This window comes from Grus americana, chromosome 10 (genome assembly GCF_028858705.1).
Source record: "Grus americana isolate bGruAme1 chromosome 10, bGruAme1.mat, whole genome shotgun sequence".
In the NCBI taxonomy this organism is placed as follows: domain Eukaryota; kingdom Metazoa; phylum Chordata; class Aves; order Gruiformes; family Gruidae; genus Grus; species Grus americana.
The window spans coordinates 18,804,048-18,875,208 of NC_072861.1; the positions used below are offsets into that span (position 1 = coordinate 18,804,048).

The 71,161-nt window shown below is 44.4% G+C and overlaps 1 protein-coding gene and 1 long non-coding RNA gene across 28 annotated transcripts; one reads left to right on the plus strand and one right to left on the minus strand.

Moving 5' to 3' along the window:
- Window positions 1-1,800: 1,800 nt before the first annotated feature.
- On the minus strand, window positions 1,801-38,634 carry LOC129211046 (uncharacterized). Of its 22 annotated transcripts, XR_008578746.1 has the most exons (12): window positions 37,082-38,634; window positions 29,257-29,304; window positions 22,714-27,522; window positions 20,526-20,711; window positions 17,447-17,746; window positions 15,443-17,176; window positions 15,086-15,169; window positions 13,879-13,954; window positions 13,104-13,258; window positions 4,225-7,905; window positions 2,927-3,118; window positions 1,801-2,388 (listed from the first exon to the last, which is right to left on the minus strand). It is a non-coding gene; the product is annotated as an uncharacterized LOC129211046 (long non-coding RNA). The 22 variants fall into 22 exon arrangements; XR_008578747.1 differs by lacking the exon at window positions 15,086-15,169; XR_008578736.1 differs by having other exon boundaries at window positions 13,879-15,574; window positions 16,964-17,176; window positions 37,082-38,633.
- On the plus strand, window positions 35,866-49,556 carry NR2F2 (nuclear receptor subfamily 2 group F member 2). Of its 6 annotated transcripts, none has more exons than XM_054837610.1 (3): window positions 35,866-36,428; window positions 44,356-44,883; window positions 47,968-49,556. In XM_054837610.1, exons 1-3 carry the CDS (start codon window positions 36,386-36,388, stop codon window positions 48,240-48,242), a joined length of 846 nt encoding a protein of 281 aa, XP_054693585.1. In that variant the 5' UTR covers window positions 35,866-36,385; the 3' UTR covers window positions 48,243-49,556. The 6 variants fall into 6 exon arrangements, with proteins under 6 accessions (XP_054693585.1, XP_054693584.1, XP_054693581.1 ...); XM_054837609.1 differs by having other exon boundaries at window positions 35,945-36,428; window positions 44,335-44,883; XM_054837606.1 differs by lacking the exon at window positions 35,866-36,428 and adding an exon at window positions 40,832-42,557 and having other exon boundaries at window positions 44,335-44,883.
- Window positions 49,557-71,161: the final 21,605 nt, after the last annotated feature.

Genomic DNA, 71,161 nt, shown 5'->3' on the forward strand with positions numbered 1-71,161 from the left:
TGATGATAGCTCTGGGCATACCTGCTTTGTGACAAAAGGTGCTTCTACGTTAGCATTTCACTTTGGCCCTGCACTTTTGAAGTAAATCCTCCAAATGACCCTGCTTACCCTGCCCCACAATGTGAAGCAGTCTTGGAGCACGCAAACCAAATTCTTTTGCATGAAATCAAACGAGATGATGTGGTCTGGGAGCTCCAGCACCTAACGGGAATTCAGACCACAGGAGCATGCTAGAGCTAGTCTGAGTAAACCTCTGACATGCAGTGACCTGTGGCCACTCTCTGCTCTTCAAGTGCACAGTATAGACATACCTTTATGTGCCTATTTGCTTAGTGAAGCGAGGTTCCTATCCAAGGAGTTATGAGAAGCTCAGATCGTATGGCAGGGAGGACATGTGAAATGGCCTGAAAAACCTGTGTAAGAAAATGCACTGGTTTATGTATAACCCCATCAGTTTATCTGCAATAGAAATACTTTCATTTAGTTTAAAAATCTGTGAGAGAGGTTTTGTAGGGGAATATAACAGAGTTTGGAAACATTTTGCTAAGAAGCACTACCAGTGCAAACCTTTAAAGGATAACACTCTACATGGCTACAATACCATATTCTGTTTAAACTTGTTCATCATTGTCTTCTTGCATGACAGCCCTGGCATTTAAAATATGTTAGGGGTGACACAATACTTTCACCTGGTGCAGACATATATCACTGAAAGGATGTTCTCATAAACAAAGTGCTGCAGGCTATGATCTTATCATTCTCCTCTTCCTTCTTCTCAGTTCAGTTCAATGACAAACACGTATTTCTCTTCTTTGCTCCAGTTTCTGGTCTAGAGAAGCCTGGTGTTGGAGCAACAGGTGATGTTGCAAATCAGGAATGACAAGCAGTGGTGGTGGCTTGGTGGGGGAAAGCAACAGAGAGGGCAGCAAGCATGCCACGTATTTTATCATGCTTTGGCTGGTGCACCAGTTCTACGTGGTGCTGCAATTTTATAGCATGAGCAAAAGCTTGCTCACGTGCATGCCTGCACATGCACTTTTTTTTTTTTTTTGAGAAAGACATAAAGCAAATTAGAGTGTTCACATGTAATTAGCTGACTATTAGTGTGGTTCAGTCGAGGCGATAGGCAGACAGTAAACTTTGAGATAGTTTGCAGATAAAAGGACTGAGGGTGTTCTGGAGAAAGCTGGAGGTAATAGTTCAGAAGAGAAATTCCTGACAAATTGAGCAGGCATCTAAGGATGTTCTTGCCCTACACCATTAGCACAGCGCAGTGTAGCTCTCCCGCCTACAAAGCTTAACCCTTCCTGGCATCCAGAGCTTTTTCTCCCCAGATAGCCAGCCTGCTTTTAAATTATTGAAAAATTAATCATAATTTCCTGTTTAAACACATTAGTTTGGACTAAAACTGTGAAATTCCCTGCTTATGCTTCCTGCCTTCCTCCTTGTGACAGTGTATGAAACGGCAACTATAACCCCTGTAGAGGCTGGAATATCTCCAGTTATTTATCTAAGAGGGTAAATGACCAAGCCTAGTAAAAAACATTATCAGTTCCCATCACACTTGGAAAGAAACCCAAAGTGTGTCTGAGTTTCTTTGCAACTTCTATGAAAATGTGGATATTTTACTAGATCTTTGTGCTAAATTAAAATGTCATTATATTTTTCTCATTTTATAGCTAGCAGGCAAGTGCTTTTCTTCTGTCCTTTGGGAGTTTTCAAGATTTCTTTTTTTTTTCCCCAACTAATTCTTTGGCTAACCAATAAGCTGCTAAAAATACATTAGACTGAGTCATTTGCTTCAGTAATTTCAAAATATTTCATCTTTTGCTTTCACTTATAAATTAAAAATTAAAACCAAAACATACTTCAAAGCCAATAAATGATCATTTAGAAAAATATCTATCGGGACACTTGCAATAATTTTGAAACATCTTTAACATATTTTTTTCAGTTGAGAAACTTCATGAAAACCACATTGTTTCCTCTGAACCTTTTCACCTGTTTGGCGCATTTCAATACAAAGGTTTCATCAAAACCCCAGATATAATCCACTTTTATCATCAATTCAGTATCTCAGGGTGTTCTTGCTTGGGATGGCTTCTGAGGAGGAATAACTGAGAACTTCATGTTCTGAGTTGATCCAGCACTGAAAACTTCAAACACAGCTGAATTTATCCATAATTCTGAGTATCTGTTCATGTAAAAGCTTGTATTTCTCAAGGCCTGTATACATACATCCTGTTGTCCTTTCCATTGCGCGCAAATAGGACGGATCTAAAGGGTTTCTGTTGAAGTAAGAATTTGTCATAGGTTTTGAATAACTTGTATGCTCGCTCTTTGCCAGTGTGTAAACTCTTCAGCAATTCCTTCTGTTAAGGCTCCATCCTGCAAGGAAAATGCACACTTGATATCAGAGGAAATGTTCTTCTTTTCTGCCATGCCAGACAATTTACCAAATAGGCAGAAGAGCTAACGCTGCTGGAGTGGTTAAAGACATATTCATTAAAGAACATGCTATTTTTGCAGACAAGGAATCACTTCTCAGCGTACAATTAACAACATTCAATAAATAGTAATTCTTTAACCCCCCCCAAAAAATTACCACTTCTTAACGCTCATTTATTCAAGGCTTATGTAGGCATTTACCATGAACAAAATTTGGAGTAAATTCTCTACAGAAGAAATGTTGAATCAAGAGTGCAAGATTGCGTTGATGTTTTGGTTCATCTCGAAGGAGGGAACCTTCTGCTGTAGATCTCAAGTAATGCTCAAAATGAAGAACAGCATGTACGAGGAGGAGAGCCAGCATGCCAGTGGCCAAGAGCCTACCACTAGAGATAAAGCCTGGGGACCGTGTCAAGTTAAGGGCCCTCACAAGCCACTCAGCAAATGCTTTCTTTGCAACTCTTGCTACCCTTCTTACCTTCTTCCCAAGGCCCGTCCTGCTTCTTTGCCTCATCTTGCTTTGCAAAATGACAAGAAAACCTGAGTTTTTTCACGGGTTTCTGGAGAGAACAACAGGTTTGCAGATAACCGTTTGTCTTGCCTGGCAGTAGCTGTACTGGGTTAGACCAAAGGTCCAGCTACTCCTTCACTGTGTCAGCGGCAGAAATGCCTAGCAGATATACAGAAAAATGTCAGAAGCCAAACACAAACTAATTCTCCTGATGTATTTTCCTTGTTCCTATCACTTGGTGCACTAGAGACTGACAGTAGAAGTTGCGTAAAACAAGAATGTTTAATGGTATCAAAGGAACTATCTTCCATGAATTTCTAGCCTTTTTTTTGTATTCTGTGGCAGAAAGTCCCGCAATTTGTGTTGCATAACAAATATAAATTTTTGTTCACTTTAAACCTCTTTTGCTCCTTGTACTAACACAGTTAATAGATATTCCCCTCTTCAGAACATTCTTCATAACATGTCATTGTATAAACCTCAGCCATCTCCTTTCAGAGAGTTCTAAATTTATCTAGTTTTTCCTCACGTGGAAGCAGATACATACAATTACCCACCAGACAACCACTATCAAACTCAACTGTTGTTATTGAAAGTCTTCCAAAAATTAATTTATTTAAAATAATCCTAACGGTGCATATATCCGAAGATCAGGCAGATCTATAAAACCTGCCCGCAGCAAAATCATGCAATTAGAATCATGCTCATAAGTGTTGGAGTCTTAAAACATTAATAGATCATTTTAATGGAAGGAGTTATTAAAATTGTATTTGATTTGCATTATTACAACACTGAATGCACTATGGAAAACTGAGTTCATGAGAGAAGTACAGCACAAAACAGATTCTTATTATCTGAGCTGGAACTTTAAAATAGACCATGCTTGAATTTTCTTTAGTCTTATTTCTCTTCTAAATTGATAAGAACTCCTGTTTTTATATTAGAAATAGAAAATGAGGAGGAAGATAAGAAAATAGCTGAAGATTGAAATAAAGCTTCAGAAAAGTAATTTGAGGAGCAAAAAAATCCTTCCCAATGTAAGTAATTTTTGTCATATGAGATGTGTTGTTCTGATCATAACCACTATCAAAAGTCCCATGAATTGCAGGGTTTCTGTAGATGATTTGGGAAAAAGTTGCCCCAGATGTGGAAGCAATTATAAAGAAATTCATTACTCATTAGTAAGCATTCCTTGTTTTATTTCTGTTACAAGTACACTGTAGTTTCTGGATCTCTCTCTGACATCTCTTTCATTGGGCACTTACCCTCCCTGATGTGTTTATGAAATTCCCCATTTCATTAGTGGGACATCACCAGCAAATCTGACGTGCAAACATCTTAATCCAGTAGAAAGCATAGTTTGCTGGAGTCAATGGAATCATTTCCAACAGACTTAGGAATAAACCTGCAAGGATTAAAAAAAAAGTATAACCACAATCACGAAGTGGGGGAAGGAATACAATGAATTTGTTCTGCAACTGAGATATTTTTAGTTTTGTATTCTTTAGAATCCCTGTAAAAGTACATCCCTCATAGTTGTCGAAAATAGTGTTTAGGCGTTTAGACTTGAGTTGATTTAAACCAGTACAGAAGTGTGCTTTTAATTTTTCAGGGCAGCACAAACATGCAGAAATGATGTCTTCATGTTCAAAAGCTCCGTATCATTTAGAAGAACTGTGCCAATAAATTAAACAAAGGAGCATATTTCTATTAAAAATAGAAAGTGTTCTGTAGAAAAAATATTCTCTATCCTCTGAAGTTAAAATACGGTTAAAAATTCAATGATCAGACCCTTAGCAGGTGTAAATCATCACAGAAATGATGCTGTAACACTTTACATGATATTACCAAATTGTCTTGCTGGTAATTAAGAACATCCTCTATAGAATAAAGACCAACGACAAAAGAAAGTATAAGTTGATATTGTCCCAGCACACATAAGTAGTAGACAGAAATATTCGTGTGCATAATCTTACACCTTGCCTACATGATACCCAGTGGGGTAAAGTAATAGCATACAGAATTATCTTGGAAAAGAGAATTCTCAACAGTAACTAAAAATCTTATGAGTTGTCTGTAATTTTCTCATAATTATACATGGCAAAAATAAAAGTTAAACTAACAGGCATGCACTTGGAAAATGTTTCTTTAAACTTTCTTTAAAAATCCAGAGCATTATACTCAAACATTTTTTCAAGCCCAAGTTTTCTGTATTTCTTCCCAAGAAAATCAGCATCTCTTCTTTTTCCCTGTTTCTTTTCATGGGTTTATTATGTCTAATTGTACAGCTCAGGGAAACAAATGTAATTTCTATTACTCACGAAGGTAATGAAGTCAGTCTGATGAAACATGACAAATTTTTGCTCTGAATTTCTGCTGTAAGTTTCAGGGGGAAAGGACACTTCTTAATTCAATAGCCACTTCAATGAATTCAATAGCCACTTCCATGAGAAGCCATACAAACCATGCTGTCTGCTACAGCGCAGTTCCTTTAACATACCAAAATGAGTATTTTCCAGAATCAAACTTTTCTCTGAAAAGCAAATGCTTCCCTTCCTCAGTATTAAAAGTGCATCTCTTCTGATCCTTGTGAAAATTATGTTTAACAGCCTCGTTAAGGAGATGTCCATTTTGAGCAGCACAGTCTCAGGGTTGGCATCTCAGATGTTCATGAAACCTACTCTGACCTGTGTGTTCCCCTCCTGGCTTTCCCCAGTATGCTGTGGGTTTTTAAAATCATCACTTGGTTTGAGTTCAAATTAAGTCACTATGGGGATAGTAGATCTAAATTCTATTTAAGGAAACATATAGCTGATGACCAATTCTGTTTTCTTATTTTGGATATTAAGGTCAACTTTGGTTCCACTATCGCAAAAAAACTTCCGAAATAGTCAACAGAGGGAGGAAAAGTATAGTGCATAGTGATGAATGATGCTCGGATGCATGTGCTTAAAATGTCCTGTAAGTCCAGAAAAAACAGAATCATGATGTCATAACTAGATGACATTGAAAGGCTGACTGTTTACCGTACATGAAGACAAAGAAAATAGTCCATATAGATTACTCATGGGAATCTTTACTGAAGGACATTCTAGATTAACAGAAATCAAAAAGGAATTAGGCGTATATATATGATTAGTCTTTGATCTCGTGTAAAATGTAGAAGGCAGAAAACACTGTGGATTAGAGGTTCCTGAGAATGAACCATTATCTAGGCATCGAGTGCAAACACATTACAATCAGAAGACGTTTCTGAGGTATGGAAAAAAAAAAAAAAAAACAAAATCCACTAACAGCAGGAAGTGGAAATATTTGAATGGTTCTCTTGAAGCCCTCAAAACCAAATCTGGATGCCTCTGTGTAAGGCAGGCTCCAGGAGCATCATCCCTCCGGGTGCTCTGATCAGGAAGCAGGGATGCATTAGATACTAGTAACTTTCTGAAGCTGCTTAATCTATTAGGCTCTTTTTTAACCTGTTGGTATCCTGACTTCTCTCGTATCATGTAACATGGAGAAGTGTAGCCGTTTTCCTTATTAATATAGAACACACAATTATACATATATGCAGTCTAGCAAAATGCTGCCTGTTGTAAAACAGCAAATATTTTGTATAGAGGGGAAAATTCTGCAACCTGCCTACTAAATGAGAAGCACAAACAGTTTCTTATGTATGGACCCCAGTGAACTCATCCCATTTTGTGTATATTGGAGCTTTGCAAATCTCCAGAGTTTTGTGTTTAGCAAAGCAGATGTGCAAATGGAGATCCTGGTGACCTCACCTCTGAGAATCAGGCCTTTGACATACATTACTCTCCCGCTGACAGCAACAGAAGTGTGGATCAGTTGGCATTTCACACCTGCAACTAATGTAGAAGTTGTAACGATATAAGTGAGCGTTAGGAATAGAAGTGATGCTTTGGACAAGAACCAGCTATATTTAACGGGAAAGGTGCAAATCCACGTTACGACTCAGGATATGTATTAGCTGCAGCCCTTCTTTAACCTGGAAAGAAAGAATTATATCCAAGGGAACTTACCTCAAAGAATTTCTCTTTCCTCTGGCAGAAGTGATGATTAGGCTAAAACTGGCCATTGGTTTTATCTGTAGTTGGGGAATATAGGATTCAGTTCGTACAGCTTCAGCTGGTAGGCTAGTCTCGGTTCAAGATCCTGGTCCATTATAAATACCTCTTCACAATCAATAGAGGAATGAACTTGGAGTAGAGCCGAGGACCTTGCCCCACTCCTTTGGCCTGGACTGCTAAATCTGTGGCGGGGGGTGGTGAGATCTCACTGAACACCACAAGTTCTCCAACTCCCCTCTGCCTTGGGGAGTCTGTGCCTCCAGACAGGCTCCTGGAGCCAGGAGTTACAACAGCTTTTCACCCACTATTTTCTTGTTGGTAATACATACTCTGCACTGCTCCTTGGGCCTTTTGCACTTCTTCTAATGCTGCAGCATGATCAAGGCTCTCTTCGCTAAAGCAGATCTATCAACTGCAGAGCATTTGGGGTTGGATATGTTTGTTGTCTGCCCCATCTAGGAGTAACAAATCTTGTTGGGTGGGTAGAAAGGTACCATCACCCTTTATATCAGCTTGTTTTAGCCCTGGGAATTCATCTCCACTTGGTGGTTTTTTGGAGGTTTCTTTGTCAGTGCCTAACAGGTGGCTGCCCTGATGCCTCCCAGCCTACAGTCTGATACCTCATGGCTTTCCTCCTGGCTAAGAAATGTCACAGATGGAAATGAGCAGTTTTGTCTCCTCCTGCCAAGCGTAGGGGGTGGGAAAGGGTCGCACGGGCATATCTCTCCTTGAAAAGTCAAGGGATGCTCCCGTCACCAAAACAGGCCCCTGGGCAGTTACGTGACATTCAGCTTGAGAAAGGAAACCGGTTTGTCATCTCATTGCTTAATGGTGTGATCTCAAGCCAGAGCTGAGGTGCACCTATGGGTGCAAGAGATAAGATTACATTATTAACACTATGCTCATCATGTTCTGAAGATATTCTAGTTTCCAACCTCAAAATGTGATACAACATTAAAAATGTGTTGGGATTCCCAGTTACATGAATACTAATTTGTAGGTTCTCCTACCAAAGAAAATGAAGTATCTCTCCCTACTCATTGTCCTGATTTCTGTTAGAAAATACAGCAGCTCGAAAGTAGATGAGACCCCTTGGCCTGAGAACTGTATGCACATGTAGGAAAGGTGTCCTTGCCCGGAATAACATAAGCTATAGATGAAGTACGTGTGAATACTTTCGTGTAAAATTGTTGTATGTATTTACTCTGCAAAATGTATTTTGGACGTATTTAAGAACACTAATGTAGATGATTGAAAGTAATTGGCTGCATTAAAACATGTAGGAAGGGCACGGAAGAGACAAGAGAAGGTATAGATAAAAACAGGGGAAAAAGAATAGATGTGGAGACAGCTGAAAGGGTGACAGGTGGGATCAGGTAGGACAAATCCAAATAGTTTATAAGATGGAAACATGCCTCTCTGGTATTGTACCTTTAGTGTTTCTCCACAATGATGTTATAAGCGCTTTTTCTACTCTTGATGCAAATGAAGCACTGAAGTACTCCTGATTTTTTTTTTTCCCCCCCTGTGTAAGATGTCCTTTACACTGTGATGAGATCACCAGTGTATTAGTTCATTTTAATCTTTTCAGAAAGAATCCAGGAACTGCGGTGAGGTCACGACTGCAGTAATGTCTAAAAGGACAAGGTTTTATGGAGGAAAAGAGCAATTTTCCTCTCATTGAGCAAAACTGTAACAGAATTTGTGGTTCTCAAGTGTGTTGGACAAGTTAAGGTTTGTTTATTTATGTCTGTTGCATGTTTTTGCAAAAGACAGCCTGCTTCATGCTCTTTTTTAAGTATTGCATAAATCCAACAAAGGTTGCAGACAAAGCACCTAGCTAAAGGAGTACTCCATCTGAGCAATCATCTAGAAGCATCTTTACCCATGGTACCTCACCAGCCATACAGGGTAAACAAATCTGATTCCTGTGAGGGACCTGAATGTCCCCACATTAAACCTTTTGCATCATTCAGAAGGCGGATGCCTGAGAACATCCTAGTTCCCATCTCTTTCAAGGAAAAAAATTCTTGGGGCATCCCCCAAGGCCATGGTATCACTATTTAATGTGACATATTTGTGCCTCATTGGTCAATGGAGTAATGCCGGGCATTAATTTGGACCGTGACATTTCAGGCAATGACAGTGACTCGGAAGAGCCAAACTTTCACTGTTATTCTGATTTTACCTCCAGTCTTTTCCACTCTCTGTTTGCTAAGTGAAGTGGCAAGACTTAATGATATAATTCTGAAAGGTCTCTGGATGGATTTAGTACTAGAAAGAAATATCTAGACAGATGGAATCATATGTCTCGCTTTACCATGGCCAATGTATTGTATTTTAATGTCTTCTAATGAACTTAAAAATTACTCCCCAGTGTGCCTCCTGCCTGGGTCAGAGGGGTTATTTTGAGTTTGCCATCTTCCAGGATTCTTGAGATAATTCCGTCTGGATTTGTTGGGTCAACAACGAAGTGGTGATAACATATACACTGCTGCTTTAATCCAGCGCTATGCTTTCTTCATCTTTGCAACATGGATTTGTGCATACTAACAGTCACCCTGCTCCTAGTTTAACAACTTTAGGGGGTTAGTGACATGCAGCATAAACCAGTTCCCCTTTCATACCTACAGACCAAACATCCCGGATGATCTGTGTGACACAGCGGATGCCGCAGGTTCAGTTTTGCTCAAAGAGTTTAAGAGCTTTAGTTACCCAGAGAGGAGCGGGAGATTAAGGGCGTTCATTGATAGCGATAGGGAACTGTGCGCTCTAAATCCCATTGCAAGCAAAGAAGAGCCCACCTCTACATACTGTTAATATACATAACTATAGAAAGCCTTCCTGTTTAAAAAGACTAATTAATAATGCTTAGTGGTCTGGATTTCTAAGTATGAATTGTCAGGGATTTCGGCAGGCTTAGAGAGGTGGGGAAATGGGTTAACATTGCATTGTTTAAAATTACAGGGTTTAAAATTGTTTGAAACGATAAGCAGATAGGGTTTCCACGCCAGATTTGAGACATTTGTTCTCTTTTATTTGTGCTAAAATTTCGACTTGAGCTCACATTGTCATTCTACCCAGACTGCTTCCCAGACGAGCTAATTTGTCTACCTGTGTTCCATTTTAGGCCTTGGTTTTAATTTGAGGATGATTCCTGCTAATACCAAAGACTGGATAGGACATCCATTAAAAGTCTACACAGCAATTGAAATGGAAAATTCCAAAAGAAACCCTATTAGAGTTTTTCTCCATCAAATCAACATTACAGACTTCTTATGCATTTCTTAATTAGACATTGATATTAACTGGACTGTTGCATGATTTAAATCTAGCTCTTAATCTCAGCTATTCTATGCTGCTGTAGTTTTTATGACATCCAACTAGCGACTGCTTTATGCATTAATCTATCTGGAAAACCACCTTCACATTTTTTTTGTCTTTTTTTAGAAGAATAAAGGCCCCAAGAAGGAAATGAAAGCTTTTGGGTTCAGCCATTAGTAATTTTCTGCTTAGTATTTGAAAAATTGCTTATTTTAATTGCTTCATAGAAGAAAAAGATATCAAAGCTAACGTTCTTTCTCTCCAAACTTTGTAATTATTTCTCTCAGACTCTTATTTGAAATGCCTTGAAAGGATTTTCATTGAAATGTAGATTTCTTCTCTTTCAAAAGTACTTTTATTCCCCTGTGCTTCTTTCCCTTTTTTTCCTAGTGACTTCCTCTCTAGATTTAGAGCAAAATACATAGACTCCAATCTCTGGACACTGTAGCATGTGTCACACAGCTGTCCCATAAATGCCATCTTCTTTAAAACTGACCTTCCCATGGCCTAGAGACTGTGCTGACAGTTGGACATAGGTCTTGGCCTGGTATCCTTGGGCTTCCTCCGTGGACAATGAAGAAGAGTCATAGATGTTATAGGGGTTTGCTATATCAGAGTCATACTCATTCTGAAAATTGCCGTGTGATTTGCTTATTAATATCACTACCAAAATCAGGGAGCCTAATGGAAAAGTTTTATAAATGTTAGTGAGCATGGCAGTGAACCCAAGTTTGGGGCTGGTGATGAAGTCTAGGGACAGGTAAGCTTTGTAGAGTTTTGGGTTCAGTTTCCAGCAGTATATATCCTGAATATCCTAATCCAGGGAGGAATTTGCTAACCAAACCCTGTAGTTAGTTCTGCATTGTTATTTAAGCATCAGTAGCACAAAGCTTCAGGATCATGTTGGCCTCATCAGTAATCCTTGATACCAATACAGCAATAGTAGCAAGAAGTTCTTTATTTCACCTACACATTTTCAGGGAACATTATTTACTAATAGATTATTATCTGGTCAAAATGATCTATACATTCATTACATCTGGAGTGGGCTTTCATAACTCACAGTATCTAAGAATGAGGCAAAACTCACATTTGTTTATAGTGCAGCAATTCTGCTCAGCAAAAAAAGGCACAGAGAAAATACTGTCCTAAGCACCTTGTGATCTGCTCTGAGTCCCAGGTGATTTCTCATGCCAGCTCAAAAACATCTTCAAGAGCCTCAGAAGAGTGGGGACCTGGCTACCTCAGAGACTCCTCAAAATATAGCTGTTCTCTCTGCAGATAAGTGGCCCCGCAAGCCTAGAGCAGTCATGGCTAAGGTTATCTCGTAGGGGGAATCTTCACAGTGGAACAAAACATTTGGAGAAGACTGAAATGAAGCTAAAGCAGTCTCGGTATCAGATTTTACATGCATTTTTTGCAATAACACAAAAGGGAGAAAGAGAACAAGAAAATGAGTTAGAGGAAGATGGAGAGAGAGATGGTCTATTAAGCAAAGCTACTTTTTTACTCTCTGAATTTACAGTCCTGATAGACATCTTTATTCAAAATTACTCATTTTTTATATTCAGATACCACAGTTTTCAATACTAGGTCCTAGATTTGTCTGGACAGATTACCCTCTTACTCCCACAATGAAACTTAATTATCCTTTTTATATCTTCAGATACTTTCAGTCATTTCCTGAACTGTTTCTGGGGACAGAGAGCAGCTGATGGGTCAGTCAGTAAAGCAAGTACTGTGCATCCCTGTTGGCCACGCATTTTGAAGGTAGAAGCCCTTTGGCCCCAGATGTCCTTAGAAAGATTTTGAGCACTAGTACATGTAATTTGCTTGGATCTACTTTTGCTGAGCTTTTTTTTTTTTTTTGACTAGGCAGAGACTCATCATTTTCTCAGCACCTTTCTGTGTGTTACTTGGAAGCATCTAAATGTGAATAACTCACCTGGAATCTGTAGAAGGATATTTGAATGATTCATCTCTGAGACAAGAATAACCCCTCATGAAATCCAGGATGGAAATGACTGCGTGGTTTAAAACACACCCTCCTGTATCACTGCTGTTGCAGCAGGAAGGAATGTGTCTGAGTAAAGTCAAAATGACTAAATAAATTGGTTCAAAGCAGCAGTAGTAGCACAGAGGGTCATACAAGTTGCTGGTATTGAGTAGCTATTAGACTTCAGGACACTTCATTGGTTTCATCTGTAAAGAAACCTGTAACACACATTATCTGTTCTCACTGCCTTCTGTGTCTGAGCAAAACTAACAAAGAGCAGTCAACTCTTTGTAGTAGCATAAGATAACCCAAGACTCGCAAGTACTAAAGAGAAAAATATGATGAGTATCCATTCAGTCTTTGAGAGTTATTTTTTAGCTTTTATTATTTTTGTAGAAGTCTCAGTTGTTCAAATAAGAAAGTAACAAGTGTTACAATAAATTAAAATATAAATAGGCATAAGAAAACTCACCCAATTCATCAGAAAGTAGAGAGAAAGTGCAACTGGTGTGTGTTATAGAATCCTTTATGAATGAAATGCTAAATCCCAAAGGGCTAACCTGGTAAAATAATTTTAATATATAAATAGAGCAGGTGTTGCTGTGGTATACAGGTATGCTTTATTGGATTGAACAAGTAGAGGTCAAATGCAGTTTCACAACTAGGCTGGGATTAACGACAGACTTTGTATGGACTTTATACATTGTATAAAACCCAAATTAAACAAAAATCCACTTACCCTGGAATACTGTTCCTATTCCAGTCACATCTCTGCATCAAAGTTGCTTCTTTGAAATCCAGCTTGTGAACCCAGCCTGAAAGCAGGGAACAAGATGGCACAGTCTCACTGAGACCACATAGTCTGTCATGCCAAAACCAGAGATGAAGACGGCACTGCGGAATAAAACACAAGTTTCTCCATCACACCCAACCTGCATTTTTTTCTGATGAGTTTATCACTCTTAATAATTTCCACTAGCCTGAGAGAACAGATAATCTGTTTTCTATAAATACAATAAATAGTGCTTCAAAGGACATGGCATTTATTCAATTCATTGTTTAGCGATTCAAAATAAGTGTAAAAAAAAATAGAAGATGCCTAAAGCACCAAGCAGCAAGATCCTGGGACAGAGGGTCTCAGGCTTGAATCCCCCTTTTTGCTGCCATCTTAGACCAGTAACTTCAACCTTCAGCCTGGGTGCATTTGTCTGCCTCCACAAAGCAGACAGTTAACACCTTTTATAGGGCTCTTACAGTACCGTGTACTGTACAATCTGGCTATAAACTAGGTCCTGATCTCATCTGTGCCCTCACTCCGTCTGACTGGAAAATGAGTGATAAAAAAATAATAATAAGCTCTGAATAATTATGTATTGTCTTTATAGTGAAGCAGGCCTTGAGCATCATGAGCTCTCCACTGGGAGAAGTCCCATTTAAAAAAAAATCTCCCTGGCATAAAAATGAATCAGATCCTGTCACATGAATGGCCTGCATTTACTATTCGTTTCACTTACCTTCCAGTCGTTCATTTTCTGAGCTGACTTGTGCCTGTTCCCTGGGCGTCAGCAGGAACTGGGTAACAAGAACTTGCTGGAAATGTAATATTAAATAAACAAACAAACACGGAAAGAACTGCTGACTCGACAGATGCACTATTACAACCATGATGTAAAACTATCAGACAACAAACGCAACTTCTGAAGGTCTCACGATTCACGTCACAAACAGCAAGGGAGAAAAGCGAAAGAGGATTTTGACCAGTGCTAATGAATTTGGAACAACATTGGATTTTGAGATCATAAGAAATTCAGGATGGGTCCAGGCTGAATTCTTGGTCTGAGCAGTCCTCCTTCCTGTAACTATTGCAGCATTAAGCACTGCATCCATCATCTGTAAAAAGGACTGCCCCGATAGCAAGGACCACTCCACTGTAGCCACAAAAATCAGTCAGCGTCTCAGCTCTAGGACATTGAAAACAGTTGGGAAGTTCAGGAGAACGCCTCTCTCCTCCCAAGCTCCCAACAGCTCTAAGTGTGGTACCAAGGCCGCTTGTTTCATCTGGGAGACAGGGAAGGCACATGCTGCCTAGATTTTGAAGCTCTTAGAAAAGGTAACAGTTCATACCTGCGGCGTTGGGCTTGCCCCAGGTACGGGGCATGTCCCCAGGGAGAGGGAGCAAAACAGAACAGGGCAGAGGCAGAAGCACCAGGAGTAACCTAATGGATGTTTTGGTAAGAAGGGGAAATTAATTATGGGGAAAATCTGCTGGCCATTAAATGTCCTGGAGCAACTATTGTGACACTGAAGCAGCGAGTTTGAGCGTGGCTTTAAGACATCTGCCCTAAGGAAGCATTTGCAGTTGAAACTGCGTCCTCTTTTTCTTAGCTCTCCAATTCCCATGGGCCAGCAGTTGCCTTGCTAAATGAAATGCTGCTTTAGGGAGACCGGCTGGCCCCAGGGACTGGTAATGCAATATAGTGCCTTTCATCTCTCACCCATGAACCCCAGTCAAACCGCGTTTGGTAAATGGCCAATAACCCTCACCATCCCAGGGGCTGTTTGGTGACCTGTGCGAAATGAGGAGGGTCATCTCTGTGTCTGTTTACTAGAAGGCAAGTGTCAACTTCACCATAAAAAGGGACATGGTTACTACTCATTATCACCCAATTTAACGTTCTTAAGCCACGAGAATGAGCCCGGAAAACTCAACCATCTTCTTACCCCACCGTGGTGGTCTCAGTACATCAGGGCTTGAAATACATTAATGAGGACAGTTGCATTGCAGCAAACCAGGCTGTGCCTCTCCTGCGGACAAGAAATCCAAGCCTGAACTGCTTACAGGGCATGTGATTGCAGTTCTCCCCAGATCTACATGGACATCCCCAGCAAGAATGGTTCAGTTTTTAGGCACAGCAGGCACTGAAGTATGGCCATGAATTTGCAGAAAGCTGCAGACTTCTGCAAATCTGCATTTAGGGTCTTAAATAGACACAGGAAACCTGCATAGGGACACAGCAACCAGCACTGATAGAGTTAATGTGCTGAGAAATCCTTCCCTGGAAGGCTCTGTTCCCTCACCTATCATGAATACACTGTTCTGGTTACCAAAATAGCTGTATTTGGAAGGGTTGAAGGCCAGAAGCTCACTGCGGTACCCATTCTTGCCCTATGCACCGCTCATTTTAAGGTCAGACCTTTAGCATCAGAAACCTGTTAGAAGAAAGAGAAATCATTTTAAAAGTTGTTGCCACTCTGGGGGTTACTCTGGAAGGTCTGAGAGGGGAAAGGGAAGGGCAGGGGCAGATAAACACTTGGCCACATGAAAAATCAGCTGCCCCTAGATTTCAACAGATCTGCATAAATCTCTAAAACTCACCCAAAAACTCCAGCCAGTTTGTTCTTACAGTGTTTCTAGTCACCACTACCATTTTGTACCCCTTCTATGCCATAGCAATGGCAACATTGTCATTGTCAACTCTGAGTTACTGTTTAATCCCTATCTTGATTAATTGCATTAAATTGGTATACCTGTGTTAATTAAACAGAAGGTGGCAGAGGCAGCTTTTACTTCTTATTCTTTTGTGTAGATCTTTTCCCAGGATTTCAGAGGTTGTGGAAAAATAACAATACAGACACACCACACATCATATTTCAGCTCAGCTGATAAAGCTATTATTTTACTCATACAGAGGTCCATGGGTTTTTTTCACATATCACAGTATAGACTTAATTACCATGCTGCTGCTGCATGGCAGCTCCCCTCACTTTTTTTTTCTTTTTATTTGTATTATTTGCAAGTGGTAATCATGTTTTCCTGTCATCCCCAAGCAATGTGCGTGCGTGCATACAGGCAAATGCCAAGCCTGGAAAGGAAATTTGATGCGTGTCCATGAATTGGAGTTTTCAAACTTTGGCTGAAGATTAGTACATGTAAACATAGCTCTGCCCCCTTCATCTTGGATAATTGGTCACAAATGCTACTTGACACTTCTCAAATCAGACACTTTACATACTTCTGAGCATAGCTGAACTTTTTTGGCAGGAATTAATTTGCTTTGCAACTCAGCCGCTCATTCCTGGCCCGATCCCTACTCCAGTGATTTCAGCGCAATGTTCTGCCAGTGCAAGAAGCACAGAGGCAGGACCAGATCTGCTCGCTAGCGTTGACGCGCCTGGCTTTGTTGACTCCCTCAGAAATACAATTACTGCAGCTAATGTTCTGTCCTTCGCCAGCCTGGGTTAACAGTGGGATTTTTACCTTCGGGTCCCTCTCTCTAATCCAATTACCGTGCAAGTTACATTGCATCAGGAGACATCTCAGAACAATGAGGAAGGCAATGGAGCATCACCAGAAAATGCAACTTCTGACACGCCAGGACCCTTTCTCAGCAGCATCAGCTTTATGGGACATGGCTACAGACACCATCCACCCCCAAAGAGATTGTCTCAGTTTTCTCCTACCTCTCCTGCAAACGGTGCACACTCCAGCAGAGAAAGGGAATCCATTTCTGAAGTACTGATGAAGTTTGAAGTAGCTACAGAATTTCATGCTATTAAACAGCCTCCTGTTTGCTCTGACATCGCTGCCTGTTTACTCACCGTGCACCGGTACTGCAAGAGCGGAGCAGACCATATGCTCACTTAGAAGGGCTGCCAGGTCTCAGGGAGCATTACTGTGCCTATTCCAGGAGGGCTTTGGGGCAAGAACATGTTCCATGAAGGTTTTCACTAGGAATAATGTACTTTATCCAGTGATTTATTTTTGTCCAGCCTCTGGACTAAATGGCAGTTTATCAGCATATCCATGTACATCTATGAATAACCAATGGAAAATATCATTCACCCTTTATTCACTGGGATGTTGATAAGCTGCAGTATATTAAAAATGTTTGTCAGTTTGTTCTTTTTGGCTATCAAGTGGGATGTGTGCCAGCATGCCCTCCTTGTGCTGGCTGCTTCATCCAGAAAACAGAGAGAAACAATGTCAGTTCTAGAAGAGGGCAATGGTTCGTATGGGTTATTTTAGCATTATTGTCTTGCTCATCACTAACACTAAATCTGTAAATTAGATTGAGCTCCTACCTGCAGAAGCAAAGGATGAAACTTTGCACTGTGCTTCAGGAATAGACCACGAGAGAAGCAAACGCCTGGCCATGCACTCAGGTTGGCTTGGTTCTCAGGGCTTCATACAGCATGGAGGACTGACAAGGGGGAACCAGGGCAGGAGCAGTTCATGCGATGTTTCTCCAGCCTCTGGTAGTTTGTGCCATGACCGAGAGCTGAGCCACCACCCAGCAACAGACAGGGAACCAGCTGCATCAACCGTCTCTCGGTGTGCTCGGTCCCCACGCTTTCCAGTCGTGGTCTTGTGGTGGCTCATCCCTGGAAAAGGAGGATAGCTAGTGTTACAAGAGAGATGGCAGATTCACTGTGGAGAAGTAAGTGCCCTTATTGCCCCTGAATTTGCCGTGGAATAATGCAAGAGAAGACATTGCGTGGTAGTATGTCATGGGTTTTCATAGAGTCTTACCTTAAATTAAACAGATGGAGACGTATCTTACTTCCTCCTGTTTAACTCTGATATTGGAACCATTATGGGAGTGGTGGGTATGATATTTATAGGTGAACAAGGCACCAACTGGCAAAGAGATGCGACATAGCTCTAAAGACTGAGCTAAAGAGGAGGTTTAGTTTCCATTGCTATTATATATCACTATATAAATTTCGCTTTCAGGTCCTAGACATTTTAAAATAACATGTCTAGTGTTAGAATAGAAGAGTATCAGAAAAAGTGAATTACAGGTTACAGTCTTCTAGTATTTGCAGTAAAAGAACTATTATCGTAATTACACCTATAGAGTGCTCATTTATGTTGTTATTAGGGGAAAAGGATGGTAGAATTAGGATGTATGGAAAGAAAAGCCTGCAGAAGGGGAGCCAAACAATTTAGATGGGACAAAGAACCATGATGGCTGCTCAACACATTTCTGTTTTCAGCACGTGAGCTCACCGTGTGTGTGTGGATCTGCAACGTCCGATGATTTAGGAGAAACCGCTGTTAAGTCACTGATACCTGGTACAAATGGGAACAAACCACAGCCCCCAGAAAGGCCTGACCTCCCGTACAAACCCCAGACTGGGAGCTGGGTGCTTTTGTACCAGTGAACATCTCACAGTCTTTGCTAGGTGAGAATGGAAATTGCCCAAATGAGTCTGTGAGCACAATGCTTCACAGACAAAAAAAATCCTTTCCCACTACCATAAAAAAAAAAAAATTCAAACCCATTCGAACATTTGAAATGAGACTAAAATAAGATAAAGAAAAAAAAAAAGAAAAAATTCCAGGGAAAGGTAAACCTCCATTTTGAATCACTATTTTGTGGTTGGGACTAACTGGACATTATTAGTAATAGGTGCCCGCTGTTGTAAATCCACTGTGTTGCCTCCTGGATGTCATTACTGAAAGTGAACTGTTGCTTCAGTGACTAAAGATTTACTTGCTTAATGCCTGGTGTCATCAACAAATTCAGGCTGGCAATGTCATCCTACTTGTCTAAGCTAATATACAGCTTTGCACTCTCCTTGTTTTTCTTCCCATTCAAACTTAGGGCTGAGTGTTAATGTCTCCCACCAACGAACATTACAGCTGAGGTGAATGAAGTGATGAATGAACACCCAGTTTGCACGTAGGTAACTGGAAGTCCGGCTGAGTAGATCGCATTATTTCATGTATCATCATTATGTTTGTATTTAAAAAGCATCTAAACAATATTATTTCTTCTAAAACTCTATCTCTTCAGTGCCCTGACACTGGGGATGAATTGTGCTGTGCATTTTGGTTGAGATTTGTTTTCTAAAAAATGATGGAACCACTTGGAGCTTAAATCATTGCTGTAATAAGTTAGTAAGTTGTCCCTACTTGAGAAAACTCTTGTGTCAGGAGTAAAACTCCTTGTTTGGCTGTGCTGCAAGAAATAGGATGGTATTTAATTATGACAATTCAAACTCATCTGGTTTCTCCGAGTGTAGACTATATTGATTTACAGTACTAATATAGAAAAGATGGAATTAAAAAGCTGATTTATTTAGAAACTTACTTATTCCTAAAAATGTCTGTTCAGCTCATTTTTAAATTTGATTCCTTATCCCAGGTGAATTACACTGCATTTCGGAATCTCGAGAACTGCTTCTGCATGATAACAGCTGATCAAAGTACCAGCATAGTTCAGTTGTTTTGGTTGTAAGATTGTTGTCTGTTGCTTTATTGGACAATGGTGTTTGCAAAAGAGAGATTAAGAGCACCAGAGACAGAATTACAGACCGTAGTTAGTGTATGAGACTTAATATTAGTATAGGACCACAGTCCGTAAGATCAGTGGCAAATGAAACCAGCTTTCAGGCAGAATCACTGTCTTGTTCTGAAAAAAAACAGTCAGGAAAAACCATGCCAGTGTTTCAACATGACAAATGATCTTAGGCAAGTTGAAGATAATCATGATTATTTAATATTCCACAGCTTTACAACGCGATATTCTGTGGACAAAAGATCAGAAGGCTGCTGAGTCCAAAGTTTTGAATCTTTGGGTCAATATGCTTCTCATGTCTTCAGCATTTAGTTTAATTTGGGAGGAAACAGTTCTGAGCTAAGATAAGATCTCAAACAAAATTGGCATGGACTCACAACATGGCCTAACATAACAATTTAATCTATCCTGTGCTTCCCCTGAAAGAAGGCTTAATAACTGTGGTATGATTTCACCTGCTGCTTCTAACATTTGCTCATTCTTTTTTCCTGAGCAAATTTGGATTATCAGATGGCAAGCAGCTTTGTTCATGGTAGACAAACTTGAATTCATTTAGGATTAATAACAATGGCTTCAATCCTGGATTCAATGGCAGTTTTAATGAATGGAGTCTTTGGGAGACAAATATTTGTTTGCGTCAAAGAGAAATAATTAATTCTCAATTTTCTTGGGTATCAGGTGATTACAGCACATATCACAAGATGTTTCCCTGTGCATCTAGCTTTGGGCGTACAAACTGCAGGAACATTCCCCAAGCCCTGGCACTGCAGATACAGGCCATTTTGACCTTGTTATTTCAAAATCTGAAGTTTCACAATGAATCATTTGGCGTGAGGAAAAAAGTGTCTCTTACTCACAGTATTATCTCAGGCCCCCTTGGTGATCTGGTGCTGGGGAGTAAGGAGAGAGAAAGGTCCACGTCGCTGTGATTCGTCAGCAGTTGTAGGTCGAGATAGGACTACTCAGATGGAGGAATCCGGGTCTGGATCTGGATTTTGGCCCAATCCTCACCATTGTCGTAGACGTGGACATCTTCCAAACTCCTGTGGGGAATCCCACGTTCTTTACTATTTTCCCTGTCTCTTGGGAAGCAACCGGAGCGCACGCCACCACCGTGCCCCGCCAGGGAGGAGCTGGCTGAGCCGCCCAAAACCCAGTACTCGCCAACCTGGGTAAAAATTAGCAGACTTCAGTAAACGTACCCAGAGGCATTTTTACCCTGGAAAAACATCACCCACGTTGCTGAGTTTAGGACAACAAATTAGAGCTTTTCATAGGCACTGGAAGCTTTTTTTTTTGCTTCTCCCCCCCCCCAGTAACATCCAGTTGCTTAATTCCATTTGAAATCACCCGCGGTAGGCACCTAAATAATCTTGTCCTTCATGCCTGTCAACATCTTGAGGCACCTAACCACCTTTAGAGATGTGGTGTGAAAGCTTGTGAACGATGCAATCCAGGAGGGAAACAAAAGACAAGTATCCCTATTTGCTGCCCAAGAATCCACAAAGAATGCTGCTTCAGCTCTGCTCTGATTTCTAATTAGATTATGAGTGATGTAGGACTCTGAAGCCAAGCTGGAGTTTGTGCTAGCACTTTGCATGTATGAATGACAAAGGGACACCACTTTCATATTGATTTAAGCAAGCCAGTGGAAGAATGTTTAAACATCAAGTCCTTGATGCCCCAGTTTGCCAGAGCACCTGGAAATATCAAATTAATTCCAGGTGTTCTGCCATTAAGACAGGCTTGCTGCTTTTACAGCCACACACGCAAAATGTGGCTCCCAGTTCCACAAATAAAAACTGAGTGGTTTCTGCTCCTAATGCCTCGATAACTCTGACATATTGCAAGTTCTGGAAAGAATTTTAATCTACATAGTTTTTTTTAATGGGGAGGGGAGCGAGGGGGGAGGGATTTTAAATATGCTGCATACAATTTGTGATGGTCATCTCTAAAATGCAGCTCCATTATCCTTTTCCATTTGGAATGAATGAGGCTAATTAATTTCAGGCCATACTTGATGAGGTCAGCACCATACGAAGGGTGCGTGCTAGACATTGCTAATCTCTTTCAGCTGAGAGTGATGAATTAAAGATGAAGCATTCCTTTGCAGGCCTAATTTAGAATGTATATCAAAAACCTACAGCAAATAATACTATACCCTACAACAAAGGAAAACTTGTTCTCTCAGGCTCCCATGTAGGGTTGATTTTAAAAGCATTTTCATTTCACTTTGGAATTCCAGCTGTGGATGGGTGAAACAGTTCAGAAAATTCAAGCTTTCTCTCTTTCTATTGCTTTTATGGACAAAAGTAGGCAAGGGGGGGCTAAGGGGAGGGGGAAACTAGTCGGCGTTTGATCCTGTACGTACTGTGATTCTGACTGTACGTTCAACATTTAGGAAAGCCGCCAGGGTCTTGTGCTCACCCAAGTACCTGTGACGTGACACACACACAAACCCCCCCACGGTGCGCGCCGAAATTTTACTGTTGGTTTTTTTAAGACTAAGGGGAAAGCTATCAAGTGTCCTGTTTTGTTCAGCATCATCTCAAGGATGTTTTGGTGGACGGTGCAGGCTTTTCCCCGGGAAGCAGGATGGGTCCGGCAGTTCTGCTGGGTCACCCAACGAGGACAGAAGAGCTTCCAAGCCAACACGGAGCTGTATTGCTCCATGGGGAAAAATACCTCCCTATGCACAAAAAGGTCCCATCACACCTAGGAGTGCAGGTAGCAAAATCTAACAGAAAAAGTCACAGCAAAAGCAACCACACCAGGTCTGGAAGTAGAAATTGCTACAGAGCTCTCAAATTTGCAGGACTTGGGGCTCAGCCAGGTTTTGCCACGTTTTCCATATGCAAAGCCCCCCCATAAAGTCCATAGGGGTTTCCCCGCGTGAGGGACCACAGGATTTGGCCCCGTGGGCAGCCAGAAATTAACCTTAATTGTCATTTCGATAAAACAGGGACTATGAAAACCTAATCCAGCCTCAGAAGGAGGCTGAAAACAATAGACCACCAGCTTCCCCACCACTTTGCTCTTTAATACCTGGCAGTTTCTTGAAATTCTTGACAGGTTGCTGCAGTGAGCTGAAGTTCCCAACTGGTGGCCATAAGCGGCTGCCGTCTTTGTATCCCAGTAGTCCTCATTAGAACAAAGCTGCTTCAAATTAAATCCAATCTACATGCCGAATCAATCTTTCAACCCTTTGATTGCTTCTGAAAATATTTATATTTCTTAATAATGCACATTTTGTCCCACAGCCTGTGATTAAACCCAGACAAGGTCCAGAGAAGCCTGAAGTATATGTAGAAGGGGTTATTTTGGACAGGAAAAGAAAGATAAAGAACACAGGTTTTTCCTATTGTGAAACCATTAGAGTGTATAAATCTAGCAATTGCAGTTGTATAAGCATCAGAGTGGGGTTGTAATAAATACAGATTGGAGTATTATAGTAACCAAATGGAGTTTATGGATTATGTTCACTAGTTCATATTTCTCAGCTACTACAATCTAACTAGCATCATGCTGCACCCAGCTCTATTAATATTCCCTATTAATATTCTCTTTACATGCTTGTGGGGAAAAAAAAGTTAGGAATCAACTGCCGCTCTGTGTAAAACAAACATGTTTAAAGAATCATGCCCTCCAAAGAAAAAAATAAACAAGGGGATGCTTTAAAGCAACTCCGTTAGAAGGGCATGGGCTGTGGCTGGCTGAAATCGGCTCCGTTCTGCTTAATGTTAATAACTTCCATCTGAGTGAGAATCTGGCCCTAATGCAGGGCATTTGCTGCGTGAAAATTGGGATGTAAAAATGAAGACAATTACTGCTACTATCCCTTACCCGGGTAAATTTTTAAGGTGGTAAATACTAAGCTTTGGCTGGAGATGAGAAACACACAAAGGCTTTGAAGCTGCGCTTTGTGGTAAACAGCATATTATTCCCTCCTCCAAAAGTAGCATACATCACAGGTAAGATATGTGGAGATGAAGGGAAGGATACATTCCTTGGCTGAGAAGTAGCCCAGATAGGGCCTGATTCTCCAGAGTGGGAATTTGCCGTCGATTAAGAAGGTGGTTGTGGCTGGGGACACAGATCAGATAAAGGCACTGTACCTGTCTCCCTCCCTAAACATAAATGACTGCCCTTGTCTATAATAAAAGGGAAAAATTGACTTCGGAAAACATGCCACGATAAATCTCCTGGGATGAAGAAGTACAATGCCTGGGTGAGAGGGAAAGAAATCCTAGGAATTAAAAATATAGAATGCTTATTTAATATCGCAGTCAGCAGCAGCATCACATGGTAAATACAGCTAATATACTTTAACGGTGGGCTGGTAAATGCTTGTGATGGTTTTGCTTGTGACAGTTTCCTCTTTTATAAAGGAGAAGAGGAAATATTTTCAGTTAAAATATAATTTGTTGATTCTTTCATCACCTATTTCATTATATTAAGCTGTAATTTCCTAAATATGTTGGGGGGGTGGCATCATTATTATATGTATATCCTGAGTCTTGACAGCTATTTTGCATTAATATATGATTAGGATGCTCAGTCTTTAAGGTAGAGAGAAGTTTTTTATCATCACCAAAAATAAGGGGAGGGGAGCAATGGAAAAAAAAAAAACCTCTCACAAATAGGGACGGATCCAAAATCTAATGACATACATGAAAATCCATTTTGGATCAGGCCCCCAGCTGAACATTATATTGTATAACCAGTATTTTCGGAATGTCTTCTATTGTTTGACAACCCTGATTTCATACTAAACTTGGAGTTCGTTTCCAAACAGAGCTTTTTGTAGAGAAACTTTAAATCATATCCCTTCGTGAACACACACATACCATAGAGGATATTGTCTTATTAAAGAGTTTAAGCCTAAAGGTGTATGCCTATTTTTAAAAGAAATTTTCTGATTGTAGATAACTGCTCAATTTGATTTAGTGTCCAATGATAGTGATGGGGTTGATAACTGAGCATTCATCGGTAATTCATCTTGTGCTAGTAGAAATTTACAGCAAAGCAGTGCTTTCCCAACACTGACAAGTCCTATTAATCTTCTTCAGACACATTTCAATAGGTGTCTCCATCTGTGCCCAACATCTAAACACTCTGGCATCACTAGGGACTTGGAGACACCTTCATTTCAGGTTACACTAGTGAAAATGTGATACTAGATTGTACTCTATTTTTAACCTAATTCTCTCTTTTCATTCAATTAGCCTTTCTTGCCTGCATTTTTCTACTCATGTGTAACATCCTTTTCCCAAGAAGAGCTTAAAAATGAGATTTAGCTACTTAAAGAGACAGAATCTGCCAGGACAAGAGCAACCAAGAGCTTAATATATAAAAACAGGATAATAAAGCTCACGCATACGGTGTGGAGACCGAATCGACAGCCGCAAAACACGTCGTGTATAGCGTGGCCATGAGATTCCCCTCCTGATGCACCTCTTGCAGGCATTGTTCAGTTAGGACAGGTCTGAAACCTCACGTCCAGCTTTCCAAATTTAAAAACAATTGCGGAGTATTTGGGGGGTTGAAATCCAGTATGTACCAAAACATCTCTGTTTGTTCAGGCTGCACGGGGATCACCACCATACATCCCCATTTCACTTTACATATACGGCTAATGCATGAACAAACACAGCACAGTCAAATTACAGCAATAACGTTTATGGGTGGATTATGTTCCAACTTCCTTGCTTATTATTAAAAGCAAGTAAATTGCAAAGCACATGGAAGAGGTAGGGTGCAAATGCGGGCGAATTTCCACTCGGAACCAAATGTTGTTTTTTCACTTTCAAAGCTGCAATGAGTTTGCTAGCAGACGCAGCACAGCTTTAAAGCTTACTCATTCAAAAATGCGTGTTTGGGTTCCTTTTTCTTTTTTTTCCCCCCCCCCGCTCCTTACTCCGTTTATGTTTGCCTTTCAAAGAAGAGCAGATGCACACCGTTTGGGTTTGGGTTGCTCCTACTTGCTCTGAACTTTCTTCTGAAAAGAGCGAACCGTGAGCCGTGCGTCTGCTCCCCAACTCGGAGGCAGTTTCAAACTTTGTTTCTGGCTTTATGAAGTTCTCTTGCGAGTTGTATTATAGATCTAAATGACCTTATTGTAGGTGGCAAGTTTAAATGTGCCATATTAATAACTTGTTATCCAAGACAAATTAAGTCCTTATGTGTCAAAAGCACTCTGCTCTGGATTACCTACAAGACAAGTATTTATTGAATAAACGTTGGATCCAATTTCATTTTAATGTGACTGACTGTATGCTTCAGCCCCTTAGAAAGAGATAAAAACACTCAAACCCATAACTGTGTTGCAACATTACACCTAACTTGTCTATTTCTATTATTGTCTCTTTAATGCGGCATATCAAAAGTGTTTGGGGTTTTTAAGGAAGAATTATTATTATTATTATTATTATTATTATTATTATTAAGTAAGGAGAGAGATGGAAAAAAAGACTGGCATTCAGCCTAAAGAGAAATCATTGAAACAAATTAATCCTATGCCGTTTAAATTGACATGGTAATCCATCATCAGCAAAGGGAAACTCTGAAAGCAATCTAGAATCTGCAGTGTTCTTTCACTGGCCCTCAGGCACAAAGACAGATAGTAAAAGAGGAAGAAAAAAAAAAAAATCATAAAAGTTAGCAGCGCCTTAGCAAAGGGAAGGGCTAGAGAGAGCAGCTTTCGCTTTTTCCTGCTTTCAACCGTCCAGTTCAGAAAGCAATGCTGATTAACCTTCAGCCGTTGCCTACTAACGTTTACTTCTCTATGTCGAATCATCTTCAGCTGCTGAGAATATGAATAATTTCAAATAGTGCAGAGCCCCCATCCTATATAAACTCTACCATTGAAAACTCTGCCAAACGTCAACTTGGGCATTTCTGCTTACAGAGGGCCTTTTATTAGCTTAAACTTGATAGTTCCAAATGGACAATAAATTCTATCTTCACAGCCCTGGAGGAAAGAGCTGTGCTATCCTAGGGAGTTTAATAGCCAGGGTTTTCATGAAAACCTGGGGCTTTTTGTTTGCCTTTGGGTTTGGGGTATTTTTTTTTATTTTTTTTTCTATCCCCTGCTTTCTGAGCAGGGCTGTCCACTATAATGTATGTTTCCCAACAGTTTTTTCAATCCAGTTTTAAATATCTAAAGTGATGAGACTTTGTGCACCTTTAAAATTTTATTATACTTATGGTCAGAAGAAAACGTAAACCTCTTGGGCCTTGAAAGCCCGTTGCAATACGGCCATTATCCCTATAATGTCAACAGAGCTACAAAACTCTCTAGAAATAAACCTTTTAAGAACAGCTTTCCCTGCCTCGTGTTTTCTTTTAAGGTCAGTGGTGCATCACTTTTTGGAAAACATTTTCCCTCTCTGGCCAGGTTTAGCAATCTGAAATAGAATGTATATTACTAAATGAATAGGTTTAAATTTAGACACTGAAAAAATAAATAGAAGAAGAGAGCTAGGGCAGGAATAATACCTTTCAGTTAGAAACAGACATAGTAGAAAGAAAAAGTCAGAACTTTAGTGCCAGGGGCAAAGGGGTGAAAGGCTGGCTAATATGAACCATATCCAACATCTGCCCTATTTTAATTTAGCAGGGATAAAGTTTCTTCTTCTTTATTATTAAGAAAACTTTATGTGGCAGAGAAACCCATGAGCTGTGTTATCAAAACTGGTTTATTGTCACACTGAAACTTAGAACTATCAAGAGTTGGCGGGGCAAAGAGATAAAAACTCCCCTTCTCTCTCCTTTTATACTCCGTGACAAGCCTGGGCTCGGGTCCTGGTGCCTGGGATGTCCTTTTCATGGCTTTATGAAGTGCTGCGCTCGGGGCTGTAATATAAAGGGGAGGTTAATTGTTCAGGATGGGTCCAAAAGATTGATTCTCCAGGTTGAAAATAATAATGATAAATAAATAAATAAATAAATAAATAAATAAATAAAAAGATCTAAAACAAAATACCGCTGTGAAGACGTTTGCGGTAGTTGCCCTCAGAGATGAGTGATGGTCGTGGTGTACAACAAGTGTAAAGAAGGGCTGGACTGGGGAGCTGTAGGAGAAACAGCCCGAATTTGCCAGGCTGGAACAAGATCTCGCTCCATCTTAAAGCGTTCCACCTCGATAGTGCAAATTCTACTATAAAATAACAAAGTGTACTAAAACACATGTGAGTAGCTGCAGGAGTAAAAGAGCAAATTGGTTTCTGACAAAAGAAGGATGAATACCTTTGGATAATCTAAAGTTAGGATTTGATTGAAAGCATAACATTCCTTTAAGCATCAATATGCTTAGGATCCAAACTATGGTTATTTTATTACCAGTTAATACTTAGATCAAAGCAAAACACTGTAGCTGGAAGGGACATTCTCTCTGGAAATAAAGTTCCATGTAATTATTTCCTATTAAAAACTAAAACTGGTCTTAGATTCAAAAATTTGTGCTTCCTTACATGTGATATAGTGCAAACTTGTCAAGAGAGAGCAGACGTGCCATTTTTCACTGTTTGCTGGTATCCCTTTGCTTTAAAGTTTTCAGTTTAGCTTTAACCCTTTGAATGTGAAAAATTCTCATCCGATTTACCTCAGGCAAACACAGGGGATTATTCTGGATAATACTGACTGATTTCCTACAAACAGGAATTAGAATTTGATATAAATTAACACCATTTTAAATAAAGTGTCCAAACGTAAGGAGGTAAAATACAAAGAAAATGATACGGCTATTGAAACTTAAACCTTAAATTGCAAACAAGTATTTTACTCTTGGGTAAAACAGCTCATCTTAATTCAATTTGGGACACAGAGTTTAAAATATGCACTCAAAATATTTCCAAGAAAGCTGCAACCTTTCAGAGGAGAGTGATAAGAATGTATTTTAATTATGAGGTTTTAAATGTGCAATCTATTTTTATTTTTTTTACTATCCCCTGATGTGGTACATAATATTGTTCAGATGCAGTTATATATCTATCTGTCTCTATTCCTGTCCAGGGAATTTTTTTGGTTTTATTTTATTTTTTCTTTTTTTTTTTCCTGATAGTTCAATCCCTATTTATGTCATCTCTGAGGCAGGCCCTGGGAAAAAAAAAAAAAAAAAAAAAAGGATCTATCTTTCTGTATTTATAAACTACCGCAGAATAAATAGGGAATGGTTCCTTTTTACAACTGGTGGGCTAGTATTAGTAGTAGCAATATGAAATATTTAGACACATTATTTCAAGCTTTCCGGCTGCTTTTGATTCTGCTAATTATTTTTGATCTGTCACTCAGAAATAATAATTAAAAAAAAAAACTTTAAAGAGTTCATTAGGACAGCGGAAAGGAAGACGAGTCAGATATAAGGCAGCAATTATAATTTGGTTTTAACATTTTTTTTATTTTTTTGCTGACTCCTCAGCTATATTGTTTAGTAGGAGGATGGCTACAATATAATTCTATATTAAGAGCTTGTTAAATGGGGAAGGAGCTGAGACATTCAGCTGGGATATTGTTTGCTAGCTCAATTAGTATCCAAAGAATTTGAAAGTACAATAAATGTATCTGAAGATCATATCTAAACATACTTACCAAAAAGTACCCACCTCTCTCAGCAGTTCACATATTTCTGTCTTCTGACTGGGAGGAAAAAAAAAAAAGCAGTTCAGATGTATAGGTTAAGATTGGCATATGGCAAGGTTTGTGCGAAATACAAAGAAACCTGTATTTCACTCAACAATTTCATTGCTTAAACATATAGTTTAGAAGCATCTTTTCCTTAAACATGTGGTTCAATAGCATTTTCTTCAAAGGAACAACTCGATGTGTTAAAAGATTTAAGAACAAAGAATGTGCTGCAAAATGCAAATTCTTACAGTGTTATACTGTGTATGCAATTATGTATGTAGGCAGATAGATATAATTTGAGAGTTATTAACTTTCAACATCAATGATGTACCCTGAATCAATACAATGTAACTACCTATTAAAATATAAACCAGGTGTGTTACCAGGCAAATACAGTCTGAGAAGCTTTTCTAGATTTTTTTTTTCTTTAAAGATTACAGCTCTACTATGGACAAGAAGCTCGAGAGATTGCTGCTGGTTTTAAAGATGGAGATTGCTTTGCTTTTTGCAATATCTGACGTTTCTAGAATGTTTCATTTCCTCCACGTTTGGGAAAAAAAAATATTAAAAAAACAAACCTCTGAAATGGTGTAAAGGGAATGAATTGCCTCACAAATATCCGTACATTTATGCACCTCCCGATGCATGGGAAAGAGAAAAGTTCCATTTCCATTTTTCCTTTGGATCAAGGGAAGGGAGAAAAGGGAGCAGGAATCATTTTAAGCCTTGCTCCCCCCTTCGTCGGATCGACCCCCCTTGTAAAGCCCTTTCTCCTGCCCTCCCTCCCCCAAACACACAGCCTAGCGCAGTTAACCTTGGAGCAGCGCTGGGGAGGGAAGGGTTAATGAAACCAAGCTCTTTACGACCTCCAGGGTCAGACTCTTCCTATCTGCAATCTAAGGAATTAGGTAAGGAGGTTATAAGATTATAGTGAAAGGAGTTATAGGCCCTCGTAGCCTCACACCTGAACATATTGGGCTAATCCACTGGGATTCTTAAAAATCGCTTCAGCTATGGAAAACTGTTAATTAGGCTGAGTCTATCCCGAGGTTTCCTGTTGCATTAGTGATCCAGCCGAGCTGCCTGCACTCTATAGGCACACATGAAATGCTCTTAATATGCCTATTTTATTTTTTTTTTCTCCCTTCTCCCCAACTAAAACCAGCATCAGCCACTGATTTCGGGAGAGAAAGCAAAGTTTGGGTGAAATTCAGCCCGAGAGAGGAACAAAAGTCATTTTTCCCCTCGTCCCTGAGCCCTGGGTGCCCGGCAGGCTATTTGCAGCTGTTTCTAACTTCAGTGTTTGTTTACAGTAGCAAAATTAGCACTTGGAGGAGAAGTGAAAAGCTGTTTTCACATCAGTTTTACTCCTCGGTTCCTAGCTTTAGATGTCTTTCCTCCCTCCCAACAATCAGCATCATTTAAAGTGCGGCTCAAACTTTCTCTCGCTCCTTTGACTCAGTTCTCTGCAGTCGCATCCTTTTTTCTGCTAAAGAAAAATACACAGAGAGAAGGTAGCGTTTGAACACGGCCCAAACATCAGTGATTCGAGGCAAAAAAAAAAAAAAAAAAATCCCGAGCATCCCTAAAGAATATATTTTAACGTGGTTTGGCAGAGCCCTGCCCTGCTCCCAGCTTTCTGCCCTTTGGCACTTAGACATTTGCTTGTCTCCAGCAAAGTTTTCTTTAATCCGCCGAGACACCCCAGGGCTGTACCTGAGCCACGGCTGAATTGCTCCCTACGACCGATAAAATCCTGCAGCGGCAACCCCCCAACTTCAATTCTTAAAGCACGGGCTGGTTTTAGCCATTTTGTCATTTGCAGAAATGCTGATTATTTTTTTTATGCCACTTGTGGTCACCCTCGAATGGCAGTAATCTGTAGATTACATATTACGAGCCTTGTCATTACGTGGATAAAATGAGGTGGTTAAACGCTAAAATCCATTTTACTCACCACATTTGCTTGGGGGCGGGGGGGGGGGGAGTAGGGGGGAAGGAGAAGGGAGAACAAACTTGTAGGAGAAGGATTTAAACCCCTCGCATCTGCTGCTAGAGACCTCCCTGCCTGGTGGACACACGGGGCTGGAGACCCCTGACTTCACCTCGAAGTCAGGCGCCCGTTTACTCCAGCCCTCGCTTTCCCCTCGCTCCTGCGTCTTTTGTCCCCATTTTCGTAGTGTCTCAGCATTGCTCTACAGAGGCGACTTTTCTCTGCCTTTTCTCCTGGATTTGCTCTGTAGCATTTCTAGGCTCCTACTCGCCTGCTCTCCCCCCGTTTCCCTCTTTCATGTGTGTCCCTGATCCCTCTCCAGCTGATGTGATTCTTTAGCAATGTGGGTCTTATCCCGTCCCTACCTTTGCCGGGTCTGATTAGATATTATTTTCTCATTGGCTCTGCTACAATGGGTTCCTCCCTTTAATCTCTCGATATATTTTCCCCCTCCCGCTATAAACAAATCCATGAAATTCACAGCCTCTCTCTTTGACACGACTGGCTCGTCTAATCACTCCATATCGATTTCCCTAACTCTTTTCATCCAGCTGAAGACACATCTTAAAACACTCCAAGCCAGAGTGTGCTCTTTGCTTTATACACACTAATAAAATGATTTACCCTTCTCTCTCTGCTCTCCTCACAGGAGAAAATCGTTCAAGTCCCGGCTATTTGTGTGTGATCAGTAAATATTTAGTGTGGCGACATCTTCAGCTCCTCTCCTGATCAATACGCAACCCAACAGGAGGTGGACTATTGTCCGGGTAGTGACTTGCTGAGATCTCCTTCAGATGAATTCTTTGCCCCCCATACAGTCTGTTATGATTTATCCTCGAAGGTAACCAGTAAAGAGAAATTGAGGCTTTAAAAACGTCTGTTTCTAACCTGTTTACCGTGACATTAAAGCACCTAAGCAAGGAATGGCTTATTCTTCCCCGTCTCCCAGCTCTCTTTGATGGGCTAACACTTTCAAAGCGATGCTAGAAAATGACCGTCAAGCCGGGCAGCCGTCGCACAGTTGCTTCGCATCCCTGCACCCCTCTGTCCCCTCTTCCCCGGCCCCTCCAGCAAAATCCCGTCCTGTCTCTGCGGTGCAATGTCACGATAAAGGGGTGATTCCCCGGTCGCACTCTGCAGCATCTCCAGGCACTGGACTCGCTCCCACAGCTCTGCCTCGGCGGGTGGGTAACGGAGTGCCCAGGGATGGAGGGTGCCCCAGAAACTTCCAGCCCACCTCCCTCCTTCTCCTCATCGCATCCCGCAGCCCTGCTTGCCCCAGGATCAGGCTGAGGCAGGGCTGGGGGCTGATTGCTTTCTTGTTTGTTCGTCTGTTTAGGTGGGGTTTGGGGGTTGGGTTTTTTGGGGGGGTTGGTGTTTTGGTTTGGGGGGTTTTGGGGGATTTGTTTTTGTTTGGGTTTTTTTTTTTTTAACGACGTGGAAAACCTGCAGTGAAGAAAAAAAAAGAATAATAATGGAAATGGAGAAGAGCTTAAAGCCCGGTTCCTGTGGTTAACCATACACGAGAGCTTTCCCAGGGTGATAAAATGGACAGAAAGAGAAGTTCGTGTGTGTATGTGTATGTTTTATCCTGATCTGTTATTTCACTCCTGGGAAAGCCTATGCCTCGAATAGGAAATATTTCCACTTGTAATTACCCCAGGACTGTGTGCTGTGTGCCCGCTGATCTCCGGTTAGATGTCTGTGCAGCACACCCAGGCGAGACAGCTACGCCTTGTGTGCGTGTGTCTGTCTTTGATGCAGGGCTGGGTGCCTATACACAATAGATACACAGTTATATCTGTAATGTGTGTGTGTGCTTACTCACATCATGTGCTGCAGCCTACAGAAGTGCCCAGCTATTTATTTTATTTCCGTGTGTGTGCATTTGCACATAAGCTATAGGTCGAAGGCATTTATCTCTGTAAATGTACATTGCATGCATACGTGCTGCATAAATATATAGCTCTGTATTATAGATGTGCGACTGTTATTCAAATCTAAAACCAGCTACATCCACCTGTTAACTTTGTTTAGAAACCACTTTCACTAATGGCTTTTCGCTAACTTATTCAGTCCGTTACTCGAGTATAGGAGGCAATGGAGGGGAAAAATCCATATGAAACCCTGCTTACAGCCTCTCTTCGAGAGGACACTTTACACACCTTGCCTAGACAGGGCTCCTATAGAGCGCTTATCTCTCGAATATATCTTTATACTAATGCATACTTAATTGGTCTGTCTTGACTGTCCATATAAAACAATTTAATTAGGGTGCTTTCTGCTTTGGAAAGAAAGAAAAAAAAATCTGCCCAGCATTTATTGTATTTAGCACCAATACAGGCAGAAAATGTTGCACAAGTTTTTGGTTGAAAGAGCACCTATGTGTCCATTGAAGGGCGTTGATCCGAAAAGACAGAGAGGACAAGTAAAATCGATTTGAAGCGACCCTCTCTGTCCCTTTCACACCATTCAGACACTCCATTCCTTCTAAGACAAAGACCCAGCGCCTTGGGAATGCTGGCAAGGGGGAAAAAAAGGAGGAAAAAAAAAGGGGGGGGGGGAAAGGGCTTCAATCCCCCCAAGCAAAAGGGAGAACTCTGAAATTCCTTCATATTGCTGTTATTTACCCCCCAAGATATGTTCAACTCCAGGATTTTCTTCAATTCGGCATCTAACATTGCTGCTGCGAGGAATGTCCCTGGAAGGGGAGGAGGTAATTATGGCTATTAGTGCTGCGAGCCCAGCCTCAACCTTGGTCACTCGCAGGCTTTTAGGGTTAAAATAGCCCTCACCTCTGACCCCTGCGGAGCAAAGTTGTAGCTATCGCCACAAGTTGGGCCAAAGTTTTCAAATCCAGGGCTGGGCAACACCGGAGGGGGCAAACTTCTCCCTGGAATTATTTTTGGTGGGGATTTAAATCATCTTTAGTCTATTTAATTGCCTTTCCCTCCTCCTTTTGCCAAACAATCCCTTTCGGAGAGGTGGGGGGGGATTTCGAAATGCCCACTACCTTTCCCACTGCTCTTTCCATTTAGGTTTAATTTGGCAGTTTGTTTTCAAGCATGAAAATTATTATCATCAAACTGAATTACTAGGTCATCTTTTCATCCACGGATCTCAGGAATAAAGGGGGGGCTCCCCCCCTTAGGTTTTCCCCATCACGACCCGTTCAGCTTTACAGAAAAGAAGCGTTTGGAAAAGGGGAGAAAAGATGAAAAGATTGAATTTGTCTCCTGTGCTTTCTGCGCACCTTCACGATCCTCCTCTGCAAGGGGGGATTTTGGAGCTGGGGGCGGGGGGGTGGTGGTGCACAAAGTGAGGAGAGGAGAGAGCCCACAGATGCAAGCACCCCTCTGGCAATAATAAAAATTCATTCAAGTAGGCTATGTCTCCATCTTCCATGTACTGATTAGACTTAACAAGAGTGGAAACTTGTGTAGACCATATTTATGGTATTAACGAGCAGTTAAAAGATTTATCCTTCTTCTGATCAATATTGTTCGTGCCCGGCCCCCCCACCCCCCCGCCCCGGCCCTCCCCGAAGGCTGCAATGACAATCGCCTTCATACTTTTTCATCACCGATCGAGGTGGCAAAACCCTTTTGTAATTTTCATTAGCCCAGTAAACATGCAATTAACATGCAGCACTGTGGTTAACTTAATTCCTGTTTTAAGGCAAGGACAAGCAAGAAATGGAAGAGCGTTTGTTCCATTTGTCAAGTATGACACACTTCTTACCCTAACAGTTTCTTAAAATAAAAGCTCGGCTCCCCACCACCACGACCACCACCCCTCTTTCCAGAAACCCCCCACACTGATACACACACACACACAAAAAGGAGCAGGAATCCATTAGTTGGAGAGTATTCTCCTGCCAAAGGCGGTATAATGTATTCCAAATTTTCCCAAGCCCTCACTGTACTGGGGTCCCGTTCCCCCCCCCCCCCGCGGGAAGGGGGCTGACGAGCTGATATTTCTTGTGGGTGAAAGATTCAGCCTCCTCCTAACCGTATTTTTTTTTTTAAATAAAATAAAACTAAACGTGCTTCCCATGTCTAAAAGTTGCCATGTTTGTGAAGGGGGTGGGGAAAAAATGTCTCCAAGGGTTTCAATTAGCAACAAATGATTATTGCAACGGATTTTTGGTAATGAAAAAATGTGGAGTACCTCTTTCGAGCTGGGATCTCAGGGGCAGTGAAAGAGAGAGAGAGGGGGAGAGGGAGAGAAGGAGAGAGAGAGAAAGAGATTGCTGATTAGCTCGGATTCTTTCCCAACTTGCTTTAGCGTGTGCTTGCGTTCCCTGCCGACCCTACACAGGACACTATATATTTTTTCCCCTTCGGTGCATGTGTTGATAGTTCAGCCTGTAGTTGTTTGCGGTTGGCTTTTTTTTTTTCTTTTCCTTTTTTTTTTTTTTTAACCTGCCGGGGAGGGGGGAGGTGGGGAAGGGGGGGTGAGGGGGGGCTGAAATCGGTCGCATCCATCCTACCCCCACAGTCATTAAGTTAGGAGATTTCCCTCTCATTTTTTTTTTTCTCCCCAATTGGAAGGGTGGGTTGTGAATATTTTTTCTTTTTCTTTTTTTTTTTTTAAGTCTCGCCTTTCCAGCTCCAAACAAGGTGTAGCGAGACGCTCTTCCTTCTAAGGAATGAAATGAGAGACAAGGATCACTCAAAGACATCTCCTACCTTGGGCTTGGGGATTTTTTCTTAAAGGCGAGGCGCACATTCCTAAGCAGCTATGTACAAAGCCCCCCCTGAAATCTTGTCTGTGTAAAGTTAGAGTGTGTTCAGGATTTTTTTTCCTCTCTCCCAAGGCTGATCGCTAATAATACATCGAAAGCACTTCCCTTTAGGTTGTGGGAAATCTATTCCCTTCACCTTGCCTCCTTTTTTTTCCCCCTGAAGGCTGTAACTTTACTTTTTTTTTTTCTTTTTTTTTTTATCAGTTTGCACAATCGCTTAGATAAACACCAAGAAGGAGACTTCTCTTTAATTACCCAACGCACATCTTTCTGGGGGGCAAACAGCGGTCTGATTATTTTTTTTTGTTTGTTTGTTTCACCTGCCAAACTAAAGGAGAGGTAGAAAAAGGAAGATGCAAGCGATTTGGGACCTTGAACAAGGCAAATATGGTTTTGGTATGTTTACTTATAGTTTTTTTTCTTCTTCTTTGACACTTTTTTCGGGCAATGTGTTGTGATTCTTGTGTTTCTCTTTTAAGGAAAACAAAAAATCCAAAAAAGCAAATGTTAGCTAACGTACGTCTTAAACGATCGTTTCTAAGGTTACGTGGGTTGCTCTAAGGAGGGGAAGAGGGGAGGGGGGGAGACCCAAGTATGTGTAATTGCAGCACCATCAGTTAGCACGTCCTTTAGCTAAATAAAGCAAGCAGCAAACAAACAAACAAGCGAACAAACCCAACGACCGGAATCGGTTTCCAGGTCCGAGGCAAGGCAAAGCGCCTCAAAGTCATTTCCAAAGCAGCGTCCAGGAGGCAGAGCCCGGTCGCAGCCTCCCCTGCCTGGGCTTCAGGCTGCTCGGGGGGGAGCGGCGGACTGACCTGCTCGGGAGGGTGGGGAGGGGAGGACAAGTCTCTTAACTTAAGTGATAGGTATTAAACTGCACGGAATTGTGTCGCCGTGTGCAGCTGGCAGCATTTATTTAGGGGAAAAAAAAAAAAAAAAAAGAAAAGAGGTCGGTTGTGAAGGTATAGCGCCGAGACCCCCCTCTCCCCCTCCGGTCCCTTCTCTGGCTAAGCAAGTACAATGGAAAGAAGCTGGAATATACTCACCATCCGAAGGTGTGGTTGGCAGTTCGGCTGAGGCTTTAAGGCAATTATTTATCCTTTTTTTTTTTTTTAATTATTATTGCAAAAGACGTAGATCTGACTTTAAGCAGCAAAAGTGTTTTGCTCTGACAACAGCATGCGATGCACGGTTCCTCATTTAAAAAAAAAATTCACAAAACAGGATTCCCCCCCCCCATCCCTTACCACTATGCCTTAAAAATACCTATTCGGTACAGCGCTCGCAGAAACCCTGATGCAGAAATCTTATAGTCCGGTCTAGGAGTGCCCAAGCCAATTAATTTTAAATCCTTAGGAATTAATCAGATTAAAATGTACAGAAGTTTCATTCTCGTATGCATACGTGAGCCAAAAGTCGTTTCCCTTTAAGAGATCCTTTTCTTTTAAAGTTGAATTTTAGGCAGATAAGAGACTTACACTAGGGGGCAGCCAGATACTGTACTTGCTCCAATCTTAAGCAATTTTTTTTCCTCTCTCACAGCATATGCTCTGATTTAGCACTGTAAATTTTTCAGAGGACCCAACTCTGACAGCCCCTGGTGATTTTCAAAGTACCACAAGCCAGTGGTTAAAAATTGCATTGACTTGGAAGTTCAGAGGCACACAATAGGAGCCACTTTCCCTATTCATGGAACTTCAGTGTGGTGGAAGAGAAAAACACACACATACTACATTGAGGGAGAAGAGGAATTCATTGAATTCTGTTAGACGTAACTGCTTTCCACTGAGTTCAGAGCGAAACTCGGTATTTGTTCGATGCTGTATTCATATTGCGATTTAATCTAGAAAGAATTAGAGGACTGTTAGGCAGCTTTCTGCCAGGAAAGCAGCTTCCCCCTCCTTCCTCCTCTTTTTTAAAACCTAAAGATTTACACCGGCTCTATCCCCAACTCTATTTTACCAAAATAAATCCTTCCACTCCCTCTCATTAAAATAAATTTACATCTGCACTAAAATGGCAGGAGGGATGCATTTGTTTATTTGGAAAATCAATACGGTCTTACTTTTAAAACAGAGCATTTCTATTGTCATTAGGCTCGGAGAAGGAGAGTTGAGAATCTCCCCCTTCCTTGCGAGGCGCTCAGGTTTCGAGTATTATTTAGCGAAATTAGCTGCAGTTCATTTTTACATTCATCTGTTCTGCCTCAACCCACTCGCAGGGGTGTTTTCAAATAAATAGCAAAGCATCTAATGGTGCTAATAGATAGTTATATTGCTGCATCCCTCGAAGAGCAAATAGTTAATCTGGGGCATTCTTCATTAATGCTTGAGCAATCAGCGTATACGGCGGCTTTTAAGCGTATATCAATGGCTTTTCATTTTTACGATCATACGTTCAAACTATTAATATTGTACGTCCTGTTAAAACCGCTTTCTCTTCTGATTTCTGCATTTGTTAAGGCGGCATTAACGTTTTTTCATATGGCGAATTAATCCTGTTTACTTTGTCAGATTCGAGACAGGAAAGGTTGGTGTTGGGTTGTTGGGTTTTGTTTTGTTGGTTTTTTTCCTCAGGAAATTCAACATCAGCAACAATCTGTGACTATTCTACAGTTCGAACCCCCACCTTCTCCCACCCTCCCCGAAAGGTGACCTCCTCGGCTCTGGGTTATTTGGAAATCATAAAGCAGTTCCCCACATTTTAACGGGGAAAGATTCCTTTCCCCCCTTCTGTATTTCCAGTCCCTCCTGGTCCCTGTTTCAGGGAAAGGTTGTTTTCGCTCCGTCAGGATCAATGGGAATGCTGCAGCCTTGTCTTTGAAATTGAGCCGCAGCACATCTTCGTTCGTGGGGTCTTAACACACCAGGTTCCTAAGCAGGACATTGTCAAGTCTAGGTGCTTTTTACAACTTTCCAATCATCTCAGCACCTGCGGCTTTAGCCACAGATATTATTTCTGCGGCAGAAGGGGGTGTGCATGTGGCAACATGAAAAAGTGCGTGTGAGGAGGTGAGGGGCAATTAATCCTTTACAGAGTTACGCACAGGTCTGTGTCCCCACGTCCGTGCTTGGTGACCAGCTCAAATGCGAGCGTACATACACGCGTGTGTTTGCAGAGGAGGAATTGTCCGGCCGGGCATGTATCTGTCTAATTTAACATATTTTCCTTTTCATCCCTCCGTGCCTTCGCCTATTCGAGTGGGTTTTGGCCGTTTTCACTAGCAGATGAACTCGAAGTCCCGGTTCCGCTGCCCGGTAGCTATATTCAGCGGGAAATAAACTGTCCCCGCGTACTTAGATCGGTTACCTATTTAGTGGTGCTCCCACTATAGCACAGAGGTTGTGTTACCGTGTCAGGGTACGTGTGATCCAAAAAAAAAAAAAAAAAAAAAAAAAAGAGAACCCCCACAACCCCCCGAAATAAAGTTAAAGGGGTTGAGATGAGCTGCGTTACGGCGATGCCGCGGAGGTTGCGAGGGAAAAGACACGAGTGTCACACTCCGCAGAGCAGCGGTGCGGGTTTTTCCTCCACCGTGCTAAGGGGAAGGGGCAGACGGTCTCTGGCGTGAAACCGCGGTCCTCTCGGCCAGCCCGCCGGCTGCCCGGGGCGGCGCGGGAAGAGCCGCCCGCACGGGGAGGAGAGGTCGGGAGGAGCGGCGATGCCCCGTTACCCCGCCGGGGACGGGGCTGTGCGAGCGGCCGGTCCCGGTGCGCCGGGGCGGGGGAACGCTCAGCGCCTTGCGGCTCCGCGGGCGGCCGGGGCGAGCGCAGGTGCCGATGCCGCCGACGACCCCCCCCGACCCCCCGCCCGCCCCGTCTCCCGCCGGTCAGCCCGGAGCGAGGCCGAGGGGGCCGAGGGCAACGCCGCCCCCCGCCAGCGCCCGGCGGGACCTCCGGCGAGCGGGAGCCCCGCGTACCTGCGCAGCCCTACCCGTGACGGGGAGACGGCGGCTGCCCCCCTCCCGCAGGCGGCGGCGGGGCACATTTTTATTTTACTCGGTGGAGCTTTACCTCATTTTAGCACCAGTTTTCTGATTTTCACCCGCCGCCCCCCCCCCCCCCTCCTCCCATTCGCGACCCCCGAGGCCGTGCCCCGGCGGGTGGCCCCAGGTGAGGCGGCGGCGCTCCGCTCGCCGGGCTCGCCTTAACCCCTCGCCCCGACGGGAGGGAGGGAAGGGAAGGGGAGGGGGGCACGGCGAGGGGAAGCGGGGCGAGGAGTAAAGAGCGAGAGGAGCGCGGAGCCGGCGAGGCAGCGGCGTGCGCGGGGGGACGCCCCGGCCCCCGTGGCGGCAGCGGCAGAAGCGGGGCGGCGCCTGCCTCTAGGACCGCGCGGGCGGCGGCGGCGGCCATGGCAGGCCGCGCAGGGCGTCGCGGCCCAATGAGGGCCGAGGGGCGGGGCGCGAGCTTTTGACCAGTCAAACGCCGGTCGGGTTGCCTTATAAGGCGCGCGGTCGCCATGGTAACGTGCGCTAAGTTGCAGCAGTCGTGTCAAAGTTCACTCTCCCGCCAGCGGGGCGAGCGGCCGGCGGGGAGCGCGCTCGCCACTCGGCCCACACGCCGCCCGCGCCGCCGCGCCCCGCCCCGCCCCTCCCCTCCCCTCACCGCCGCGGGGGGGGAGCCCCCGCTTTTTTTTTTTTTTGGGGGGGGGGGGAAGGGCTGGCGCTCTCCCCCCCCGCTCTCCCCGTGGTGATTTTCCCCTCTTCCCCCCCCTCCGGGCTGAGGAGCGATGCTGCGCGCTGGGTTATGATCCTTCCCTCTCTCCCTCCTCCTCCTCCTCCTCCTCTTCTCCTCCTCCTCCTCCTCCTCCTCCCGCTCCCCTCTTTTATCATCCTGGCTGGCTGGGCGCTGCGCTGGCGAGTTGACTCCTTCCCTCCCCCCCGCCCCGCGGCCCCCCTCCCCCCGCCCGCGCCGTGAGCACCGGCGGCGCGGAGGCGAGAGCCCACTTGCGAGGCGGCAGAAGCAGCATAAGGCAGCGCGGCGGCGGCGGCGGCAGCGGCGGCGGCGGCAGCAGCAGCACCCGAGCGGCGGCGGCGGCGGGAGCGGCGGCGGGAGCAGCAGCGGCGGCGGCGGCGGCGGCGGCAGCGGGGACACGGCGCGGCGGGAGCGGCGAAGCGGCTGAGCGGGGCAGAGCGGAGCGCAGCGCGGCGCGGCGGGGACGGAGAGGAGGAACAAATAAACAATCATAATAATAATAATTAATAATAATAACAATAATAATAATATTAATAAAAAAAAGCGAGGAGAGGAGGAGGAAAAAAACCAAACAGCCAGCCCCCCCCACCCCCGAGCCAAAAAGAGGGAGAGAGAGAGAAAGAGAGCAGCGCCCGGGCGGAGCGGCGGAGAGGAAGAATTAAAGCGAGCGAAGGAGGGAGGAGAGACAGAGCAGAGAGAGAGAGAGAGGAGGAAAGAGGAGGAAAAAAAAAAAAAAGCCCACAAAAACAAAGCGATCGCAGTTGATGTTGCTGCTGCAAGCTGGACTTCCAAAAACTACGGCGAGACCGTCCGCTCTCCGCGCCGAGAAAAGTCTCCTCAACTGTGCGTGTTTTTTTCCGCTGTGTGTGTAATCTTTAACCTTTTATTCATTCTTATTTTGATGGCTTTCCTGAATGGCTGACTGCGAGCTTCCCTGGACCTGGCCCCCAGACACCCGCCTCTCCTCCTTCAACTACTCTGCTGCAGATCAGCTCTAAGAGAGAGAGAGGGAGATCTTTGAAGAGATTTTTTTTTTTTTTTCCTCTCTCTCTCTCTCTCTCTCTCTCCCTCTCTCCCCCACCCCCACCACCCCTTTACTTTGCTCTCCTGGAGCCCAGACAATCGACTCGCAACTCGCCCCCCCGCACACACACCTCCATCGCCCCGTGCTTCTGCACCTTCGCCGGTACCGGGAGATCCCCCCCACCCCGACCCTCCTAAAAAAAAAAAAAAAAAAAAAAAAAGGCAAAACAACAAAAGAGAGAGGGGGAAAGAGAGAGAGAGAGGGGAGGAAAGAAAAAAAAAAAAAGACTGCTGCAGAGCTGATCTGAAAAGCAAAGCAAACAAACTTTGAAAATAAAGGGGGAACAGGAAGTTTGGCAACGGTGTCCAATAGATATGGCAATGGTAGTCGGTGCGTGGCGAGACCCCCAGGACGATGTGCCCGGAGCTCAGGGAACGCAGCCTTCGCAAGCCCCGCCGGTGCAGGGACCTCCGGCCGGGGCCCCGCACACCCCACAGACCCCGGGGCCCGGGGGGCCTCCCAGTACGCCAGCCCAGACCAACCCGCCAAGCCAGCAGAACCAAGGAGACAAACAGCAGCAGCAGCAGCACATTGAATGTGTGGTTTGTGGGGACAAGTCTAGTGGCAAACATTATGGCCAGTTTACCTGCGAGGGTTGCAAGAGTTTCTTCAAGCGGAGTGTAAGGAGGAATCTCAGCTACACTTGTCGTGCCAACAGGAACTGTCCCATTGACCAGCACCACCGCAATCAGTGTCAGTACTGCCGCCTCAAAAAATGCCTCAAAGTTGGCATGAGACGGGAAGGTATTGGGATTTCATTTGTTTTGCAATTTTTTTTTCACTCGCTGCGTTTAGGGCGGTTTGTTTTGTGGTTTTTTTTTCTTTAAATTATTTTTCTTATTATTTTTAACCTCCCTCCCCAAACCCAACCAGAACCTTTCCTTCCCCCTCCCCCCCCCCCCCCCCGAATAAACAGCCAGAAACTTTCTCGTAATGAAAGAAAGAGGTGTTGGAGAGGGTGGGCAGGGGCTCTTGCATGCTTTCTGCTGCACTCGTAATTGATTTGTGTTTGTTTTGATTTTGCTGATGGAGGTTTATTGGAAGTGGATTTTTAGTTTCACGCTGCTTAGGAGCGAGATGATTATTCTGACGTGTGGTTACTTTTCCTTCATGTTTCCTCCTGCATGTTCAGCGTTACCCCCCGTCCCCCGAGCAGCTCTGTGTGTGTGTCTGTGTGTGTCTCCGTGCGTGTGTGTACACACACACGGAGCCTCACGAGATGCACGCACACACACACATATATATATCCCCCAGCACCCTGCCTTAGATTGCAATTTTACACAGGCGGTTCAAATTACTATTACAATGGGACTCACCCTACCGAGGCTCTACAGCACTCCACTGTGGATTCCCAGCCGGATTTTTCCTCCTTTAAAAATATATGTACACACACATATCCGCGCGCGTGTGTGTGTATATATATATATTGCCGTGTGTCTGCCTTTCCCGATTGTTATTATCTCACTTTTCTTCCTCCTATTTTCTTGTCCCTCCGGGAGAGGCAGGAGGGGGTAGAAGGGACGGGTGTTGGGGGGGGAGAAGGAGCAGCCCAGAAGTAAGTGTGGGGTGCTCGGGTCTCTGCAAGTCGAGTCTTTGTGATATAAAATTAGACGAGAAATGTGAGCCTGCAGTTTTCCAGTGCGTGCTCTGTGTCTGGACGCCGCTATGTAGGTTAAGGGTTAGGGGGCTTGGGACTTGCTGGGCTCCTCTCTTTGTGTTTCTGCAAGAGTAACTAACCTTGTAATACGGGCGATAACAAATATAAATCAAGCACATTTTTGGGCGTTCTCCCTTCTTGCCTTCTTTCTGCCCCTCAGCCCTTTTTCTCTCTCCTTTTTCTCTCGCTGTCACCGTGTAAATTTATTAACAAAATGAAAGGCCCACTTTCCATGGGCAGCTGAGGAAGGTGCCTTTGGATAATGCCCCCAACCTCGCCGGGGGACCTGCCGGGGATGTTGTGGGGTGATCTCGCCTCCTTTGATAATTTTTTTTTTTTTTTGGGGGGGGGGGTGTATAATAACAGCAGCAACAATATATTCAGTGGGCGAGAAACGCGTGTGGGACCCAGCGCCGGGGATTTTGAACTGAAGTGTTTCTTCCCTCTCCCTCCCCTCCCTCCCCATCCCGCTCCCCCAGCCTCAAATCAATAAGCTGTTCTAGGTGTAATGAAGAAAAATACCCCGGGCACACAAAAGACGTATCCTGCATCTCTGGATGGAGGGGTGGCGGTGAAGGGGGTGGGGGGGGAAATAACTGAATTGTGGTGTGTTTTGGGAAGTGAGGATCTGGAGCTCCTTCAGGCAGTCCTGGCCGAGCGGACAGCATTGCTCAGCTTTTATTGTCGCTTTTGCTTGACCCGGGAACTGCGGAGCCTTAAAACCGGGTACGGGCTGAACTCTGGCTGCAAAAATGCCTGTTCCCCCTTAAGCTGACTTGGTACCGTGTCACACACGCACGCACAAGCACACAAAGCAGGCTGTATTTGAACCGATGGTCGCAATTCAGATATTAATAGCTGTAGTTTCTTCTTTATTTACTGCAGCGGTCCAGAGGGGCAGAATGCCACCCACACAGCCAACTCATGGTCAGTTCGCCTTGACAAACGGGGACCCTCTCAACTGCCATTCCTACCTATCCGGATATATCTCCCTTCTTCTGAGAGCAGAGCCCTACCCCACCTCCCGCTTTGGCAGTCAGTGCATGCAACCCAACAACATCATGGGCATCGAGAACATTTGTGAACTGGCAGCTAGGATGCTCTTCAGCGCGGTGGAGTGGGCCAGGAATATCCCCTTCTTCCCAGACCTCCAGATCACAGACCAGGTGGCCCTCCTGAGGCTGACCTGGAGCGAGTTATTTGTCCTCAACGCTGCCCAGTGCTCCATGCCCCTCCACGTAGCTCCGCTCCTGGCAGCTGCTGGCCTCCACGCTTCGCCAATGTCTGCTGACCGAGTGGTCGCCTTTATGGACCACATACGAATCTTCCAAGAGCAAGTAGAAAAACTGAAAGCATTGCATGTCGACTCTGCAGAATATAGCTGTTTAAAGGCCATAGTCCTCTTCACCTCAGGTAGGCAGCATTTCTTTGCTCTTCCTTTTTCCTTCCCCCTGCCCCCCCACCCCGAGAACTGTTTGCTCTTGCAAAGTGTTAATGCCTGCACCCCATCACCGCTCCCTGCCCCCCGAGAACCAGCGCGGTCTCTTTCCTTTTAGGAAACGGTACTCTGTGGTCTCCCCTTCAGGGCCTCAGATCTGAGCATCCCATCTTTGAGGGGGTGCAAAATGTTTTACAAAAATTAAATAAAACAACACAGAGACACGCACAAAAAAAGACAACCAAAACACACCCCAACCCTAGTTGAATAATGCTGGGGACGGGAGAAGAGGGGGCTCAGGGAGAGGCACCCATTCGCCATGAGAGACTGCGCTTTTCCCATTGAAAATAATATTTTATTTAACAGTATAGCTCTGGGTTGTTGCATTTAATGACACGCATCCGAACAGCAGCAAAATCTGTTTGATGTTGTTAAATACAAGTCGTCCTATCAGTGAAACCACTTTAAAAAGAGGATCATTTTATGGGCAGCCAGGAAGGGAAAAAAGCCCTGCAGGATTAAAAATTGAATTAAAAAAAAAAAAAAAGTTAAATGCGCAAAGCTGAGTTTAAAATATGTTCCCTGCCATCCCATAAAATAAAATAAATCAACTTTCCAAAGAGCTGTCTCTGATTTAAACAGAATGTGGCAGTGAGCAGTTCTGTGTCATTTAAGCTAAGGGGAAAAGTTTGCATTTGTACCCAGCAGGAACTGCATAGTCCAAAGCGAGTAGCGGGTGCGAAAAGATCATTACCATAAGTAGACAGGGATAGTATGAAAAAGTAAGAGGAGACTGAAGCTGCCGCTCCGCAGTGTAATTCCGGGGTGGCACAACCATGCCTCTCCCGAGGAAAAGACCTCGAGGTGTTTCTTAGATAATCAAAGAGAGGGGGGAAAAATATGTGTCAACTTTTGCTGCCTAGAAATAGTGCATGAGTTATAAAGCAATAATTGAGTGCGTTGTGAAATCTAATTAGCTTGCACTAGAGTTTAACCTGGGTGAGTAATAAACCTGATATTAACTCTGGAGGCTAAATTTTTTTTTTTTTTTTGAGGAAAAAAAATCTGCTCGCTAATTTGTGCAATACGTTATCTCAGATTGCTAACTTTAAGGCTGCATCGGCAACCCAATGTGCTGGAGCCCTAGAAGTTTTGGGATTAAGTTTAAAAATACATATATTTCTTCTGTAACTCATTTGAAAGCTTGGGAAACTGGCCACGCGATAAACATATGAATGGAAGCAGGACCTGTAAAATAATTACTCATCGGAGTTTTTTAAAGCCTGATATCAGGAAACAGGAAAAAAATGTAGTTTATGTGGGAAAAGAAGGGCTCACAATCCGTTCCTTGTTGTGTTAAAGGGGGTCTGGGGAACGAAGTCATTTTCTGGACTTTGTCCAGGTTCTGGGTCGTGACCTAAACTTCCTTTTATATATTATTGCTTTACACATAAAAAACTTCTCTTTTTTTTTTTCTTCCCTCCCTCTTCCCCCCCCCCCCCCCCCAAATTACTCGTGCTAAAGTCCTAAGGTGATCAATGAGCGGGGCGCATCTAGCCACAGGGAGACAGGGATCCCGAGTGGGAAGGGGTGTACGTGGGGTGCTTATTTTATTTTTCTGTCGTTTTCTAGGATGCATTTTCCTCTCCCTCGCTCAAATGCTTAGCGAGGATCCCACACACGCTCACATCCCTCCCCAGCCCCTGGCCAGCTCACACCCACACCGAGGAGTTTATTTCCAATCCTGTCTTTTCTCCCAAATCACTTTTTTTTTTTTTTTTTTTTAGCCTTCTGAGAAAACAATCGTCCGATCCTGTCGTAACTCTTTAATTTATTACTATTTTCAAAATGTGAGGCCTGGCGTGTAAATTGCCTCCCAACTAGATAAACGTTTCTTGTTATCTGATTCTGGGGAAGATAGCCGCATGCAAAAAAAAAATAGGGTGATGCATGCAGCTTCTGCAGCACCCCAATAACACTCCCTGATGTAAAGCAGACGCACATAGATGCATATAATGTTTGCTGCAGCCTCTTTTAAGAGAAAAAAAAAAAAATCTGGGTTCTAATGACTCGCAGAATATGCATGTGTTAGCCCTGTGCCTAGGAAAGCCACAGGGAGGTCAGGTCACAACCTGTGCTCTTTCAGCACAGACGTCTCTGATTTAAAGGGAACTTATTGTATTTTAGCGTATCAGGAAAAAAAAAAAAAAAAGAAAAAAAAATGTCCAGACCCTATCAGGGAGTTTTCTTCTTGTAAGGGCCTTTAGGTTTAAAAAGAAGAAGAAGAGGAAAAAAAAGAGGGGGGAGTGGAGGGGGGGGAAGAAAGAAAGAGAAAAGAAAAGAGGGGGGAAAAGAAACAGCTCAAATGAACAGAGAGATCACAGTTTGCATGGCTGCCTCTGAATAGGCTAAACTGACAAGATCAGTTTTAAAGGGCCACTTAAATCAGTTTCAAAGACTGAAGAAAAACGCGTTGTCTTCTTTGGGGGAGAATCTGTTGCTGTATCCGGGGCGCCATTATCTTTGGCTTGCCCGGTTTTTTATTATTATTATTATTTCTATCACTATTATTAGTATTCCTTCTCATCACATGGTTAGGCTCTCCCCAATTATTTTCCAAGGGGGGGGGGGAGAAATAGCGGCTCCCTTTCCCCCCTTTCGACTCAAGCCTTCCCCGACCCCCAGCCTTTCCCCCCTAAAAATATACGAAATTACGCTTGGCCAGCACCTCCTTGTCAGCCCCTCAGGTCTGTCGTGCCATTAAAAATCTCGAATCTTGGAGATTCTCAATCCTAAAGGAGACCCTCCAGAAGAGAGAGAAGTACAAACACACACACATACACAGAAAGAGAGAGATTGTCCCTTTTGGTAAAACCTTCTTAAACTCTGGGGAGCGAGGTGATGGCGCACGATCTACACTTAATTCTAGCAATAAAAAAAAAAAGTCAAATTAAAAAACTAAAAAAAAACCCACAACTTTTTAATCTGATGATTGTTTTCTTTTTTTCTTTTCTTTCTTTTTTTTTCTTTTTTTTTTTTTTTAATACACTTTCTTCTAGATGCCTGTGGTCTCTCTGATGTAGCCCATGTTGAAAGTTTACAGGAGAAGTCACAGTGTGCTTTGGAAGAGTATGTTAGGAGCCAGTATCCCAACCAGCCAACACGATTCGGGAAGCTATTACTACGTCTCCCCTCCCTTCGCACTGTCTCCTCTTCTGTCATAGAGCAATTGTTTTTCGTCCGTTTGGTAGGTAAAACCCCCATAGAAACCCTAATCAGGGATATGTTACTGTCTGGCAGCAGTTTTAACTGGCCTTATATGTCCATTCAATAAAATATTCGAGAGAGAAAAAAAAAAATTAAAAAAAATCAAAAATTGAGAAGGGAGATGAGAGAGAGTGAAAGGAAAGCAAATGACATTTGGGTTCTGGTTGTTTCTTAAATTTCCTTCTGCTAAGAAAGGATGTAAAAGGATGTTACAAGTTTGCTAAGAGAAGACAGGAAAAAAATTAATGGACTGTGAATTAAAAAAAAGAGACTGTCAAATGAACTTTTACAGAATGCATTAAAAACTCCCGTGTCGTTCAGAAAAAAAAACTTGCTACTTATCATTTTTTGTAAAAAATAAAAAAGAGAGAAAGAAAACAGAAAGAAAGAAAAAAGAGAAAGAAGAAGAAAAGAAACGATGGTGGGCTTTTTCTTTTTTTCTTTTTTCTTCTTTTTTTTCTTTTTTGGGGTAAACTTTTTAAAAAATCTCGCTTAAAGTGCATTTAAAGGAAATTTGGAGAAAATTAGCAGAACGGAAGAAAGTAAGTCTTTTTTTTCCAAATTATTAATTGTCCTATGTGTCTATGTACCTATAGCTGTTCTTTTTTGTATTTTTCTGGTTTCAAACCAGTTTATTCTGTGGTTCTATAATAATTTTTGATATAACCTTGGCTTCTTTAAAAAAAAAAAGTGTATCCTTAAAATATATGTTCTGAAAGAATTAAAACTGAGTCCACGAAAGTATCATAGGAAGAAAGGAAGAGAAAAAAAAAACCCTCAACAACACAATGATGGAAGCGCACTTAAGGTGGTGACCCAAAATCTAGCTTGAAGCTGAGAGAGCTATAATTATATAGACCCGAATGAACCACACGTGTCATATAACTCCCCCAAATCTAGGTTTTTTGATATTTCGGACAGAAAATGAACTGTGGGGATTTATTATAGGTAGAAGGAATTTGTGTCCAAGACACACTACGGTTTTGATTTAAAAAACAAACAAACAAGCAAAGTGAACTTTTGTAATTTGAATTGGGTTCCACATAGTTCATCATGAATTGTTATTAAACTCCTCTATCTGTTTGTATATTTGCAAGCCCTTTGTATTATAATAATTGTTGATATTTTCCCTTTTTAAAAAATACCATTGAAATCAGCATGACAAAATAACACTGTTGGCACTTATAGATAACGTGATTGATTCAGTATCTTAGAGTTTACAGTTTTGTGTTTAAAAAAACTGAAGGTTTTTTTTTAAGTGCAACATTTCTGTATACTGTAAAAGTTATAATAACTGAACTGTTTGGTCGAGTCTTTGTGTGTTATATTCCAAGGAAAATTGAAAGTATTCAGAAATTAAAATATTATTTGATATCTGAAACTTGTTTGGCTGTCATAAATGTCTTTCAGAAACCGCATTACTTCTCTATAGTTTGCAGTCATTTAAGTCCATAGGCGATTGATTTGTTTACTTGTCACAGTAAGTTTGTAGCAGATGTATTGTAGTGTATTTACCTGTTTAATTCCGGGATGGGGGTGGAGGACTTAAGTTCGTGGTTTATCTCTGGTTTTAGGAAGTACTATGCTGAAATGGTAAACCATCAACCCCCATTCATCTAATCCTCCTGTTAATTAAAAATGGATTTTCTGGAAAAAAAGGCCCTTATTTTTGTCACACTTAAGTGCCTGCGTAGGAAAGGTATTGTTGTGAAAAAGTATTAGAAATCTGGAGATCAGTATCTATTTTATGATCAGAATGGGGCGAAAAATCTTTTGTAAATGTCTGACATACGCGCACAAGATCATTCAAGCAAGGTAATAGCAGTATTGTAAATATAGGTCAGTTGTTTGCAATGAGTTTTCTTTAAGTATGTGTGATTTTTTATAATACTCCGTAGTTGCCATCTATCGTTGTCATTGAGAGGTCTTCAAATGGAGTGGCTTTAGCTTCTAGCACTGAGGAGTCGGTTTTTAATGTATATATACTCTCAAGTGGATTTTTTTTACCTTAGACTGTGAAAGCATGACCACAGGTCATCTCTATATTTTACATATGGGATATATGTCTGTATGTATACTTGCATACATACATGCGTAGGCGTACATGCATCTTTCCTGTGTAGATACAGGGCCCTCTCTCGCAGCCCTTGCACAGGCACAGCTCCCACTGATGCGGTGGGGACCTGCCTGGGCGAGTGGCATAGGATCGGACACACCATTTGTGAACTTAGTGCTACCCAGAGCAGGCAAAACCCCCAAAAGCTGAAGGAAGGCAAGATGAAGTGGTTTTGCAAGGGGTTGATATTTTGTTTTGTGTGTGTGTGCGTGTCTTCTTTTTTTTTTTCCTCCCCCCGTCCCCGTCCCCCCACCCGCCCTCCCCTTGGTCTATAGCAGATGCTTTGTATGTGAAAGCTTGCAATTTTGTTCTTGTCTGAGGCTTCCCCCTCTCCCTTTTTACCACACGTAACTACACCATGTTGTGGTTTCACAAAAAGAGAGAGAGGGAGGGAGAGAGATCATTCTGTAAAGTCGATTAAACCCTGATCTTTAGTGTGTTCCAGTTAGACACATCTGTACTGGGGGCTGAGGGGCGTATGACTGTGAATTTGAGCAGAGTTTTACATCTGAATCATGGCTCCTTTTCTATAAATATATAAATATATATAAATATATAAATATACTATTATTGCAGGGGATTGCTGACCTCTAGATTTAGCTTTTTCTATTGCAAGTGCTATCCATGTGAGTGTGTGTGTGTGAAGTTTTTATGCTTACTAAGAACACAGGATCTTGACTTGTTTGTTTTGTGTTAGTTTATTGTAAACAACCATTTGTTGTAAATTGTTATTGGCATTAAATTATAATTTATGATTTTCAAATCCAAAACATTCTCTGCTTTTTATGTTTTAAAGCCTGTAAGCTATCTCTGTATTTATAAGTTTCTTGCAGCGAGCTTTGGTTCACAGAGAATAATAGTAAACAGAAAATACACCAGGGTTAAATAAAAGCACACACACACACACGCACGCACACACACGCATAAGCCCCATGTATATATATTTGGAATGCTCAGAGGAGGATTTGTTTAGGGACTTCAGTTAGTTTTAAGTTTATAGCATTTAAAGAAAGTTTTTCTTTTCATGCTGAGTTAGAACAAAAGATCTATCCAAAGATTGAATTGGACAAAAGAGGAGGGTTGGGATCGAGGAGCTTGTTCTATGTGGAATTGAGGAGATCTTTTTTTTTTTTAAGAAAAAAAAAAAAAAAGCTGCTAAACATGGCGACTCTTTCCCTTTAAGTCTCTAATTTATTTTTTTTCCTTGCGCCGTGTCCCCCCCCCCCCCCAACCCTCCCTTTTATTTTTTTCTTTAATCTGATCTTAGTTCGCTTTATTCCTTCCCCACCACCCCTGCCACCGGCGCGGGGACTGGCGGGGAAAGACCCAAAGGCGACCCGGAACGACAGGGAAAGCTGCAGAGCCGCCCGCGGTGCGAACCACATCTCGGGAAAGGTCTTCTTCACCCACCCCCCTTCCTCCTCCTCCTCCTCTTCCCTCCCCGCCGCCGCTCTCCCAAACCTTCCCCGACCCCGTCGGGAGAGCGGCGGCGGGGGATGGGGGGGGGGGGCCGCCCGCGCCGTGCGTGCGCGGGGCGCGGAGGGGGCGCGGAGAGGAGGCGGCTCTCCCAAGTTCAGACAAAAGCGGAGGGTTGGGGCGAGAGGAGGCGCTTGGCGGGCGGTGCCAGCCCGCCTGTGGGGCTGGCGGGGCCGGGCAGAGCCCGCAGCCCGCGGGGCTCGCCCGTGGGGCCGCGCCGCCGGCGGCCGGGGAAGGGGCGGGGGGTGCGGGTGGGAGGGGAGGGGGGGCGCGGAGCGCTGCGCGGCCGCGGGGGCGACGCGTGGGAAAGTCCGCCGCGGGGTCCGATGAGCTCAGCCAACATGGCGTCCCCGGCCCTGCTCGCTCCGCGCCGCGCGTAGCCGGGTCGTGGTGTGTGTGAGTGTGTGTGTGGGGGGGTGTCCCCGGCGTTCCCCCCTCCGCGCAGGGTCTCCGCGGTGGGAAGCGGTCGGGGGGTTGCCGGGCCGGCCGGCGGGAAGAGTTGCCGGGCCGTCGGCCGGGGACGGCGGGCGTATCTTCCCCCGGAGCTCGTATCCCATCTGCATGTAAATGACCTGTGGAAGCATCTCCCCCGTGCGAGCGCGGCTCAATGGCCATTGAAGCGGAGTCAGACCTACCCCGGGGTGTTATATTTAGGGTTTGCGCCTGCAGAGACAGCGGGATCCTCGGGAAGGTGCCTTAAAAAGAAAAAGAAAAAAAAAAAAAAGAAAAAAAAAGGAAAAGAGAAAGAGGGAGGAAAAGGGAAGGAGGAAGGGGGGACGTTTCGAGGCGCTCTGTAACCGCCGCCGCTGATAACGAGCGGGATGTGGAAATGGAGATGGATTTTATTTTTATTTTTATTTTTTTTTAATTAAAACTTTAGTGGGTCCTGGGGATCGCGCTCGCTTCGCTTTGCTTTGTAGAATGGAAAGAGATACACGGAGAAATGCAGGCCTTGTCAGGATTTATTGAAGTTGGGTTTAAAAAACGTGCTTCAGATGATTTTTCCCATTTTCTCAGATTTCAAAGGCTCCCCGCAGTGCGGCTGCCTAATTAATGGTGAAATTCAACTAAATCTAATTATGCAGTAATTTTAAAGCAGTTAGTCCTGGGCTCTGCTTTGTAATAGGAACCCAGTTTTTAAAGTTTGCTTAATGTGTTGGTTTAGGGAGCTGGGGAGGAGAGGGGTGTAAGAGACAGAGCTGTGGGGGTTTTCTTTCCCTCTTCCCCCCCCCCCCTTTTTTCCCCCTTTTGTAACGCAAAGAAATGCAAAATATCAACCCAAAACACCCAGCGAAAAGCAGGGAGAGAGGCCGTGTTATCCATCGTATATGATACGGGTATTGAGTGAGAAGCACCAGCGAAAGTGTAAATAACACAGTAGTTAATAGGGACCATAAAGGTATTCCTGGCCTGTGGATTTCCAAGCGCCAAGCTGTTTTAGAGAGGATCTTGAATCCTGCGGTAATAAAGGGGCAACGGAGACACACAGCGTCTCTTCTTGGAAAATAGAAACCAGATTTCTGCTATTGAACATCTATTGTCATTAAGAGGAGAGGCTTGTGCTCACGAAGTTATAAATCTTATCACCCTTTTGATAACACAGTTGTAATCAGTTAGCATCGCATTCAAACCCAATTGTAAAACTGCCTAATTTAATATGTCATACATGTCATTAAAACTTTATTTTTCCCCCTTCTCTTTTTTTTTTTCCTTCCCTCTCTCTACCCATCCCCCATCCCCCCCCCCCCCCCCCCCCCCCAAGTAAAATGTCAACAGATCTGGCGTGGTAACGTGCAGCAGGGAGAGCTCGGGGTGGCTGTGCGGCTCAGGGGGGGAGCCCGGTGCTATGCTGAAGAGGGGTTGAGTTCTTCCCATCTAGGTAATCGGAAGCGTTTATATCATATTAGGGAAAAAAAAAGTTTTAAAAAAATAATAATAAAAATAGAGGGGAGTGGGAGACAAGGGAGAGGAAAATGAAATCCTTCTCCTTCCTTCACAACTGCAATCGCTCAATGAAGTTCTTTGAAAGAAACTTGTCTTGTGATTAGCTAAGCAAACACATCTGCTTTCCTAGTTTGGGCTTAGCTAATTATCAAAACAAAGGGGCCGTTTCTTCTTCTACCTTGCTGGAAAGAAGATGTTATTTCAGGAGTCCTGTCCCTCCTCCCCCCCTCATACACACAGCCCCTATCCCAGCCCTTCCCAGCGAAGCACCACGCTCGTTTTATTGGGATTACCGATGGGGAAATGAGTTTGCGCACTTCTCTTCCTAATGTTAAGCTTTATCATTACCTTCCTTGGAACAATATTTTTCCAACCAAATGTCCCTGCGGCAGGGCGGAGGGTGGAGGTGGGGTGGGAAGGGGAAGGGAGGAGGGGGAAGGTGGTTTTGAATTGCGGACCAACTTCGCAGCTATTTGAATCAAGCCTGCACTCGGTTGATTTTAGTTGACAGAGCGTGTGTTGAAGCTGAACTCTATAATTTGCACTTCTGTTCTTTTATTAGAGTTGGACAACGAACTAATGAGCTTTCCCCCAGCACAGTGTCACTTGTATTTATTTTCTTTTGGAAACTTTTAGATAGAAGAAGTGTTCTTGAAAAAGGGCAGAGATGGGGGGGAGGTTTCGCATGGTATTTTTTTTTTCTGGAGGTGCGGGGATCAAGTCTGTGTTTCTGTGGATGTGTGTGTGTCCCTGTCCCTCGCGAAAGGCGACCCACGGGGTATTAGAGGAGGATAAGCTCCGAGCTAGATGTGAAATCCGGGCGATGTTGTCCCTGGCATGACTCGGATGGTGGGATGATAACGCAGAGGCGACCCTCGCAAGACACCCGAAAAAAAATTAAAATAAATCACTGCTCCTAGGGCGGAGGCTCCGCGGTGCGGGCGCGCTGCGGTGCGGAGCAATGAGCGGCATTAACCCGAATTTGATCAGATGTCTGCAGGAGCGGGTTAACTTTATAAAAGCAAGAGGTGGCTTTTAAACATGTACCTGAGACACAGTGGAAGAAGAGATTAAAAAAAAAATTAGGTAAAAACAAAATAAGGGAGAGGGAGAAAAAGCCCAAAGGAAGGATTTCCACACACACAAAAAGCAGGGCGAAATGTTTGTCACTACGTGCCCACCAACGCATGAAGCTGCATACGTTGCTCGGAGCCTGCTCTATCCGTCTGAGTCGTGAGATATTTTGAATTTTGATTCCAGTGTGTTTTCTTTGAACTGGGCCTTTCGGTTTATTAAGGCAGGAAGAGGAACTCAGCAACCTTCTTTGAAACACGCTTGGTTTAACTATTTTACACAAGTTTGCCCAGGTCCCTGGAGATTCTCCAGTTGAAGAAGATTGAAATTAGAGTTAAAAGCTGACGGGGGGGTAAGGGGGTGGAGGGCGAGTGTGAAAGAGGGTGATGAATCTATTGTAAATGCTCTCCTGTATTCTGATGTGTTGGTGAACGGAACAGAAATATGCGTCGCCTTGTTTGATCTATACGCACGCATCTGCATGTATGCGGGTGTATGTCATATACTCTCTGTATGTACACACATATGTAGGCCATGATTAATATTCTGAGAAATGCAGGAGAAAAAGCTAGTATTTAGCGGCCATAAGGAAAGGCGCACACTGACTGTTTCCCAGCAGCTTTACTCCCAAACTTTGCCTTTCCTTTTGTTTTCTTTTCTTTATTCTTTTTTTCTCCTTCTTGTAAATTGCTGTTAACGTGTGTCTTTATGTTCTGTCTATAACTAGGATGTAATCAGGCGCCCCATGTCTCTCTCTAAAAGCATTTAATAAATGTCTATTAAAGCGCTACAAATGTAAGATAAATTTAGTGGCGCTGCTGTCTCCCTGTATCCAAACGGTAATGATGGATTTATCAACAGGGATTCGCCTTCAGCGCAGTGAGAGAGATTTACTCAACAAATAAGTCGGAAAAGCACCCACCCAAATACAATCATTTACACGGAAACTGATTTCTTTACAGCACCACAGATTCGAGGGAACATACCGCTTATAGCCCTTTTTTTTCCCGCTTTTTCTCCCCCCCTCCCTTTTATTTTCCCCCTTTTTAACATAATGAGTGGAGCTGGGAGCGTGTGTCTGTCTCTGTTTTGGGAGTGTATGCCTGCCTATTGCTAGTGGAAGCTCCCAGACTCGATCAAGCCCGGATCGATGCCTAATTTCTCAGCATCACCCTATCTCCTCTCTCCCTCCTCTTCACTTATTTCTTTTCCTTCAGCCCCAAAATGTCGACGATACGTATATTCGGTATCAAAAGTCGTCGAGTTTCGGAGTCCAAGCTGGATGATAAAAGGAGGGGTGCATTATTCCCGAATTATCCGTGTGTCTCTTCCCAAATGCTTGCCAGCGGCTCTTAGGAGCCACACCGCCCCGGAGAAGATGCTGCCTACCTCTGCTGAAATTTCTGTCTCCTTTTTCTTAGCCCTTGCTTTGAACCCTACGCATTAGCCTGTATGCGAATAAAGGGAATGAACTCAGAAAGAATCACCGGTCATTGTTGAATTCAAGCACTGTAAAAAAAATTACTGAAATGCAGCCACATAGCGCCCTTAAGATTATTTCCCTTTCCTAGAAAGTAGCTCCTAACCTCAGATTTCTCTCCCCCCACACACCCCCCGCCCCTTCCCTGGTCTTATTTTTCCCCTTGACCACATCTTTCTCCGATTCTCCTTGGGAAAAAAAAAAAAATATGCATGTGCTGATCTGATGGAGTCCTTTAAACAACGGGCATGCGAGAGCTGTATTCATTCTGAAACATTAACCCTATTTTCTGAATTTCCTTCCTTTCAAATAGCTACTCGTATTTTACTATCCTGGATCCCTGATTTAAACATTCGCAGTTCTAGGAGCTTGTTAGATACATCTATATTTTAATTTAATTTAATTTCGGTATTGTACTTAAAATAACAATAAATAAACCAGAGAACTTGTATTTTCCTTTGCAGAGAGTTTTTTATTCTTCTCTAGAAATTTCATTGAGATGTCTCTGTACTTTGTTTGTCAGTTATCTTTGTTCCTTTTAAATAAAGGGCTTTTAAATGGACTTATTGCTCCCAGCGTGGGTTCTTCTCTCTAAATGTTAGAAAATTGTGCCATCTACCCGCTATTCTAAGTACTGTCACACTCAGAGACCTCCGAGGACCTTCCAGCCCCAACTTCAATACAACCGTGTCAAAGGGTGCCTAGTAGCGAGAGGAGAAAGGTTTGCGTGGATTTTACAGATTTCCAGCCTGAATCGCTCTCTGAAGCGCCAAAATGATCTGCAAAGATGCAGTTGTCTTCCTTTGATGGCTGGCTCTCCGGCCCCAGCTCCAATCCAAGCCTTTGCAGAAGCTAATGAAGCCTCCCTGTCTTAGCTACATTGCACTTTCTCTCCAGTGCATACTTTTCTTGCTAATTTTAGACACGAAAAGTGTGGGTGTGCAGGGAAGGGGGGGGGGGAGGGGAAGGCAGTGAGTCTTCTCTCTTTTTATTTTTTTTTTTAAGAGAAATAGTCAGATATTTATAGCCATGGCCTCTAATGAAGAATATATATTGTTGTTAATTGAAAAAAAAAAGTTCGCTTTTTGGGGTTGAGTCTGGCTGATTAGCTAAGGATGCTGCTGGCTGAGTTTCCAAGTGAGGGATGAGGAAAACAGAAATGTATATAAACTTTACAGGCCTTTTTATCTCCACCCAAATACTTTGCACAGGAACACAGTTCTACCCACTTAGCCGGACTGGAACATTAATGTTCAGGTTTAAGATTAGATTTCGAAATCTTTCTTGCTCGTGGGTAAGTAGCAATAGATGGGAGGGTGTCTTAAGGGTTTGGGGTTTTTTTCCCCCTAAAAATAAAATCAAAAGTGCTTTCTAAATCAGTTAAAACGGATCGACAGTTTCCAAGTTTATGGTGTAGTTACATGTCTTCGAAATTATTTTTGCACCCCTTTGGAGTATTAGGAGAGAATTGCCAGTGAGTATTGAGTATTTATGGGTGGGGGAAAAAACAGTGATACGCTTTATGACTTTTATGACTTGTTTCACACTGTTCAAGAAATGGAGTTTTAAGCAACATACAATTAAATCTATATTGCTCTTTGGATAAATTCCAAGAAACTCCAGAATCAATTAGTTTAGATCCTTGGATACTTGTTGCTAAAAAAAATATAAAAATAAATAAATAAAATATCAAAGTGTAAAAACGGCCAGCCAAGGACAGCTCTGCTCCAGATGTAATTTTTAAGTCCCTGCTATATAGACCAGACAGGCTGCACAGACTCGCTTCTCCGATTTCTCATTTTGCATTTATTCCTATCGGAATATCCATGCATCACAGAATCATTTTTCTCTCCTTTTTTCCGCGCATTCCCCCGTTCATTCCCTTTCGAGCTTTTCGGGCAGCTTCGCGATTCCCCCCCCGCCCCGTTTGATTTTTCCCAGTGTCTTTTTAACCATTCCGGTGATTATTTCTATTTGTTAGGTACTAGGGTTAAAACTTTTTCCTTCGCTACCCACAAACTACCGCCCCGCAGGCGAAGCCAGATTCAGCCACTCTTAATTCCCAGGTTTAAAGATAATCCTAATTTTGAAAGCGGCTTCACCAGCCGCTCTCTTCCCTTGATCACAAACTGTTTAGTCATCTTAAATGCGATCTTCCCCCCATCCCCCCCCCCCTTTTTTTTTCCCCTTGCTCAGTCTTTTCCACACCACATTTGTCGGAGCTGCGGTTCGCTGTGGGAGTGGGGCTGCTCCCCACTCGCTGCAGCCGCAGGGCTGTGGCGTTGGGGCCGCAGCGACTGTGGCTCAGGTCGGCTCAGCTCCGGGCATCCCAAATCATCCCACTGCCCTCCGTTTCTTCCTTGGAGATCGTTATCTTTCCCTGTTCCTTGCAAGGTTTATTTTTCTAGACAAGAAAGTCGTCCTCGGTTGTAGATGTAAGGGAGTCCACTCGCAGGTTTTCCTTCCTACATAATCTAATCTCAGCCAAGAAGTTTCTGCCTTAACTCCTGCAACATTACTAATTAACGACCCCTGGAAATTAACTGTACAGTGACCTAAAATTTCATCCTCTCGGCTGACAGTAACACTTAGCCTTAAAAAGAAACTTTTTTTAAAGGGGGTATCGTATTATTATTATTATTATTATTATTTCTATTATTATTCCCTGGGAGGAGCATATGCGAAATATCTTGCAGGAAAAGCCTTAAAAGAGACATTTGACATCCAGGCGAGTTTTACATCGACTCTGAATTAAGCTCAAAGGAGGAGGGAGAGGAAGGGCTGCCATCCAGCAAAGTTTGCTGGACTTTATTCAGATAAAACTCGATCTTCCCCTCGCTGAAGCCAAAGGCGAACTTGTACAATAGGAGGCAGGTCAGAGCACATCACACAGCCCATATTGTCTCCTGAAACATGGGAAGAACCCTGCTACCTTCTTCAGCTGCCTTTTTAAAAAAATTATTTTTATTATGACCCACGCCTGATAGACACCCCCTTCCCCGCTCGTGTTTTTTACTTCCTATTCCCTTTATAGAAGGATGATTCATTTTGCACTGTCACTATTTCCAATTTTGTGGGTTTACTGATGCCTTTAAAAAAAAAAAAAAAGTACACTATTCCTACCCCAAAGGTCTCATTAGCCTCCGCTGGCTGCTTTTAAGACAGCAGCTCGCTCTCTCTCCTCCAGCTGAATTTGTCCAACCCCTTCATCTTCTCATGTTTTATTTCGAGGTTTCACTGGAAAAACATTAAATCCCAGAAAGGTCAGCTTCTCCCCACTCTAATATCCCCGCAATCCGCTCGCAGCCCTGAGGTGCCGTCCCTCCTTCCCGTTATGAGCGGGGCTGCTGGAAGTTGACAGCCCCCGGGAAGCGGCGGGGCTGCTCCCCCCCGCACCCCGCGCATCCCCCGCGGGGAGGCCGCTCCCCGCCTGCCCGGCGCCCCGGCCCCGCACCGTCCCGCGGGGCATCCCCAGCCGGAGCCCCCGCACCCCGCCAGCGCTGCAGAGCCTGTAAACACCTTCCGCTCTTTATCTCCTAGCACGCTCTGGCGAGAGGATTATTGTTATTATTATTGTTATTGTTATTATTATTATTAAAGGCGATATTCAAATGGGTCCCTGTTTGTCTGCGCCACCAGTGTGTTTCAGAGCGATTATCTCATATCTTTCCTACAGAAGTAAGCTATCCCTCAGCCCTGGGTCAGGCATTGATCTCTCTGCAATGTAACAAACGGCCGGGTTAATTTTCCCTCATTACCATTTCCATAGCTCAGGCTCCACACACAGGACGGAGCCCTCCAGCCCGGAGCCCCGGCTGCCGCTGTGTGCGGCTCCCGGGCGGGCACACACACGCGGGGACACACACACACGCACACACATGTGTCATGGCAGCACCCCAAATCCTCACACCCCGCTTCAAACAGCCCCAGCAGCATGGGGCGGGCTCGCTGCCTTTCTTTCCCCCGTGTCACCTTGCCTGACCCCCCCCCCCTTTGTACGGATTTGGGGTTTTCTTTGGGGTTCTATTATTTTTAAACGTTGTTCTACTCGCTATAAATTAGAAGGAATTTTTTTTTTGCTCACCCCGTTTACTTCTTAATCTTTTTTTTTTTTTTCCTTCAGTCTTTTCATTCACTGGTTGCAAAAGAAAAGGGGGTTGGTCAACACCAAAATGGCAAAGTTCAGCTTGGAGGAAAAAAAAAAAAACCCTCCAGCTACCTACAAAGGGGCTCAGGGCTTTGTAATGGCAGAAAGAAACAAAAATGAAAAGAAAATTGCAGTTGAGGCTAAAGTGTGAGAGTGTGTTTGTGTGTATGTATATCTGTGTGTATTTTTAAAGGTTTCTTTGAACTGCCTTTGTGCTGACTAGGCAAAGCTCCTTGCCAATGCTAGTCACGGTTTAAGGAACTTTGAGTTAACCTCTTATATCGAATGAATCTTTTCATTTGGAAACCAATAAATCTCAATCTCTAGCCACCTTTTGTAGAACAGGCTGGGGCTTACCAAGGCAAGGCTGAAGCTTATAATAAAGAAGAGATAAACTTTGCCAAAGTTGGTGGGTTTTTTTTTTCCTTCCCCTTCTTCTTCTTCCTCTTCTTCTCTTGTAAATAAAAGTTTTGGAGATGGCAGCATTTGGAAGCAATCCGGAGAAGGACTTGGATCTATGCATTGTTTCACAGTAAGCCTATTTACTTAAATAGAGTCTTCAGGGATTCAAACACGAAAAATGATTTATAGTTTTCCAACAAGTCATTATTTTGGTCAGTTGTTGAGGGTGGGGTTGTGGAAAAGGAGGGGGGTCCATGCAGTCTAATAATCAATGTGTGTCTATGGAAAGTGAAAAGGGAGGGGTGGGGAGGGGAGGGTTCTGCAGATAAGTAGGGTTAACACTATAAACATTACAGACAATTGAGTTTTCCCATCTGAGCGGGACTTGGGGAGAAAAGGGGTCTTCACATTTAGCAGGCATTGGAGTGAGCGTGTGTGGGTGAATGAGAGAAAGAAAAAGAAACAGCCCCAAAACATTTCTCAAATCAGTTTGGAGTCACTCCTTTGGTTTCTGACTTGCACTTTTGCATATTGGGTATAATTTCTTTGAAGTACTTTGAAATCCAACGTTGCGTCTAATCTTTGGATGGGAGATGTGACCACAAGAATCAATGTTTTGATTTCTTTTTCAGTACTTATTTCCTGTCTAGTCTCCCTCGCTCGCCCTCTCGCTGATTATGCCATATTTATACGTGTGTATACATTATATACATATTATATATATAATGCCCCTGTAGACATCTTTTAAAAAATCATTTGCAATTTCTCTTTCGCGGAGGCGCAGTTCACTTCTCAACCCCTCTCTTTATCCTGTTTTATTTCAAGACGCTGTCTCCTTTCCATCTCCAAATTGTTCCCATCCAGGAGTTATTAATTACTCTTACAAGGCGGGAGATTCTTAACTAATAACAAAGTTGTAAATTACCACCTTCCTTCAAATATTTCTCATTTGTCAACCCTGATTGATTTGATTAATATTCCACCGGCTGAGATCATTTCAAGTTGCACTATATAATCAGCAGCACCAGGCTGCTCAGCAGAGCTTCTGCTTTCGGAGAAGATTTCTTTCCAGCCCTTAAGCTGAAGCGTATTTTGCATTTGCTCCAGAGGAGGTAAACGCGGACCTATCGCTTAAAGGACTTTAAGCCACAGAGGCTGAATACGGTGTCGGGAAATAAAATGAACCAAGCGTGTCTGTTGTTTAAAAAAAAAAAAAAAAAAAAGGAGGGGGGGAATCAGAGGGGAAAAAGAAACGAATGATCAACCCCCCATGTAAGCCTGGAAGAAAACATGGGTTTCAGCCTTGCTTGCGAGGCTGGTTCAGCCCTCGTCTGAACTCTCCCACAGTCCCTCCTTGCCTTGTACCCAAACTGTCACATCGCCTGGAATAAACACCCAGCACCTCGATTTATGCTTTGCTTGTGGCCTCAGACACACAGAAATAATAATAATAGCGCGTAAATTACACCACAATTCCCGCCCCCCCGCCCCGAAATGATAGACAATAAACTTGGCTTCAGCTCCCCTCGCTGCACCGCGAGTGGGACTGGGGTTCTGGTTCAAAACCATCATATTGGCTTAATTATGTGACTGTAAATAACGGCGAGGCGGGCATTTTTCTCTGCTTTTAAGAAAAAGAGTCATCTGAGTGAGCTTTCTGCCCAGTGCCAGAGCCGAACCTACGCGCACCGCTGCGCATATGCGTAGCCCACACCTACCGACCTGTATATACGATATAACGTGGAATCACGATATATAAAAGTGACCCCTGCCCGTCTGAGCTCGGGCATCAGATCCCGGCTGCTGTCCTTGCAAATCATCGATAGCCGCTCCCTCCGCCACCACTTGAGTTTTAATCTTAATTACATTAAGTGAAGTAGCGGGCTTGCCATGGAATTGAACATGATGCATGACGGCTGCCTGTTAAACGATCGATTGTGAATATCGCCTTTCTCCTCTCTATCGATATTCACAATACGCCTTATCTGCGGCCGGGGAGGTAGCGCTGGGGTTGGTGGGGTGTTATTTTGTGGTTTTCTTTTTTTTTTTTTTTTTCTTTGTGGAAATGTAAAAATGAGAGACTAGAGTGAAATAACATTCCGCCCAGTCACCTGCAATTCAATATGCACACAAGAGACGCCGATGTATATGAGACGATTTTAATTATGATTAGAAGACACACTCTGAGCAAGAGAATAGATTTGGAGGGAGGGGAGGGGGGGAAGGGGGGGCCGGAGGAGCATTAATGAAATCTTTCCCCGCGATACTAAAAGAAACAAGTGGTTGATACAACGGAGGTGATTTGTCACCCAACTCCAAAGGGGGGTTGGCGATCGGATCTGAGCATCAGTCCTTTCTCCCACCCCCACCGCCCCCAATCTCTTTGAAGCAAATGATATGCCATGATGCCTGCCTAACAGGCACAGCCTCAGACCACGCCTTTGCCGGGCTCTTCCACCCCGGCGCTGCCGGAGCGGCTCCCCCCCCCCGCCCGCCACTGCCCCCTCCTCCCGCCGCCGCCGCCGCCTTCCCCCGGCTCCTCGGCACGGAGCGGCGGCGAGCCCGGCCGCGGACATGCGGCATCAGCTCGGAGCAGCGCCGTGCTTAGGCCTTAAGTAGATTGTATTTGTGCACATGAAACCTTTTGTCTCGGCCTGCGGATTGCCGGCCTTTTCAAACACAGCCGAGAAACAGTTCAGGGTCACTGGCAATTTCCAGCCCCGGTGGCAGGAGCGGGGGGGGCCGGGGGGGCGGGACACAGGCAGAGTTGACCCTGGCCAGCCGCCTCCCGGACAGTTGTCACCTTTGGAGCCGGAGCGGAGGCGGTGAAGGTGCGGGGCGGCCCGGGGAGCTCGCCACGGGGACTAGACAGGAGCCCCCCCACGCCGGGTCTGCCCTCCGGAGCCTCCTCCCCGCACCCCCCGGGCCCGCAGGTCAGCTCCCCCCGGCCGCTCCGGGGCGAGGGGCGCCGGCCCTGCCGCCCCGGCCAGACCCCCGCCCGCAGCCCTCCTCCCGCCCCGCGCCGGTGCTGTGCAATAGCCGGCTATTTTTCTCGGGATGTGACTTCCAAGTGGCATAATCTGTAGGAGTGTGAATCTGTTCTCGTTATGTTTGTCCCCTTCGGTATTTCTACAGGCTTTTTTTTTTTTTTCCCCTTTCTTTCTTCCCCCCCCCCCTTTTTTTTTCGGTATAAATTATCTCCGACTGAAACCACCAGATTGTTCCGAGGAGACTACCTCCCTAATGACTTCATCTCCAAAAGTTGACTGACACTCTAGCGAACTGCCAACACCTGTTTCCCAGCACCCAGACTCCAGAACCCACCAGACCTCGTAAATTTAGCTTCTCTCTTCTCTCTCTCCCCCCCCCCCTTTCCCTTAATAGATGACGTGAATATCTAACGGGAAGGGGGAGGGGGAGATGGAACTAGGTCACATTTGAAACTTTTTATTTTTCATCTCCTCTGAGCGAAATCAGGGGATAAAAGGGCCGGACACCTCCTGCCGCGCCCGCCCATCCCTGCGGGGTGCCCGGGACTGCTGGCAGCCCAGGGATCGGGGTCGCGCTCCAGGACCGGGGGCTGCCCGCGGGTCCCTGCTTAGGCGGGATTTAGGTGCAAAGCTCAGCCCTGGCCGGCAGGTCGCCAGCGCTGTAACCACTTTTGCTCACCCGATGACTTGCCCCTGCCTTTACCCGAGGATGCTCCAGGTCTTCAGGCTCTTTGGTCCCACCTGGGCTCTGCAGCGCCTCTGCCCGCACACCCCCGGCTCTGCCCCGCAGGTCTCTCCCCAGCCCCCGCCGGGCCTGATCCGGCCTCGCTGCAAGGGTGGTGCCAGGACAGGCCGAAGGGACAGGGATGGGACCGGGAAACGAGCCACTCCGGGGATCAAGGCAGAGCCGGAGGGGCTGCCCCGGGAGAAGAGGATGACGACAGAGCCTGCGGGAGGGATGTACCCCGCTCCAGCCCATGGTTGCCGGGGCAGAGGAGGTGGCAATTCCCGGTGGTCCCTCCGCGGGGTTCCGTGAGCCGCCTGGGCACTGTCCGGCCCCCCCGCGGCCCTCGTCGTTTCCCGCACGGGTTTCAGAGGTTCGCGCTCAGGAGAAGGAAAGAAAAAAAAAAAAAGAAAAGAAAAAAGAAAGAAAGTGTTTTGTCAAAGGGGGAAAATCTTTTCCAGCTGCAGCTGCGACCTTTCCAGAGAGGCTGCGGAGAAAACGGGCCGTGCGACTGGGAGTCAGCCGGGACCGGGCACCCAGAGCACGGCTGCCCCGCAGCCCCTGCTCCGCTCCGGGACGGCCACCCCCAGGGCTGGGGCTGAACCCGACTCCCATCTCTCCTTGCTTACTGTGCAGGAGTGCTCTGACCCCCCATTTCAGTCACATCCCTCCTCCCAAACCTCCCACCCTGCCCGGGGGACCCTTTGCGACCGGGCCTAGAGCCCAGCGCAGGAGGAGGGCGAGGAGAGCCCCGCAGTGCCTTGTGGCATCTCTGCAGGATGCTCCTTAATCCCAGCAACATCTCTCCCTCCCACCTCCCTCCTCATCGCTCCAGGGGAGCTGCACACCCCGAGAGGAGTCAGCCCGTTGCCTGGAGCACCCCGGGAACAGGTTTTGCGCGTCCTGGAGCGAGATTTTTTGGGGACCGGGGCACGGTAACTTTGCAGCAGTCTCCATCCCGAGTGGAAACTCTCGGCTCCTGGGGGATCCCGCCCCACACAGACATTAAAAGTTGGAAGTTGTCTTCTCTAGAAAAGAGCCTCCTGAAATTAATAGGCTGCAAACATAATTAATAGGTGGAATATGCAAAAACGTCTGCGGTGTTTAAACGGCTCATGGCAGATCCGCGTGTCTGTGCGAGATACTGAGATGTTTTGCAAGTGCTGGATATTAATGGGTAGGTTTTACGTAGCTTTAAAAAAAAAAAAAAAAGAAACCAGGTTTTCTTTTTCTCACTTCTCGCTCTCCCTCTCTCTAATCCAGGAATCATTAGCAACCCCCTCTGGCTACATGTTTTGCATCAGTGAAACATTATGACATAGCTGTAATACAAACTCCGCTGACTTGCTCTGCATCTTGTGGTAGGAAGTGCAATAGCAATAAAAGCATTTTTTAAAAAAGACTCTGGACATTAAGTTGTCTACCTGAAACAGTCTTTTCTTAACAAAAAAAACCCCACCACCACCACCCCCCCAAAAAAAAAAAAAAAAGGGTTAGGGCAGACAAGGGGGAACAAGGCGATTTATCAGCCCGCGGGATCCGCTGTCCGCAGCGGGCAGGGGGAATTTCCTCGTAATCTTTTCTCCCTCCTGTTTTTTCTTCCCTTTTTTTCCCCCCTATTTCTGAGCATTTTTCGTAATTTCTAGGTGTTGCTGCATTCCCCTGCACAGCCCTTTCACACCCCCGACTCTTAACAAACCCGGACCGGGGACATTATCTCCCCGCAATATTAATTGTCAAAAGCAGCCTTTGCTCAATTATCTCTTTTCCACCTGTCGCAGCTGTTGGGTTATATTGTTCCCGGTAGAAATTCTCGCTGGAATTAAAAAATAGAGCGTTTTTTCTCTTCTTTTCTGCTTTCTTTGAGAGAATCCAATTGTGCTACCGCCGGCCGGGGGCCCGGCCCCTCCGCACCTATTTTCTCCATTACTCATTAACTAATATTCGCTACTTTCTGGTAAAGTCAAATGGCTCTTAATAGCTCTTTATATTCTCGGAATAACATGTGGATGTTCTTAATCAATACTTAATAGCACGCTTCATGCTAAACAACTGCCATGTGTGCTGGTAGGCAGGAATTCTCTGTGAGCAGGAGGGCGAAGAGGAACCGGGGAATATTTGCCCTCCGTTGTCACCCAAAGCCAGCGCTGGGAGATGGGGACTTTTATTTCCATCGCCCCTTTCCTCCCTGCCTGTGTCACTGCTCCCTCCTCAGCAGGACCGAAAGGGACCCCCCCCAATACCCACGTCCCCGCGCACCACCTGCCTGCGAGCCGGCCCACGCAGAGATCCGCGGAGCGCTTTGAAATGGGCATGTGACACTGGCCCTATTGTGAGCCTGGAGGGGGTCTTTCTTTCCTTTTTCTTTTCTTCTCTTCTTTTTTTTTTTAATAATTTCCCGAAAGAGTCCTCCAAGTCCTGAAACTATTGCGACACTTTACGTTTTCATCTTCTTCCTTACATTTGTTTATTCACTGCTTATTATTCCCTTAATCTATGCGGCAATTTCAGATTGTATCAGATAAGACTGGTGGGGTTTTTTTTTCACTATTTACTTTTGCTTTTTTCTAGGAAAAACAAAGAGATTAAAAATTTTAAAAGGAGCTCGAGAAATGCCATAGTTTTACGTGCTCCATGTAGTTAAAGAAATGATTCTGCCTCCTAAGTGCCATTTTGATCAGCCAAAACAAAGTAGTTAAATGTTTTAGGGGTTTTTTTTCCGCGCAGAAATTACGGTAGGCGCTGCCTGCGCGCCCGTGTCAGAGCCGGCGGAAACTGATCTTTCAATTTTGCTCATTTTAACTCAAGATACTGTCGTAGTTGGTTGCGTTACAGGACACTTCTGAGTTCAATCTCCCTGAAAGGTTAGGCACCACCATCAAACAAACAAACAAACAAACAAAAACCCCCCACATCCCAAAACAAAAAAAGGGGGGTGGGAGGAAGAAATAAAATAAAAGGTCTTACAGGGAGGGCGAGAAAATCTATCTGTTATTTTTACAGCTTCCCTGCAACCTTGCGGCTTGTGTTACCCCGTGAAACTGTACCCTCCGGTTTTGCCTTTCCCTCTGCCTCCCCACGCGCGGCCCCGTCGCGGGAGGGTCCGCAGGTGCGTGGGCGGCGGGGCCGGCTGCGCGGCTCCCCGCGCCCTGCAGTTACGCCCTGCGCAGCGAGGTGGCGATAGGGAGCGCGGCGGCCGCGGCCCGGCGCGGCGGCGGCGAGGGGAGGGCTGCGCGGCGCCCCGCGGGTGCGCAGCGGGGACCGACCCCTGCCAAAAATAATCATCATTATAAAAAACCCAAATAATATACGTTTATAAAAACAAAGCCCGGCCGGCGACAGCTATCCGCGCTCGGACACCCCCCCCCCCCTCCTCCGGTGCTCATTAACCTGGGAGCACCCACTTTCCGCACACGCGGATTCTTCGCGGTCCCTGCCCACCCCAATTTAGCCCTGACCCTTGCACCCCCCTTGCTCCCCCCCTTTGCTCGGCCGCGGAGCTCCGCAAGGCCCCGGGAGCGCGGGGGCTGGCTCCCTCCCGGGGCGAAGTCGGGCACCTCTGCATCGTTTTTACGGGGGCCACTGTTATTTTAGCAGGCAAGCGATCACGCCCACGGCATTAAGTGAAAGCAAACGCAGGGGAACAACCTGTGTAGTTTGTTTAAAATAATTCCTCCTCTCCCACAGCTTTGCTCCCTGAAAGCGAACTGCTGCCGTTGCACTTGGGTTGCGAATTTATTAATAAATGCCTGTTATTGGCAATAGTTTTATAGTGCAAAATACACTACGGAAACCTAAACGCGCAGGCATAAAAACTCCTACAAAGGTGAATTCCCAGCATGGCAATCAAACGCAAATTAGCCAGTTTTTATGTGGTCAGGGAAGTTCCTGAACGCTTTGACGAGTACTGTAATTTCGGATTGCATTTCTGTGATTTAGATTTTTGTTTACTGTTTCAACGTCTCTAAACCAGACAGAAAGATCTTTTTAGGAGTCTATTCTTTCCTTACAATACCTTCAACCTTCTCCGAAATGATCGGTTGTAGACTTGAAAAAATAATGCCTTAATGGTGTATGAAAAATACTCAGTGAGATAAATGGATCGGAGATACCTCCCCCCCCCCCTTTTTTTTTCTTTTTTTTTTCCCCCTCCATATTTTAAACAGCCTTGGTAAGAGTGCGGGGAAGAAACGGAGAAAACAGAATTATTTACTGCTAACCCAGTGCTAACTTCCACATTTCTGGGCGTGGACAGTACATGTATGATCATACATGATGCTTCGTCAGTGCGTGTGTTGCATCTCTGTCCCGGTGTTCTTCTGTCCCCTGTCACTTTCTGACCTTTTCTGTAACTTTTGGAGCCTGGTGTGTTGATTTTCTTTTTATTAGTGTTTTTAATCTCCGCGTTAGGCACACAGGTTCCCCATGCAGGTCAGGTCATTAGGAATGTTAACGTCGAGACAAAGAATTATAAACACGATCTCCAAGTCTCTCTCAATTCATTTCTTCAACCGTTTTATTCGGTTTAAGTGATGAAAAGTGACAGTTCTGAAATAGACAGCTTTTAAAAGTAATGAAGTCAGATGACGCTTTAACCTGTCGATTGCTATAAATCAACTTTGAAAAAGATGAATGAACAATATTATTTGCTGGCTTAACTAGGAGTTAATACAGTGTCGCATTAGGAGCTGCGGGGAGCTGAGCCGGCGTTGGGTGCTGCAGCCCTTCCCCAAGCCTCTCCCCGCCGGGAAAAATAACAACCTTATAGCAGCAAATATTCCACCTTGTACGGAAACCAGTGTCATTTTCACCGCTTTTATTACGGACCCTCGAAGGGAAAAAGGGGTATTTAAACGATCCCAAACATCCAGCTGGGAAAGGGAGGCATCTGCTATTTTCTTCTTTTTTTTTTTTTCTTTCTGGTTTTTTCTTCCATTTTTAGAGGCCTTCTGAACACAAGTCTCGCCGTGTTACTTGTTTTTAAGGCCAAACTGATCCGAGTACTGAACTCACCACCTCCGCCAGGCAATGCACGCAGGAACGTCTTCAAAAATAAATATGGGCCATTTCCCCTCTTTTACCTGATTAATTTATTACCTGCATACTAATAGGCACGAGGGGGTGGGGAAGAAAGATAAGGAAAAAAATTCAGGAGGAATAACAGAGGAGGAAAAGGTCGATTCTTTTCGGGGGAAAAAAAAAAAAGAGACAATTTTCGCTGGCGAAGCCTCTCTCCTTGCAAGTGCAAGTGTGGGCAGGACATCGCCTCCCTCCCATCCCTTCCCGGACTCGCCTGCAACCCGCAAAATATTGCAAAGGAAGTAATTAACGCTCTTTTCTAATGAATTATTACGAATGAATTAATGACTGTGATTACATGTGCGGAGGGCTCGCTCCCGCAGGCTTCCCCTGCGCCCTCCCCAAATCCTGCTCGGGGCTGCCGGCGGCACAGGGCTCCTGCCCTGCTCCCGAGCCGGCCCCGGGACGCCCAGGCTTGGGGGTACGGAGGGTTTGTCTTTGCTCTTGGAAAATAGAAATACTTCTCGGATTTTTATAAACATTGGGGTTATTTTTCTTTAGGTTGTAAAATGGTTTTAAAATGAGTTGTAATTAGAAAAACAAACGACGGGAACTCCGTCTGTAATATAGGGCCGGAATAGATTTTTTTTATTGTTTTTTCCCCTCCTTTTTTTCTTTCCTGAAGATAGTGTAAATCAAAGCGTTTGTCTTCGTTTCCCACCACTGTTAACTTTTGATTTTTCTAGTGCTCGCTTTTTTCCTCCCAAGGTGGCGAGGGGCAGAGGTGCGTGCCCGAGCCCAGCGTTCCCCGGGCGGTGGCAGCGTGTGCGTGGGGCGGTCACGGCCCCGGCTCCGGACCAGCGTCCACGAACGCGGTCCACGGGCTGGGGCGGCGGGGGGAAGGTGTTGCCCGGGCTTCTTCTATAAAGTGTTACCGATTTTAGGCGAGTCTCGGCGCCCTCACCCCCCAGAGAAATGTAAGAGCAGAGAACTTGAGAGAGAAGTTTCTCTGCTACTTTAAAGGTGACCTTTGGGAAAGTTTCCACACTTTCTCTTTTACTGTTCAAGCACTTTATTTGAAGTTTCTTGGCTGTCTACACTCTCTCCAAAGCTGAACCTGTCTCTTACATTGCTCCTCTCAAGTCTCTTTATCCTCGAAAAAGATTGAGGTGCAAATACGTCTTTCTTCCCTTTTTTAAAAAAAACCAATTGATCCCTCTGCATGAAGCTCTTTCTCTCTCGAAAAAAAAATAACAACCTCTCTCTTTAGAGAAGAGCTTGGGAGAAAGGTAAAATACTTCCATACCTGTTGCAAGTATCTGAGTGCAGATTCCCCCACTAATTCCCCGTCCCCCCAGTTTAAAACATCATCTAGTGGCCGCGGACTAAGGCTGGGTCCGCCGTGAGTCGGCTGACGGCGTTGCCAGAGCAATTCAGGGATTTGCAGCGGGGTGTGCGTGGGTGCCGACCCCGGGTCGTGCGTGGCCACCCCCCCAGACGGAGTGGGGGCCCTGCCTGCCCCGGCAGCACGGCCCAGCCTTGCCCGTGCCCCGCCGCTCGGCTGCGGGGGGGGGGACGGGACGGGACACACCGCTTCCCTCACCCGCCACCACC

Bases quoted from the DNA above. Each gene is read 5' to 3' on its own strand.
- NR2F2 (XM_054837606.1), top strand. From the start codon at position 42,128: ATGGCAATGGTAGTCGGTGCGTGGCGAGACCCCCAGGACGATGTGCCC. The intron at 42,558-44,334 runs GTATTGGGATTT...TAATAGCTGTAG, and splicing joins AGTTGGCATGAGACGGGAAG to TTTCTTCTTTATTTACTGCA. The intron at 44,884-47,967 runs GTAGGCAGCATT...ACTTTCTTCTAG, and splicing joins CATAGTCCTCTTCACCTCAG to ATGCCTGTGGTCTCTCTGAT.